Genomic DNA, 72,089 nt, shown 5'->3' with positions numbered 1-72,089 from the left:
TCTAAAGAAAATATTGTTATCGATAATACTTTTTATAGAAAATACTGTAAAGCATAGTACACACCATGGTAGAATAAAGTAATGGTAGGCCACAGCTAACAGCTGATTACAATTTTTTTCTTTTTATGGCCTAATCTGTCAAAAGCATTGTTGACATTTTGTACTGTTTTTGACATTATGCAATCATAAAGGTAGATGCATCGCTGAATTGTTCTGTTCTGCTGTAACACTATATCTTAAAATTGAAAACAAGGACAAAAAATGTGTATTCGCGTGGCAAAATAAAATTGTTGATTTTTTTTTTTTTTGGCAAAACTTACGAATGAACGATTTATCAAATATTGATATTAATTTAAATTTGTTCCAAAAGTACGGGAATGTAAAAATTACAATTTTTGTAAAAATTCTGCTGACATTTATCTGCAAATCGGATGCCAGCAATCACGATGTCAGATTAGCCAAACTTATCAAGTAGAAAATAAGTGAATGACATTTTTCACTGTCATAAGTTTGAGAAGAACTTTGGTTATTTTTGGAACACTTTTCCAACTAGAATATTCTGGAGCCTAGCTAAAGAAATGTTTTTACCAAGGCCTACAGAAGATCGGCCATTCAGTGTTCTGTTAACAACTTTTGACAACAAACATAATAGATTGTTCATTATTGTGATTTGATTTCCTTTGTATTTTATGTCACAATAATGTATTTGACAGCAAACTAAATAGTCAGGGCTGAGTGTCCGACTGTATAGACTGTGGTTTTTACTCTATATGGCACTTTTAACATATAAAAAGTGAAGCTCTAAGTTCCATATGTTTTTGTAATACGGGATAGCTATGCAGATACATCTAACATTGTTATTGTACCATGCCATTTGACGTTTTAAGCCATGGCTGCAGGGTGTCATTTTTCAGTGATTTTCATACCTGGCCTACCTCTCCTTAATTGTACCATGGTACACACGGTCCAACAAAACTGACAGTCAGCGAGGTCTTTTTCGTTAATATCAAAGTCTAGCTGAATAATTACATTCCTAATCACTAAATTATACCTTAAATGTTGTATTTCAATAATTTTTAGCTAACAAAATGTTTTTATTTGCCAGAAAATTGCCGTAAAAGTACGTTGACTGTCAGTTTTGTTGGACCGTGTGTACTATGCTTAAGCGATAGTATAAGTCATAGAAAGTATTGTTATCGATAATATTTTTTATAGAAAAAATTTCTTTTGATAAATATTATCCATAGAAAATAATGTTATCGAATTTTTTTATAGAAAAACATTGTAATCGATAATATTTTCTTTAGAAAATATTGCTAACGATTATATTTTTACAAGAAACAATTGTAATCGATAATATTTTCTGTAGAAATTATTTTTATCGATAGTATTATATACAGACAATATTGTTATCGATCACGTATTCTATAGAAAAATTATTTTTTATAGAAAATTTTGTTATCGATAAAAATTTTTATAGAAAATACTTTTATCGATAATATTTTCTATCGTAAGTACTTTCGAAAATATTTGCTCTGTTCCAGAACCTGCACGAATCTACAAATTTTTACTACGATAACAATTTTGCCTTTATGTTATCGAAAGGAATAGTAAAAAGTAGTAGATTCTTGCAGTACTGGAACATACCAATTATTGTCAATAATATGATCTGTATGAAATATTGTTATAGATCACGTATTCTATAGAAAAAAAATCATCGATTATGTTTTTATAGAAAATATTGTTATCGATAATACAGAAAATACTCTTATCGATATTTTCTATAGAAAATATTGTTGTCCTTAATATTTTCTATAGAAGATGTTGTTATCGATTATGTTTTCTACAAAAAATATTGTTTCTGTAGACAACATTGCAACTAATAATAGTTTCTGTAGAAAATATTGTTATCGATCACATTTTCTATAAAAAAATATTGTTATCGATCATGTTTCCTATACAAAAATGTTCATCGATTATATTTCTATAGAAGAAACCTTAATCGATTTAGTTTTTATAGAAAACATTGTTGTCGAATTATCAATAATATTTTCTATCGAAAATAAAATTATCAATAATATTTGTTATCAAAAATATTATTATCAATAATTTCTATCGAACATATTGTTCTCGATCATTTTTTCTATAGAAAATAATGTTATCTATTATACTTTCTATAGAAAATATTGTTGTCGATAAAGTTTTCTACAGAAAATATTGTTATCGGAAATATTTTCTCTGGAATGTACTGTTATGGGTAATATTTTCACTAGAAAATATTGTTATCGGTAATATTTTCCCTAGAAGATATTGTTATCGGTAATATTTTCTCCAGAAGCTATAGTTATCGACAACGTTTTCTTTAAAAAGTATTTTTTATAAAGTTTTTTTTTTAGAAAATGTTGTTATCAAGTTTTTTTTAGAACATTTTGTTATCGATAATATTTTTTGTATAGAAAATGTTGACATCGACAAAATTTTCTGTAGAAAATATAGTTATCGATAACATTTCCTATAGCTATATTGTTATCGATATTTCCAATAGAAAATATTGTTATCGATTATATTTCCTATAGAAAATATTGTTATCGATAATGTTTTCTATACAAAATATCATTATCAATAATGTGTTTTTAAAAAATATTTGTATCGATAATCTTTTTATTTAGAAGATATTATTATCGATAAAGTTTTCTACAGAAAATATTGTTATCGATGGTATTTTCTATAGAAAATGTTATCAATAATGTTTTCTACAGAAATGATTATTATTTATTGCTCTGTTCCAGAACCTGCAAGAAGCTACTATTTTTTACTACGATAACACTTTTTCCTTTATGTTATCGAAAAAAAATAGTAAAAATTAGTAGATTCTTGCAGTACTGGAACAGACCATATTATTGTCATCGATAATGTAACATAAACATTGTTCCACAACATCGCATACGGGACAAGGGCGATTTCTCTCATATCAATTAGTGCACCCCGATCCATATTTAGCTCAATGATATGGGACCTACTGTTTATTGCCGAGTCCGAACGGCATGTCTTAAGACACCACTTGTGGAGAAGTTTTTCAAGGCTTAAATACACAGGAAATGTCGCCAACATTACTGAGGGGTATTTTGCCAACGTTGAAAAATGTTTGATTGTGCCTGGCCGGGGAATCGAACCCCCGACCTTCTACGTGCAAGGCGGGCGTGCATACCATTGCACCACGATGGCACCCGTCATAGATAATGTTCTTATAGAACATTTTATTATTGATAACGTTTTCTATCTTAAATAAATATTATTATCGATAAAGTTTTCTACAGAAAATATTGTTATCGACAAAGTTCTCTACAGAAAATATTGTTATAGATAAAATTTTTCATAGAAAATGTTATATTTTCTACAGAAAATATTGTTATCGGTACTATATTCCATAGAAAAGAAAATAGAAAAATATTGTTATCGATAATAGTTTCTCTAGAAAATCTTGTTATCGGTAATAGGTTAAATAAAAAACATTTTTATCTATAATACTTTCTATAGAAAATCATGTTATCGACAATATTTCGTATAAGAAAATAGTAAAAATTAGTTGATTCTTGCCGTTCTGGAACAGACCAACCATTGGAAATTGTTTTTGTTTAGGTAATTTATTGCATTCCGGATTTTAATCAATGTATGACGATCTTCTTCGATACGCTTTTCCTATTACGCCGAAGAAAGGTTTAATTGGCACACTTTTCAATTTACAACAACTGCATACAACAATGCTTCTATTGTTGTTGTTTTGTTTGTTCCATTTGTTGAGATTATTATTGTTGACGTTGGTGTATTCATTCCATTTACCTATTTACATTTAATAATGAAAAGGTCAGCGATCATTTAAAAAGTTAAAAGTTCTGACTTGCATTCTCCTCTTCGTTTTGTCATTGCGTCGATTGTCGTCTGGAGCCGGTCCGGTCGGTGTGTGTATTCAACAGCATAGAAACTGATATTCGCGTTTCGATTGTTTTTTTCCACACATTTTCAGAGTAAGACAAACTCACAATAAAAAAAAAAACTTCGCCAACTAGACATGCCGGAGGACGACGGAACTAGGCGACAAATGAACACTTTGAAATCTTACTACTTCCATTCATTTACGCATGACAAACGCATTCCATTTTGGCATTGAAGTGACACAAACAGAGTGTCGCATACAATTACTAACGCTGTGCGGCGGCGGTTTTGACCATGTGGCTGAACAGCGTTTTAGCCACAACGACTTTCAATGGTAACGGATTTAGTAACGCATACAATTTTTTAAAAACAAAACAATCGCCACCGTTCGATTAACAAATGAAAACGCAATATCCAGATATTGACTTTTACCATAAGCGGCTTCGTTTTGCCCCCGGTTCTTCCCCCAATCTCTTCCTCCTGCCAACAACTGTCTGCCAGTCCGAACGTCTGCCTGGCTTCTGAATGTTTGCAAAAGTTAAGCCAGCTGTTGTTTTGTTGAGATTTACAATGTTTGTGTTGTCTTTACTTTTGGCTTGGTTGTCGTGTTGTTTAACTGAAAGATTTTTTTATTTTTTTTTTTTTTTTCAAATACACTAGACTTCGATCTGGTACATGCGTTGTACCGAACCATATGAACGCGAACGTTTGAACGTTTAAAATACCAAAATTTTTACGTCACTTGTTTGTTTTTGTTGTTATTAATTTTCGATTTTTATGTTTATTTTATGATTTGTTGTTGTTCTTGGTCGTGTATTTTTTTTTCATTTATTCATTGCGGATTCTTTTACTTTGCGGTGGGGGTCTTTTATTGTTTTCTACCACACACACGGTTCTAGTTGTGTTTTGTGTTTTTGTATCTCACGGTTTCTTTACGTTTTCAATTCTTTGGTTGTTTTTCCGTTGATCACTTCGAAACGTTCTTCTTAACCGCCAATCTGTGACTGAATCAAGTGAGACCAAGTGTTGAGGTGAAATACTGAAATACTTGTCTGCTCTTGTTGGGGTCTGCATTGATGTTGGGTGTTTGTTTGGTGTTCCCAAAACAAATTTAATAAACTGAGCACTCTCTTTTGTTATTCGGCCGGCCTCTCCAATCTGAAGTTTTTTTGTAAAAATATCTGATAAGAAATAGTAAATGCATCTACAAATATTGGTAAGCATTGACTTCTATAAAAATAAACAAACAGAGCAACGGATTGTTCGAGCAAAACATTCTCCCTCTCTCAGGATTTGAAAGAGACTTAAGCCCAGGGCCTAAATAATTAATTACCGGCGGGTACCTATGATCTGCCTGTGATTCACATCTAGCCGTCATCCAGCGATCGTGAGTAAACATCTCCGAAATATTGGCATCTGTGGTCGACGGTATAGTCACAAGCAAAAAGGAAAAAGGGAGGAGGAGATAGTGAACCTTAGAAAGTAAACTGGACCCAATCATCAGAGATTGGGAGCGATCCTGATTCCGAATCCGAAAGCAACACCACAATAAACACCAGCGTTGTGGAAACCCGCAATATATAGATGAAGTAAGCGAGAGCATCGAAAAACTAACAACAAAAAGGACGCAGTGGTCAGGGGCCGTACGACGAAAGTTTAAGAAGAACCTTGCGATACTAAATAAAGAACAACGGAATGCTCGAAAAGAGATCAATAATACTACCTCTACTTCTTCAGAAGAGAATAAGATCTCATGAAGAACAGGACATCGCTACACCTTTTAAGAAAAAAAGGAGCTTCCACCTTCAAATTTCCCGAGCAATTTTCGTGAAGATTCTCGAAGAGAAGTGTATCTAAACGACGCGAAAGCAAAGAGTATTAGATCTCCTGAAGAACAGAACGACCCTAAACCTTTTATGAAGAAAAAGAGCTACCCACCTTCATATGTTCCAAGCATAGCTCGTCAAGTCCATCGTAAAGGAGACTGTGCAGAGTATTTTTGACAGAGAGCGACAAAGTGAGCTCGGACATGAAAAGGAGGAGATCGAACACAGAATCTTCAGAAACTACTGCATACTCCCAAAAGAAAAAGGAACATCATCCACCGCCATCTTTTATTGCCATGGTAGCCAAAAAGGGGAGCGACCCTAATTCCGAATCCGAAAGCAAAAGCACTGTTTGTGTAGAGCGATGGGGGGAAGAAAGATAAAATAAAACAAGCGGTATCAGTTCTTTTAATAATAAATAAATTTGCTGGTTTATTGAATTCTGTGTAACTTTGTATATCTTTTCAACAATAAGTATACCTTTTTTCTATGATGCTTAGTGGCGTCAGAGGCCTTGATGGTTGCAATGACAAAAGACAAGTGAACGCTGAGGTTCTGAGTGATCGCTGAGGATCTCATGTCTTTTACTAATACAGTTACATTTAATTTAAGTGAGAGTTAAAGGTACAAGTGTAACAAGGTGAGCAAACCTACAACAACCACTGCCCAGCGGCGATCCGCACACTACAATATCCGTCAAGGGAGGTGTAGAGGAGATGCCAGTGCGCCAATCAGCATCCGTGATTGATCGAGCTAGGGAAGTTGAGGGACAAAGTATCTAACTTATACATTTGCCGCCCACCTTGATACATATAGGTGTGTATCAACAAAGCAAGCTATAAATAAAGATTAATGTACAAATTAGAATACAATACATAATAAAGTTCAGTTGATATGTGAGCATTTTATTATTTCATTTCAAATTCAAGTTATGCTAAAAACAATTATAAAAGAAGACATATTACAGATTTTCTGGACCCGTAATAATCCAACCAAATGACGTATACTGAGCCGTAGGAAGACCCGGTTGTATCATCATGCGAGAAGTAATGATTTTATAATAAATTTCTGGACCTAGACTATTGCTATTGGTTCAGAACGATCGAAGGTAGGGTCCGCTAGTTCCAGGCCAACAAATGATTCGCGAATAGACAGGGGTGCAGACATGGAAGGTGTTACACCGTGGGTTATGTTCGCGACCCTAGCCGTTACAAAATGCCAAACGGATCAAGTATAGCCCTTATTGGCATTGTATTTTTCGGCAGACACAAACGAACGACTACTGTGGGGGTTAGCATTATGCGGCGACATACAGGTATAACTGAAGATGGCAAAACATTAGCTGGTGGTACCGGAAAGATACCTCGAGGTACGACCGATGCCGAAGATTTAGGTTCCGCGCTGGAGGGGTAGTGGGATTTTGCCTTCTTTGACAAGTATAACATGGTATGATGCTTATTTTTACAATAGCTACACCTAAAGGAAACTGGACAATTAGCATGGACGGGACGTAAAACATTGTAGCAATAATGGTGGTACGCGACAGCTTTTAAACGTTTCTCTATTGAATTTTTTTTTTTTTTTTAATGTTCGACATTTATAAATTGGAGGGGCATGGAAACATAACCTACATGGGATTGGTTTGGAACTACTTGCCGTTACTCCAGAAAGAATCTGAACTACAACAAGAGGGCGCAAGAACAAGCAACGATTTTTCAAACTAGGTCTGGTTTTATAGGAGCGCTAGAGAGGGGCAAACAGAAAATTTGAGCTAAGTCGAGATGAGGGAGGCTTTTCTAAAACGCGTATTTCCAGTTCTTACCAACTACTTTGCGCTTTCTAGTCTGGAGAAGGGTCTTGTTGAGACTGTCTTCATCCCCAAAATGCAAAGTTGTGGTAAATACTTGCAGAGGGGTGCAGGGGATGGGACCAGAAAGTATCCAACCGAATACAGTATTTTGTGCCAAAAGAGAACCCACGATGTTTTGTTGTACTCCAGGTAACAATATTTGCGGATATAAATCCGCACCCAACAGCATATCCACAGGACGGCAATCAAAGACGTTTGGATCAGCCAAACGAAGACTATGCAAAGTACGACCAAAAGCAGGATCAACAGCAAAGGAAGGAAGATTACCAGAGATCTTGGGGAGAACAAAAGCATCAGTTTTCAATAAAACGGAGGAACTCAACGGAGAACCTATACAAATACGACAGTTTTTTCTGGAGATGACTGAGGACGAACCATTTACACCAGAAATGTTCGCAAGGGTGGAACGAGTTGACAATTGTAATCTATTTTGTAGGTGCTCAGTTATAAAGGTAGCCTCAGACGCAGGTCAATGAGGGCTCGAACTGGGTAAGAATTTCCTTTGTGTACGATATTAACAATAGCAGTACCAAGCAGAACGTTAGCATTCTGAGACGTGTGATAAACCTGACGGGTTACTACAGTCGGATTAGCACCAGTGGAGGTAGAAGCAACATTATCTAAGAGAGAATTTGGTGGAGTTCTAGGGGCTGGAGACGGAGGCGTCACATTTGACGTTATACTACTAGTAGAGGCCGATCTTGTGGGTTTATGCATGAGAGTGTGATGCTTTTCATGACATACATAGCAGCGATGTGTACTGGGACAGCTACCAATCGAATGACCTCTTGACAAACAATTAAAACACAGGCCTTGCTTTTTAACAATGGAAAGTTTTTGCTCGAAAGTTAACTTTTTAAAACGGGGACAAGAATAGAGCGCATGATTTTCAAGGGAGCAGACAACACAACGATGTTTGAAATGTGATTTTATAGTATCAGACGAAGTTTTCGCCAAATGTGCCTTAACGTTGCGCTTATTAGGGGACTTAGAAGAATCTATACCTTTTATGTCACGCAAACAGGCAAGCGTCTGAATTCTTTCCGTGAGGAAGGAATCGAGCTGAGACCATGACGATAAGGACGACTTATCCGTGAGACTCTGTTCCCAGAGAGTCACTGTAAGCTTTGGCAGACGCTGAATACAAATAAAAACAAGAATAGGATCCCAGTGATCCGTAACAATGTCATAAACTGACATGGCAGACAAACAACCGTTTATGCCCCTTTGCAAAGATTTTAAACCTGAACTCGTTTCACTAGTTAAAGACGGAAGATCGAATAAAATCCTTAAATGACTATTTACAAGGATTCTTTTATTGTCATAAGTATCCTTGAGGGCTTTCCAAGCAAGAGCAAAACTTCTATGTGTGAGCGGAAACTTAGAGACGACTTCCCTAGCCTCACCTTTAGTTTTTTGAACTAAGTGACACAGTTTCTCAATGTCACTTAGCCCAGAATTGTTTATAACCATGGCTGAAAAAAGGTCACGGAATGTAGGCCACGACAAGAAATCACCGTGAAACTCATCAATATCACACGGAGGTAATTTGAGATTGTGCATAGTGTTAGAAACATATGGCGGCAAACTCCAATTAGAAATCGAAATATCAGCAGAACTCTGAATATCAAGCTGTTGATTATTAGTTGTAGGAGGCAAATTCAAACTCTGGTTAGAAATATTATCTGAATTAGAATTACCGGGCAGCCTATTGGATCTATCGGACTCCCTAGTCTCCATATTGCGACTGGTTTGTGCTGGGGTATTGTGAGGAGTACTACTGTGCATTGCAGTTGGAGTGGAAGGGGAAGATTTCAATGACTTTAAGCTCTCTAGTTTTTCATTCATTTCCGACAAACAATTGACATATCTTTCGCGAGTACTTTCATACTTGCCATCAACAGAAGATATTTCTTCTGCAGAAACACCCTCTTGAGACATCAAATGATCGATGTACTTATCATATGCATCGGAAGCCTTACTCCACAAATTTTGGAGTTCGGTCTTTCGAACTTCAAGATTGAAAATCGTATGATTTTCCGCTCTAATAGCGCTGAAGGATGTTGTAAACTTTTCAATTTTATCGGAAGCGCGGATAAATTGGATTAAATTGATGTTCACCATTTTCAAAGACTTCAAACCAAACTGCGAAAAGACTTATTAAAAATAAAACTAAGTGACGTAAAAATCAAAGTTTTACTAGAAAAAACCCACAATAGAAAGGAGACCGAAACAATTCCCAGCGGAACACCGATAAAGAAAATGCTAAAATTGCAAAACAAACTAATTTGGTGGAAAGAAGAATAAAAAACTTCCCGAAAGTTAGCAAAGAAATCACAAAAGGATCAGAAAATTCTGTTTAGATGGAATCTTTTCTATAAAAATCCGAATATATATCGATAGTTTTAAATAAAAAATTCAGATAAATGTTCAAATAATACCAAAAAATATTTAAATAAATGATTTGTTCGAAAATAATCAATAAAAGTATAAAATAATCAATAAATTCAAAAAAAAAATCAATTTTTCTGTAGATACCGGGTGTAGGGTGCACGAATTTTCGGCCGACAATAATATTTATTAACGCAAAAAAGGTTTTGTGTAAACGCGTACTACAGATTTTCTCCAAAAAATAATAGCCAACTTTAAGAAAAAATGACCAAAATATCTATATTTTCTCATAAAATAACAAGATAAATAATGTAGATAATATGCCGACTGTAGGGTGAATTTAATTAAAAAATCCAAAAAAGGTTTTGCTTAAAATTTTTTCCAAAAGAAAAATCAAAAAAAAAAAATATTTGAAAATTTTTAATTAAAAAAAATCACAATTTTTATTCGACCCACTGTGCCGTGGTGAATAACGAATACGACACAAAAGGGAAAAGGCAACACACAAGTAGTGGGGGTATGTGTGTATGTAAATACCTCGCTACAAACAGACCAACGACAACGACCAACCAAGCAGTGAGAGCTGGAGAGGCAAATATTGTTGGTATGTTTATAAGGGCATAGACTGACGCTATTAAAATAAAAAAAGGCGCGTATTCTTGTTGTTATATTTCTTACCGAATATAAGAAATAAAAAGGGCTCGTATTGTAATTGTTTTTGCAATTAACCGACAAACAAGTGAGAGATGGAGAGTTAAATATATTGTTGGTATGCTTGTGGCCTATTTAGAAAAAAGGGCACACGGATTGTTATATTATTTTCGGTGAGAAGAAAACGAAAATAATACGAATATTTTTTGACTGCAAAAACGATCACTCGGCAATGAGCACAATGTATGGGGAATATTAAATATGCAAAAGAAAAAATAAGCACACTACAGCGGCAGATTATTTTAATGAAGAAAATATTTTTTTTGTGTGGCAAAAATTAATAAATAGCACAAATTTATAAGGGAATTCGATTATTTCGCGACAAAATGGAAAATAATGCGAACACGGCTCGATTTCAAAGGAATTTAAATCGAATTATAGACAAAATTAAATTATAGTGGACTGTATGTTCAACGATACCGCGTAATAGGGTGACAATAAGGCGACCAGTATTGCGGAGCAATAAAAACACAACACTTTTCAATTTGTTTTTTAAAGATTTTGCACTATATGCTCACAATAACAAAATGCACTGAACTTACGTACCTTATTTCTTGATGTTGATGGATATGAGAAGATGAGATGATGCAATTTATGAGGGGGGATGTGTTGTGGATGATGATTCCTATTGCAAAAAATAGAAAAAACAGCAATTAATATCCAGGCAAACTTCACTAGAATCGCAAATCCGGCTCGAGCGATGGGGGGAAGAAAGATAAAATAAAACAAGCGGTATCAGTTCTTTTAATAATAAATAAATTTGCTGGTTTATTGAATTCTGTGTAACTTTGTATATCTTTTCAACAATAAGTATACCTTTTTTCTATGATGCTTAGTGGCGTCAGAGGCCTTGATGGTTGCAATGACAAAAGACAAGTGAACGCTGAGGTTCTGAGTGATCGCTGAGGATCTCATGTCTTTTACTAATACAGTTACATTTAATTTAAGTGAGAGTTAAAGGTACAAGTGTAACAAGGTGAGCAAACCTACAACAACCACTGCCCAGCGGCGATCCGCACACTACAATATCCGTCAAGGGAGGTGTAGAGGAGATGCCAGTGCGCCAATCAGCATCCGTGATTGATCGAGCTAGGGAAGTTGAGGGACAAAGTATCTAACTTATACAAGCACAATAAACACCCGCGTTGTGGAAACCACAATAAAGAGGACGTGAAGATGGTAGATGAAGTAAGCGAGAGCATCGCAAAACTAACAACGAAAAGGGCACGGTGGTCAGGGGTCCAACGACGAAAGTTTAAAAAGAACCATGCGATACTAAATAAAGAACAGCGGAATGCTCCCTCTACTTCTTTAGAAGAGAATAAGATCTCATTAAGAACAGAACATCGCTAAACCTTTTAAGAAAAAAAGGAGCTTCCACCTTCAAATGTCTCGAGCAATTTTGGTCAAGAGTCTCGTAGAGGAGTGTGTCTAAACGACACGACAGCAAAGAGGATTAGACCTCCTGAAGAACAGAACGACACTAAACCTTTTATGAAGAAAAAGAGCTACTCACCTTCAAATGTTCCAAGCATATCTCGTCAAGACCATCGTAAAGCAGACTGTCCAGAGTATTTTTTGGCAGAGAGCGACAAAGTGAGCTTGGACATGAAAAGGCGAAGATCGAACACATAATCTTCTGGAACTACTGCAAACTCCCAAAAGAAAAAGGAACACCATCCACCACCGTCTTTTATTGCGATGGTAGCCAAAAAAATAGTTATGGGGTGATCGACATCAGTAAAGTTTTGATAAGTCATCGATGATATGGTAAACGACAAATTGATGGACCGCGTCCGGAAAGAAATTCCAGACCTTTCATTTTCCACCATCTTCGCATGCCAAGGTAGCTAAAAAGAATTACGGGGGCGAGCTGTGTTATCCGATGATCGGCACCAGCAGTGGGATTTCCTAACACTTCTTTTGATTACCGACAAAAATAAGCAGGAAGCCATCGAGAAGATGGTAAACCACAAATTGATGGAGCACATATTTCAAGAGAGTGGACCAATACCAATAATTCGCAGTGAGCTCAAAGGTTACCTCCTTGTGTTCCAATTGGACCCATTCGTGAACCCTGTAGCTCTCGGGAAGGTAGTCAGCAGCATAGCAAGTCCTTGAGAAGGTGGAAAATTTAAGCTTGTGAAAGGTCGAAATTCTTCACCTAGCCAAAGCGACGGTATACGTCAAGGGGTATGGCTGCAATCTGGAAATGGAACGAATGCTCGAAGTCTTTGGAAATCAAAATGAGATTTGGGTAGTGATGAGACGGGATGTCTTCCACAACGACGAAATTTTAAGAACAACCAGGCAGTATACCTAAATGTGTATGACTGCAATCTCGAAATGTAACGAATGCTCGAAGTCTTTGGTAATCAAAATGAGACTTTGGGTAGTGAAGAGACGGGATGTCTTCCACAGCGACGAAATTTTAAGAACAACCAGGCGAAATACCTCATCGTGATCAATAATACTACCTCCACTTATTCAGAAGCGGCGAAGAGGATGAGATCTCCTGAAGAACAGAACAACGCAAAACCTATTAAGAAGAAACAACGTTTCCCGACCCCAAATGTACCGTGCAAAACTCGCCAAGACTATCGTAGAAGAGACTGTTCGGAGTAGCCTTTGGCGGAGGGGCGGCAAAGTGATCTGAGACATGAAGAGGGTGAGGCCGACCACTACCATATTCATATGCCAAGATAGCTAGAAGAATTACAAGAATGCCTTTCTAATACATTCTTGTAATTCTTCTAGCTATCTTGACATATAAATATGGTGTAGAGATTCTGTTAGAGTACACAAAATTACCAAAAAGAGCTCAAAGAGGACCTCCTAGTGCTTCAATTGGGTCCACACGAGTACCCTGCAGCAACTCTTTGGAAAGGTGAACAATTGAAGCTGGCGAGAAACGACGAAATCCCTTACCTGACCAAAGCGGCGGGCAGCTCTCAAAAAGACCGCTTGTTGGAGGACCCATGATCAAGGTTGGCCAAATCGGAGTGTAGCGGCAACTCAAGCTCTGATAAAGAAAATAAAAAAATGTAATATACATATTGGCTTAATCCAGCAACCAAAGTCACCGGTTTAAACCATATAAATTATCTACATTTTTACGCTAGTATAGGTACTCTACCGATGACCTGTATTATATCCTGTAGAAAAATGTTCATCGATTATTGGTATGTTCCAGAACTGCAAGAATCTACTAATTTTTACTATTTTCTTCGATAACATAAAGGGAAAATTGTTATCGTAATAAAAATTAGTAGATTCTTGCAAGTTCTGGAACAGAGCATATATTTCTATACAAAAAATTGTCATCAATTATTGCTCTGTTCCAGAACCTGCAAGAAGCTACCACTTTTTACTACGACAACATTTTTTCCTTTATGTTATCGAAAAAAATAGTAAAAAGTAGTAGATTCTTGCAGTACTGGAACAGACCATATGTTTTTATAGAAAATATTTGGCCTGTTCCAGGCCTATTTTGTTCGATAACATAAAGGAGTAAAAAATAGTAGCTTCTTGTAGGTTCTGGAACAGAGCATGTTGTTTTCGAATTATTAATAATATTTTCTATCGAAAATATAATGTCTGTTCCAGAACCTGCAAGTATCTACACATTTTTCCTACGATAACAATATTTCCTTTATGTTATCGAAAAAAGTAAAAAGTTGTAGATTCTTGAAGTTCTGGAACAGACCAATAATTAACATTAATATTTGCTATCGAAAATATTATTATCAATTAAAATATCTATCGAAAATATTGTTATCGATCATATTTTCTATAGAGAATATTGTTGTCGATAACGTTTTCTACAGAAAATATTGTTATGGGTAATATTTTCTCTAGAAAATATTGTTATCGGTAATATTTTCTCTAGAAGATATTGTTATCTGTAATATTTTCACCTGAAACTATACTTATCGATAATGTTTTCTTTAGAAAGTAGTTTTTATAGATAAAGTTTTTTTTTTAAAGTTTGTTATCGATAAAGTTTTATTTAGAAAATTTTGCTATCGATAATATTTTTGTATAGAAAATTTTGATATCGACAATATTTCTGTAGAAAATATTGTTATCGATAATATTTTCTGTAGAAAATATTGTTATCGATAATATTTTCTGTAGAAAATATTGTTATCGATAATATTTCCTATAGAAAATATTGTTAGCGATATTTCCTATAGTAAATATCGTTATCGATAATATTTCCTATAGAAAATATTGTTATCGATGATGTTTTCTACACAAAATATCGTTATCAATAATTGGTCTGTTCCAGAACTACAAGAATCTACTAATTTTTACTATTTTTTCCGATAACTTAAAGGAAAAAATATTCTCGTAGTAAAAAATAGTAGATTCTTTATATTATTATCGATAAAGTTTTCTACAGAAAATGTTGTTACCGATAATGTTTTCTACAGAAATTATTTTTATTATTTGCTCTGTTCCAGAACCTGCAGGAATCTACCATTTTTTACTACGATAACATTTTTTTCCAATTATTTCCCAGCGAAAAGTTTGCCTCCAAAGAGGCAGTTAAATGATATGTACAAGTGATTTGGAAGTGCATCAAATTATGCATTTTCACTCATGATTTTTACAAGGGAGTGACCCCGTAAAGAGGCACTCCATTGCACCGCATTTTAACTGACCCTTTGGCATTGCATTTTAACTGAAACTTTGGCACTGCATTTTAACTGACCCTTTGGCATTGCATTTTAACTGACCCTTTGGGGTAGAATAGGAGGCAGTCCAGAGCACGTGTTTTGAATAACAAAATAAAATGCATTTATTATTTGTGTAAAACAAAAATATTAATAACTCTATTAAATTAACACAAATTATGAAAATTATCTATTGAATTCAATCGCAAACATGTGTGTTTCCTCCGCTCTTCATTTAATCCAAGCTTAAGTGCTATTGCTTCATCTGCTAAATGGGTTTGATATTGTCTTCTCATCACCAGTTAAGATTTCGACATGTACTCCAACAGCACTCCATTGAGAAATTTTCTTCTCGTGAGTTACCGGAAAAATGTTCACAAATTAAATATTATTTAGTTTGTATTAACAAATGTTTGGAAATGTTAACACGATTATCTCTCTTTGGAAATGTATTCCGCTGCCTGTAGAGATGTGCAAACTGATTATGTACATGTAGGGATCTGTAACAACTGCTAATAAAATGTGGTGAACGGAGTGCCTTTTTCACGACTCCGTTTGCACTGCATCCGGATGCTGTTAAATTATGAGGAATTGGAGTGCCTTTTTCACGACTCAGTTGAACTGCCTCCGGATGTTGTTAAAATGTGACAAATGGATGTGATTCTTTGGATTGCATCCAAATGCGGTTAAAATGTGAGGAATGGAGTGCCTTTTTCACGACTCCGTTTGAACTGCATAAAAACATGCCGTGAAAGAACTAGTCTACATTGCACTACTTCCAATTTATTTTGCTGGGTTATTATTGTTATCGATTATTTTCTTTTAGAAAATTTTGTTATTTATGACGTTTTTTATGGAAAATATTATTATCGATAAAGTTTTCTATAGAAAATATTGTTATCGATAAAAATCTCTATAGAAAATATATGGTCTGTTCCAGAACTGCAAGAATCTACTAATTTTTACTATTTTTTCCGATAACTTAAAGGAAAAAATGTTATCGTAGTAAAAAATAGTAGCTTCTTGCAGGTTCTGGAACAGAGCAATTGTTATAGGTAAAGTTTTTTATAGAAAATTTTGTTATTGATTATGTTTTCTACTGAAAATATTGTTATCGATACTATATTCCATAAAAAACATTACAACCGGTAATATATTTTTTTAGAAAATAGTGAAAATTGGTCTGTTCCAATACTGCAAGAATCTACTAATTTTTACTATTATTTCCGATAACATAAAGGAAAAAATGTTATCGTACATAGTAAAAAATAGTAACTTCTTGCAGGTTCTGGAACACAGCAAATATTGTTAGGTAATAGGTCAATAAAAAAGATGTTATAATACTTTCTATAGAAAATCATGTTATCGACAATATTTCCTATAGAAAATTTTGCTATCGCCAATACTTTGTAGAAAAAAACTTATCATTGGAAATTGTTTCTGTAAATATGTACGCTTGTTTAGGTAATTTATTATATTCCTTATTTTAATTAATGAATGACGATCTTCTTCGATACGTTTTTCCTCTTATTTCTCCTACTACGCCGAAGAAAGGTTTAATTGGCACACTTTTCAATTTACAACAACTGCATACAACAATGCTTCTATTGTTGTTGTTTTGTTTGTTCCATTTGTTGAGATTATTATTGTTGACGTTGGTGTATTCATTCCATTTATTTACATTTAATAATGAAAAGGTCAGCGATCATTTAAAAAGTTAAAAGTTCTGACTTGCATTCTCCTCTTCGTTTTGTCATTGCGTCGATTGTCGTCTGGACCCGGTCCGATCGGTGTGTGTATTCAACAGCATAGAAACTGATATTCGATGACCTGTATTATACACCAGAAAACCGTATGCTTCCTTTTCTTCCCAGAGTTATCAACGTCGGGCGCCACAGTACTAAAGCAGAGGTGTGGAAATACACTAGACAAAATATGAATTTATGGATGCAAAATCTTTAAAAAACTTTATGGGGTCTGGGCCTGGCTTCAGTAATGGGGCCACCCTGCCAAATTTTCCAGGCCCCTGTCACAATATGGGTGGCTAACGATAAATTGAAGACACTTATCAAATATTCAACATCGGGTTCATCCGGTTTGATCAAACGTTAACATTAAGGGGTCGATTATGGATAGCAACTCAACTGTAGTTGCGTTGCCAGTAGAGAAAATCATACAATTAAACTAAGTGAAAAGATAGAAAATTATGTCAAATTCGTTCAATATCAGTGTTTTGAACTTTAAGCTATTAATTTATTTGTAAAAAAGTATGAATTTCAATGCGGAAATGGAAATTTACCCCCAGTTTATGTATTTCGAAACGAAAATGTGTGCGCATGAAAGACACCCAAACTTTAGTTTTTGAAATATTATTTCATTTGCTTTTGCTTCAAAACAAAAAACAAATTTGAAATACACATTCAAATTTGGTAGTTTTTCTTCCGCATTTGTTTTCTTATCGACATACATAAACAGGCCCTTATATTATTAAATTTGCTGTCGGCAACGTAACTGGAGTTGAGTTGCTATCCATAATCGACCCCTAAGATTTCGTGTGGGTCCAAAGCTTTGGATGATATGGCTTAGGGATGAAAGGAAATCCTCATTATAGGTGAATAAGAAAAATACTTAAAATGAATGGTCGCAATAAATATGTGTTTCGGATTACATCTGAAACATCGCCCATCGTAAGTCTTATGCCAGACTATGAAAATTTTCATTTACATGAAAATGAGTTTATAGGGAATAGGTGTGAAGGGGGTGAAACTCTGCACACAAGGTTCTGTAATCTGAAATTATTCTTTGTGTTTAAATTCGCAATTCTCAAACCAATGCAAAGCAATGAAAATATCAAAATTTGTATATGATTTCATATACATATGTATGTGTGTGGACGTCAATGAAAATTTAAAAGAGAATTCCAAAGATTTTTCTAATGAAAATTTTCGTAGTCTGGCATAAGACTAAATTGTGGTGGTATGTCTTCCTCTTCATTTTATCACTCTTGGGGTACTCTATAATATGGTCGGATATGCTCGGATCTTTTACTGTCACGCCGTTAAACGTAATATCCGTTCTATGTTCCATCTATTCCGCACTCGTGAGTGATTTAACCGTTGGCCACAATTTACTCAATCCTGTACCAATGTCGCATTGCTTCAGGTGGTCCAGTCAGTTTTTCCGCTTATACTCGCCTGTTAACTTCAAGGATAAGTTCTCCAACTCATTGGGTTATCAGGGCTATGTTCATCACGCTCATTTCCTATTTCCATAGCTTCTGCTGAACCATTTCCTTTAATGTGTGTAGTCGACCAGTAGGTATGTAGCGAGCGGCTGTAACTGTGACGATGTGCCGCAAAATTCTCTTCGCTGCCCGAGGATCTGTGGGAATGGACAGCTCTCTGAAGCGGTGATTGTTAAATTCTCTGAATCGAATAGCTTTTCCATGATTCAGGAAACACCGCGGTCAGAGGTTATTATAGCGGAAAGGTTTGTTAACGGTCTTATTCATGAGAACGTTTTCGCTCACCATGCAAAATGTAGAGCTATCAATTTGGTCGAACTTCCGCCCCAGACAATAACCAAAAAAACACAAAAACAAAAGTCATGACTAGAATTGAAGTTCTCTGTAAGCAGACTATTATTCCTCGAAAGGCGAACTAATGTCCGGCATATAACACAACGCACAGCTATTCATCGGCGGCATGTACACATTTAACAAGTCTACCTCGGCAGTCCAGCACTTCACTGCTACCACCATACATACAGAGGCAAGATCAATCGAGATTGGTCTGTACTAGACAGTCTGGTGTATAAAGAAGGCAAGTCCACCTCCTCCCCATCCGCTTCTTTTGCGATCCTTCCGCAAAACGTTGTAATCTTGGCAATGTTTCAAGATAAAGGTGATGGTGAGCTTTGTTTATTGGACCGCGGCGACCATGATGTTTCTCCGACTCATAAACTCCACAATCTCGTTGACTTTGCTGAGACCAGAGCCGCCTCGGAAGTGCACCCATTCCATACATCCATTTCATCTCACCGATATTGATATAATGGTGTGGATCTAGTAAACGGAACAAATCCCTGGCCCGGTGTTCTACTCTATCCCGAAACGGACCAAAACAGCCTGAAGCTGGATTTCAAGGATAAATTGCCGCTCCATAGTGAAAAATAAACGAACACACACACATATTTGTTCGTCTTCCTAGTTGAAGATTCCTTCGAACTAATCTGGCGCAGAGAACCGGCCGCCGTGGGGTTGTATAGAAAATGTAGTTGTGATCCGAAAAGGAACATTTATCAGATACACTCCAATTTCTGATGACAGAGTCGTCTAGATTGTAGCGAGTTCGATCAAAGACCTCACCTCTATCCATAAATTAAAATGTTGGATCATTATAGCCCGTTTAGACTAGTCATTTTAAATCGACTCGATTTCTAAATCCAACTTTCAAATCCTAGTTGTTTAGACCATGGTATAAGTAAAGAGGTAGATTTAAATGAAAAAATATATAGAACCCTTGTTCTTCTTGAATTCCTAAAACTTCAAAATAAAAGCAACAAGTTGGTTTGTTTACAATGTATTTTTGAGCATTTTATAAAAAACGCGAAAAAAATAACACAAAACAATCGTTAAAACCACAGGACATGTTCAGAATGACATAAGCTTTTGTTTCTCACCAATTTTATGGTCATATTATTAGGCCATGTTTATATTATAGCCTTTTGTAGGATTAACCTTCTTAATGAGGATTTATTTGGCGTATACGCAAAGAAGTTGACATTTGAAACCCAGTGGGTTTGTTAAATCCGGTTATATATAAACGTACTATTACATATATCATTTTATATCATATATAGTTTTATTCCATGTATCACATAAATTGAAAGTGCTTTGTGCGGGACCTTTTTCAATATTTAAATGGAATAAAAATTATTTTAGTCATTAATAGGCAAAATGTCACTTATTCGTGTAACAGGAAAAAAATGTTGGAGCTAATTTTTAATAGACAAAAGTTCATCCACTCTCGCTACAGGAACTCATTTTTGAGAAAAAAAAGTCAAAAAGTCAAATGGAATAATACGAACTAAAATGTAATAATTCGGATTACAAATGGGTAAATTCGAATTACAAATGGAATAATTCGAATTACAATTGAAATATTTCGAATTACAAATGGAATTCCCGAATTACAAATAAAATGTTACGAATTACATATGGAATTCCCGAATTACAACTAAAATGATTCGAATTACATCTGAGAAAGGTGCAGAATCTCTTAATTATGGAATATTCTAGCCGAATCGACATAAATATAGGATATTCTGAACAAAATTCCCCGTGAGTTCTTGTCCATAACTTCGGCCGTGCACCAATCTTGGTTTTAATTCACCATTGTTCTTAGCCAGGTCGTCATCGATTCTATCAAAAATGTTTAATGTACTTGTAACAAGTTGTAGGTGCTGGATCACAATCGCTTGATCTCGACGACACATGACTTGTGATCTCGTTTGCCGCTCGTACAGGGGCCTAATTATGTGATTCGATATCGAGTTGTTTCGACCTGAGTACTCAAAGTTGGGATGACAACATTCGTTATCGAGTAAAATTATCGAGTAATTGAGCATAAATTTGCGAGTAATTTCTCGAGGCCAAATTACCTATCGTAAACAAATAAAATGAAAGATTTTTGTTATTGTCTTTTTGTTTAAAATGTAAAAATTGTTGTTTGTTGTCGTTTTATAGAAGAAAAACGATGTTAGTAAATAATTGGCAGCATTTTTTAGACAATCAGCCCTATTCTGAACATTCCCATGGGAACTGTTTCCCATGGGAGCGAAATTTCCCATTCCCACGTTTTCCATATTCTAAACGACGTGGGAGCTGAAATTTCGAAATTCGAAATTAGTTACACCAAATTATTATAGCATACTTTTGGGAGCTGTTATTTTGTTTTGTAATACAAAATGCCTATTTGCATTGAATTCGCGGTTTTTGAATTAGATTAGCAAAAGCACAACTCACTTAATTCAACAACCGTGCATTGATTTATGGATTTTTAAGTGAATGGAGTTAGCGATGTGTGATGTCGTTCTAATAAGCACATTTTCTTCAGAATGTGCGAATTGGTGTAAGCATTTTTTTAATTAGTAGGCAAAAATAATTTTTGTGTATAAAGTAATTGTAACGAATTTAAAAATTGTATGTTGATACGGAGTAATTTTAGTTGGTGGTTTAACGAGTATATCGCTAGTTTTACTTATTCCTAATGATCGCTAGAACTCGTATTTTGCATATTTAAAAAAAAAAAAAATCAAAAAGATAAATTCGGATATTTTTCTCAATTATTACATATTTTTGCGTGTTATTACATATCATCACCATAAATTGTCGAAGAGGTATCTCAAAAAAAAAAAAATAAATAAATAAAATACGTTTTTGATTGAATCTAAAACTAAAACACGTGCCCTTGAAACATTTCAAGCTTCTACGTTCAAAAATAACGATCCTATTCAAGAAAAGGCATTTCGGAAAATGGAATAGCATTGCAATAATTTGGCATATATGTATGTACGTTTGTTGTACGTTTGTGTGATCGTTGTCGTGTCGTTGAGGAGACTAACACGTTTTCAATAGAACGTTAGTCGTCTGATTTAAAAAACTCGAAGGTTATATTACGAAAATGAATAAAAGTTGTAAAGATTGAATATATTATGGTTATTTTCCAATATATTTTAATAATTATTGCCAAAAATTCTTTTGAAATTGATTTGTTTTTACTTGCTGTGCTGCGTTAACAGAAGCAACCATGACTCTTTTTCTCGTATTTCAATACATATGGTCTGTTCCAGAACTGCAAAAATCTACTAATTTTTACTACTTTTTTTGTTTTGTTCGATAATATAAAGGAAAATTTTTTATTGGTGTAAAACAGTTAGATTCTTGCAGGTTTTTGTATCATATAAGAATATGCAAAATCCGAAGTCTACTAATGACATATTTTACAGTACATTTTGTATGCTTTTATTAAGCAAACACATGGCGATTATAAATATTTGCAATAATTTTGTCGTGTAGATGTCTTAAAATAAGAAATTTCATAAAAATATGAAATTTCTTGAAATTTTTTTTCAAACTCCCACACTGTTTGCTGGGGAGATTTTTCCCACAAAAAGACACAAAATTCTCCCACAATTCAAGATAGAGAATGTATACTTTTTTCCCATGGGAACAAATTCCCAATTCCAACTTCATTCAGAATGAGGGGAGATGGGAAATGGGAAAAAAAACTCCCACAAAATTTTGTTCAGAATACGAAAATGTGGGAATGGGAAAAAATTCCCAACTCCCATGCGTTCAGAATAGGGCTGTATATAACAAGAGAAATTGGGAAAAGTCCTTTGCAGTCGTTTTGAGAAATTGGGATAAATTTAGAACTAAAATGCATGCAATCATTAACCAAAAATTACTTTTGCAGTCGTTAAAAAATAAGTTGAAAAATAAGCATTTCTGGAAAAAAGAAAAAATTATTTAATATTAATAGCCTTTATTGTATAAGGGAAGTACATTTTAAACATTTCATCCCCCGTTGTTTACCAAAGGAAATATTCTCTCAGAGAGGCTAATGCAAAACATCCACCAAACTCTCTCTCATTTATTTTGAGAGAGGATTATTAAGGTAGATGTATCAGCAATCCGTTACAACAATGTCAAAAAGATTTTGCAAGAATTAATAATTTTCTTATTTTCATAGCACAACTTCATTCCGAAATTATTAATGAATGTATTGTTCAACAAATTCCACAAATATTTACATTTTTCATTCATAATTTTGTTTTTTTTTGTTCTTGCTTTCAAAAAACTCCTTTTTTTACATCTACCTTCATAATATTCCCTATAGTACACATAGGTTTTCATAGTTCGATTACCGGTTACTCTCGAAACATTCGATCAACGATTTCGATCGAATCTCGTCATGCCGCTTTTTTATCGTGTCGAAATCTTTTTCACGAGCAAATACTCGATCGAATCGAATGACGTAATTAGGCCGCAGGGCTATTTAGAACGGTATCTTTGTTTTATTTTTCTTACCCATCACATTTGTTTATTTTAGGAGAACTACCCCGATCGATTTTTGATCCACGGGAGATCTAAAGGATTCGCAGTATTCAGAGGAAAGAAAAGCGAACATGCCTTAGAGATTCCTCTCTATCTGTTAGATACCGCTTTCTAACCCGAGAATTGCAAGGATCCAAGGGATCCCCAATGTTAGCAAGACATCATGGTAGAATAAGAAAAGGTAGCAGCAATACACAGCTGACTGAACTGGGTTGTAACGTTAGTGTCAATTTTCAAATGACATTTTATACATTTATTTTTATTTCGTTGTACATTAGGGACATATATTTTTTGAGAAAAAAAAAAATATATCATTCGGAAAAAAACATTTATTCATATCAATGATATGTAACCTCCTCCAAGTTCGAACGATATGCCGCGCAGTAAATCCCCGCTTGTAGAGGCGATACAACGTTTGTTAATATGTGAGGTATTTTGTTAAAATTTAAAAAATAAAGCCCTAATAAACATGTGCTTCTTTGATTTCTAAAACAAAACATTGAAACAGCTTCTCCTTTTTCTATGAATTTCCAGCGATCCCAAACTTTTCTGCAAGAATTCTACTTTCTGCGAGAATGTATGCATTTAGTGGAATGATGTGGAAACATAAAAATTGAAAATGTAACGAATTTTCATTCATGTTTTCCAAAATATTGAACCAAATGTGAAAAATTATTAGTTTTTTAAATTCCAATAATTTATAGACATTTCCGACATTTCCTTGTTTTGTTTACAAATACAACTGGCAGTAACGTTACAAACAAAAACAAATTCCTTTGTGGTTGTTGTTCGAGTTGTATTTGTTGTAGTATTAACTTTACCTTGTATTTGTTCTACCATGGCAAGACATGTTGAATTAGCTCTGTCAGAGTCTGCCCTCAGACACCTCTGATTTGACACATCACAAAAATTCCCTATGCGCACTCAGAAGGAAAATGATATCTAAAGTATAAGCACATCTTATTAGGTATGTAATGAAAACCGAATCGACTCGATTTGCTGAATCGAAATGGTATATATTCGGGGTGCCTTTGATGATAGTTTTGCTTCGCAAACGCCCCTTTTATTTGAGTAATATTTTTAAAATCCATTTTCAATTTCAATAAAATTTTCTCCAATATTAGAAATATACGATTTCGATTTATGGAAAAACGAGTCGAATCGTTTTTCGGGTATGTTATGAGACACACTTCACCTCTCACTTCACGATTCAAGCATTTTGTCCACCCCATTTACTCCTATTTTTGCTTCTTTCTTGTGGCTAAGATTCATTAGGGTATTTATAAAGAAGAGTACACCCTAGTCCATCCATAAAATACTCGAAAAATAAGCGTAAGAGGTGAAGTGTGTCCCAGAACACACCCGAATAATTGTTCCACAAAGAGACAAGGGAGACTTCTTTCATATCACTGAGTGCACACCGATTCATATTAGCTCAACTGTTTATCGCCGAGCCCGAACGGCGTGTCTTGAGACATCACTTGAGAGAAATTACTGAGGGGTATTTTTGCCACCGTTAAAAATTTGATGTTGCCAGGCCTAGGAATCGACCCGGGCATTCTGCCTTGCGCAGATGTGCATACCATTGCACCACGCTGGAACCCATTATTTCGTAAATAGAAAATCAAATACAAATTTTTAGAGATTCCCATTATTTGTCCAATGAAAACACCTGTTTGATTTTGTTTCTTTTTTTTTGCATTATTTTACATTCATTTTTATTATTTATTCTTTCTTTTTATAGTTCTTGTTCTGGATTTTTCATTTGTTATTAATTTATTAATATTTTATACTTAAATATTTAGAAAAAATTAAAAACTCAATGAATTTATTTCTGTGTTGTTATTGTTTTAGATTCAAGCAAAAAAATATGAAGAAAAAACTTAAGAGCAGATTTCAATCAAAGAGGAGGAAAGAAGAAAAAGATGCTCTGCTCCACAACCTGCAGGAAGCTACTAATTTTTACTATGACAACATTTTTTCCTTTATGTTATCGAAAAAAATTAGTAAAAATTTGTAGATTCTTGCAGTACTGGAACAGACCAAGAGTTTGTTTATTAAATTTTGGGATACAAAATAAAACAACAAAATCGAGAACAAAAAAGGGATGACTTCCAAAAATTTCCAAAACGTGAATTGAGAATAATTTCGGTCATAAAGCTCAATTAATTAATTAAAATAATTTCGAATAAATTTTGCAGATGAAGGGAAACAACTATTTTATTTTACCAGTTTTCTTTATAGATGTATGAGTGAGTGGGCTGTGTGTACAGATGATTATATATATTTTGTATGTAAAATTGTTTTTAAAAAGAAAACATAAAAGTCTAGGTTAAGCAAATTAAATGGTATAATTTCAATTTTATTTGCGAATTCTCTTAGATTTATCTTATGTATTGAAAGTAGGGGATTTTTAGAGTTGGCGGTGGAATATGAAGCTTGTTGTTGTGTGGAAGGGGGAAGGACAATTTTATTATATTTTTATGATAAAAGCATTGCTCTCGTCTTCTTCGTTTTATGTGACAATGTTGCGTGTTTTATGATTTTAAAGGGACATTTTTCAATTAGATTTTCCATGGGCAAATTGAATGTAGTGTAATTTATTTTTAATAACAAACTTATTTAACATAACAGAGAACTTACTAAGAGCATTTCCAAAAAAAATTCAAACCTTTGCAAAGGCTGGAGATCGTAGAGAAACAATATTAAAACGAATCCAAAAAAGGTAATAATCGACATGACAATTTTATACCCTGCAACACTTCCAATTTTCACATCCGGTAGGTAATAAAGGATAATTTCAAGTAATCTTCACATATAAATGTCAAGTTCTTCGCCACATTTCTTCTCAACAGATTTCTGTATCTTGTTTTTTTTTCATGTAAAATCACTCTGAAATTCGGGAGCAATCTGACATTTAATTTACTTCCTTCCTTTCTTTATTTTCAGCAGTACGATTCGGCAGCAATAAATATGGGTTAGTTTGTTACTGTAACACGACCGCTGGAACCATGAGTTTCCCTGTGAAACTATTGCAGGTAATTCTGAACGAAAATTCCCCGTGAGTTTGGGGTTTCCGCTGTTTCAACTTACAGGAGAAAGTGAGAAAACTCACGGGAAATTAAAGTTCAGAACAACCCCCATTTAATTTTTATGCGTTTATCCAACAACTTTATCCTTGCAGGAGTTACCAAACAAAAAATTACAAAATGTTGCAGGATATAACAAAAAGAAACCATATTAAATTTCACATTAAAGGAAGATAGAAAACCAATGCAAAAAAGGGGAAGCAACAATAATTAGAAAGACAAAGAGATGTGTTGGAATTTGTAGATGCTGATGATCATCATTGAGAGGATGTTTCAAAAATGGGGTTTTTTAAAAATTTATTTAAAAAGAGGGCATTCGTGTTCTTTTTTTAGATGTTGTTGTTGTTGTTTTTTGCTTGTGTCCTTGTTGTTGTAGTTTGTATAATATATAATTAAAAATCTAACTATAAATGAGTTATTTTTAAATATTAAATCAATTCTCTTCTTTATATATTCATATATCGATCATGTTTTTTTTTCTTCTTCAAAATAAACAATATGTGTCTAATACAATTGGGGGTTTGTAGCAGTCCACCACATGGAAGTTTTCGGGTCCTTTGGGTGGTTCTATACTTTTTTAAAAGTCTACAATTTGTTTAGGCATGAGAGAGTATTTCTTAATGCCATTTGATGATAGCAGCAGCATTGTTGAATGTTGATTTTGTTTGTTGCTGTTTCCATTTCCTTTGAATACAAAAATTTTTTTTCTGAGAATTGGTTCTTTTCCAAAAAGGGAACTTCCTTTTTTGTGTGTATGTGTGTGGTTGATTGGGTATACCTTTCATTCTTCACAAAGTTATGAACATGTTTTTAGTAAATTCCAAATGTTGTTGATGCTGTTTGCTGTTGTGGTAATAAGAGGTGTGTGTGTGTTTGTAGAGAAGGATCATCGTAATTATGTTTTGACACCTTAAGCTAGATAAACATAAACTTTACGATCATCTGGCGTTCTAGCCAAATATTCTCTTTCGATAAGACCTTCTATTCGTTTCTTAATCAATACCGGTGACGGTAGGAATCTTGATTTCAATTGTGATGTTACATCGGACACCAGTAGGTTGTGCTGAAACAAAAGGATTTAAGTTTGTAAAATCGAACAATATAACGATTTGAATTTGTATGTTTGTACATACCGGCATACGTTTCCTAGCTTTCATAATACGAACAATCGCCGCCTCAATTTCATGTTTACGATCTTCATCAACTTTACCACGAGTTTCTTTACGTTCAGGCTCGGTATCGGCTTTTGCGGCCACGGTTTGAATTTTAACTCTGAAAGGAAATAAAACAAAGGCATTTGTAGAAGATTTTAAAAAAAGCCGATAGATGGAACTTTTGGATTAGATGGGTACTATAGCAACTCCGATCAGGAATCCCTATGTAACTAAAGTCCTACGTAAAACTCCTGAATGTCGACATCTATTTCCATGTCCATTCCGCATATTTAGCACCAGAAACCCTTTCGACACATCCTATCTAAGCAGAAATCTTCCTTGGCTTGCAAGAGCTTTTTTTTCAAACGCGGATTTTTTAAAAAAAATATTTTTTTAAATGCGATTAAAAAAATATTTTTTGAACGCGAATTTAAAAAATATTTTCAAACGTGAATATTAAAAAAATAATTCTTTTCAAACGAGGATTTGTTTTAAATATTTTTTTCAAACGTGGATCTTTCATTTTTTTTCAAAGGTGGATTTTTTATTTTTTTTTTTTTTTTTGAAACGTGGATTTAAAAAAAATTTTTCCAACAAAAAATATTTTTTTCAACAAACGTGGATTTTTTAAAAAAATATGTTTTCGACAAACTCATATTTTTTTTAAAAAAATATTTTTTCAAACGAGATTTTTTAAGAAATATTTTCTTTTTAAAATATTTTTCCAACAAACTTGGTTTTTTGAAAAATGTTTTTCCAACAAACCTGGATTTAAAAAGAATTTCTCCCACAAACGTGGATTTTTTGAAATATTTTTTTTTTTTTAAGAAATAAGTGTTCGTACGTTGATATTTTAAAAAATATTTTTTCAAACGTTGATATTTTAAAAAATATATTTTAAAAATATTATTTTAACGTGGATTTTTAAGAAATTATTTTTTTTCAACGTAGATTTTTTAAAAAAAGATATTTTTTTTCAAACGTGTACTTTTTAAGAAATATTTTTCCTACAAACGTGGATCTTTTAAAAATATTTTTTTCGAACAAACCGTGGATTTTCTGAAAAATAGTTTTTCCAACAAACGTGTATTTTTTAATATATTGTTTTTCAAATGTGAAGTTTTTAAAAAATATTTTTCCCCAAACCTTGATATTTTAAACAACATTTTTCTCAAACGTGGATTTTTTAAAATATTTATTTAAATTAATTTTTGTTACACCTGGATTTTTTAAAATTATTTTTAAACGTAGGTTTTTTACAAAAATATTTTTCAAACAAACGTGGATCTTTTAAAAAAAATTTTTTTTCGAACAAACCGTGGATTTTTAAAAAAATATTTTTCAAACAAACGTGGATTTTTTAAAAAATATTTTTCAAACAATCGTGGATTTTTAAAAAAATATTTTCCAACAAACGTGGATTTTTTAAAAAATATTTTTCAAACAAACGTGGATTTTTAAGAAAATATTTTCCAAAAACGTGGATTTTTTTAAAAAAAATATTTTTCAAACAAACGTGGATTTTTAAGAAAATATTTTCCAAAAAACGTGGATTTTAAAAAAAAAAATATTTTCCAAAAAAACGTGGATTTTTTTTTAAAAAAATATTTTTCAATAAACGTGGATTTTTAAAAAAATATTTTTCAATAAACGTGGATTTTAAAAAAAATATTTTTCAATAAACGTGGATTTTTTTTTAAAAAAATATTTTTCAATAAACGTGGATTTTTAAAAAAATATTTTTCAATAAACGTGGATTTTAAAAAAAATATTTTTCAATAAACGTGGATTTTTAAAAAAATATTTTTCAATAAACGTGGATTTTTAAAAAATATTTTCCAATAAACGTGGATTTTTAAAAAATATTTTCCAATAAACGTGGATTTTTAAAAAAATATTTTCCAACAAACGTGGATTTAAAAAAAAAAAAAATATTTTCCAATAAACGTGGATTTTTAAAAAAATATTTTCCAATAATCGTGGATTTTCAAAAAAATATTTTCCAATAAACGTGGATTTTTAAAAAAAATATTTTCCAATAAACGTGGATTTTTAAAAAAATATTTTCCAATAAACGTGGATTTAAAAAAAAAAAAAACATTTTCCAATAAACGTGGATTTTTAAAAAAATATTTTGTAATAAACGTAGATTTTTAAAAATATTTTCCAAAAAACTGGGATTTTTAAAAAATATTTTCCAAAAAACTGGGATTTTTAAAAAATATTTTCCAAAAAACGTGGATTTTAAAAAAAAAAAAATTCAAATAAACGTGGATTTTTAAAAAAATATTTTCGAATAAACGTGGATTTTTAAAAAAATATTTTCGAATAAACGTGGATTTAAAAAAAAAAACATTTTCCAATAAACTTGGATTTTTAAAAAAATATTTTGTAATAAACGTGGATTTTTTAAAAAATATTTTTTAATAAACGAGGATTTAAAAAATATATATTTTCCAATAAACGTGGGTTAAAAAAAAAAAAAAATATTTTCCAATAAACGTGGATTTTTAAAAAAAATATTTTGTAATAAACGTGGATTTTTAAAAAATATTTTGTAATAAACGTGGATTTTTAAAAAAAATATTTTTTTCCAAACGTGGATATTTTAAAAAATTATTTTCCCAAAAGTGGATATTTTAAAAAATTATTTTCCCAAAAGTGGATATTTAAAAAATTTTTCAAACGTGGATATTTTAAAAAATTATTTTCCCAAACGTGGATATTTAAGAAATTTTTCAAACGTGGGAATTTAAAAAAAATTTTGAATTTCATATCCTGAAAATATTACTGATAGTCATTGACAATCACATTCACTTTTTCTCGCAGTCACCTAATGCTGAGGAATATTTCCTAAATCGCAGACATTAAATTTAGGCTACTCTTTAACTAATTAAAGGGATTCACGGGAAAATATATTTTTTACTTTTAAATTTATAATAATAATTGTTCCACAAACATCCCATATCAATGAGAGCACCCCGATTCATATTAGCTCAATGATATGATAGTTTATCGCCGAGTCCGAACGGCGTGTCTAAGACACCACTTTTGTAGAGAAGTTTTACATGGCTGAAATACTCAGAAAATGTCGCCAACATTACTGAGGGGTATTTTGCCACCGTTGAAAAGTGTTTTGATGTTGCCTGGCCGGGGAATCAAACCCACGACCTTATGTGTGCAAGGCGGGTGTGCATACCATTGCACCACGGTGGCACCCATTTTAAATTAACTATAATAACATTAAAATCTTCATCAAAAACATAACTTACCTGTGGAATTTCGAAACAAAAGCATCATTCACCAAAAATTCATCCGATGGATCGATATCTTTAGTTTTTGTTTTAGAATTTCGCACCAACAAACGTTGTGATGGTTTACCCATTGATAGCGATTGTATAGCACGTTGCAGTTCACGTTCGGGTATATCAGTTTCCTGTAAAATTTCCTCATATGTCATAACTTCGCGATTATTGAATAGCATCAATATGCACATCTGGAAAAAGAAAGAAACAAAAAAGCTTAGTCCTGAGTAAAAAATTGCAAATTGATTACACCCCTACCTGATACGTTGATACCGTTAAAATGTGTTTACGTGTTGTAGTGGGTATGGCGCATGCTGTCGCGCTGGTTGATGATGACATACTTGAACTGGGAGCTTCTTTATCTGCAGCTGCTGCTGTTGCAGCGTTGGCATTTTCAGTTGGTTTACGTCCATAGAAGACAGCATTTAGACAAGCATTACCTGTGTGAAAAGATGAGCAATTAGATTGTTATTGTTTGTAAAGAGGTACACATGTATGTAGTTGTTTGTCATACCCAATTGTGGCTGTAATGTCAATTGACGTCCTGAATGTTTATCCAAATAGAATTTCTTAAATATTTCATAAGCTTCTCTGGGAGCAGCTGGTATATTACAATTGGGCGTTGAAGTCTGTTAAAAATGTAAATGGATTTAAATGTATTATTTCGGTTGAAGAGTTTACACCTACCTGTGTGGGCCAAAATCCTGTAGTTAATATTCTACATGTAAATTCTACGGACAAATTAATGTTGTGATTGGTTATATAGGTTTTGAACTCCTCATTGGTGGTATTCGATATAGACATATCCTTGAACATCCCCTCCAATTTAGATGTGAATTGACAGCCACACTCAGTCTGAAATGATGGAGAAAAATAGAAAAGCGTAAAAATATTTTTCGAGTTATCCATATAACAATAAACGTAGATATTTGAGGGATTTTTTGACCAATAAACTTGAATTTTTAATAAATATTTTTTTGCCAATAAACGTGGAATTTTAATAAATATTTTTGAGGTATTTTTAGTCCAATAAACGTGGAATTTTAATAAATATTTTTGAGGTAATTTAGTCCAATAATCGTGGTCTTTAATAAATATTTTTGAGAGATTTTTTTACCAATAAACTTGGATTTTCAATAAATATTTTTGAGGGATTTTTAGACCAAAAAACGTGGATTTTACAAAATTTGAGTGATTTTTTGACCAATAAACGTGGATTTTTAATAAATATTTTTGAGGGTTTTTTGACCAATAAACGTGGATTTTTAATAAATATTTTTGAAGGTTTTGTGACCAATAAACGTGGATTTTTAATAAATATTTTTGAGGGGTTTTTGACCAATAAACGTGGATTTTTAATAAATATTTTTGAGGGTTTTTTGACCAATAAACGTGGATTTTTAATTAATATTTTTGAGTTTTTTTGACCAATAAACGTGGATTTTTAATAAATATTTTTGAGGGTTTTTTGACCAATAAACGTGGATTTTTAATAAATATTTTTGAGGGTTTTTTGACCAATAAACGTGGATTTTTAATAAATATATTTGAGGGTTTTTTGACCAATATACATGGAATTTTAATAAATATATTTGAGGGTTTTTGACCAATAAACATGGATTTTTTATAAATATTTTTGAGGGTTTTTTGACCAATAAACGTGGATTTTTAATAAATATTTTTTGACCAATAAACGTGGATTTTTAATAAATATTTTTTGACCAATAAACGTGAATTTTTAATAAATATTTTTTGACCAATAAACGTGGATTTTTAATAAATATTTTTTGACCAATAAACGTGAATTTTTAATAAATATTTGTTGACCAATAAACGTGGATTTTTAATAAATATTTTTTGACCAATAAACGTGGATTTTTAATAAATATTTTTTGACCAATAAACGTGGATTTTTAATAAATATTTTTTGACCAATAAACGTGGATTTTTAATAAATATTTTTTGACCAATAAACATGGATTTTTAATAAATATTTTTGAGGGATTTTTTGACCAATAAACGTGAATTTTTTATAAATATTTTTGAGGGATTTTTTGACCAATAAACGTGATTTTTAATAAGTATTTTGAGGGATTTTTTGACCAATAAACGTGATTTTTAATAAGTATTTTGAGGGATTTTTTGACCAATAAACGTGGTTTTTAATAAATATTTTTGATTGATTTTTTGACCAACTAAAGGTGGATTTTTAAAAATATTTTTTGGTATCTCTAGACCAATAAACGTGGTTTTTAATAAATATTTTGTAGGGATCTCTAGACCAATAAACGTGGTTTTTAATAAATATTTTTGATTGATTTTTTGACCAACTAAAGGTGGATTTTTAAAAATATTTTTTGGTATCTCTAGACCAATAAACGTGGTTTTTAATAAATATTTTGTAGGGATCTCTAGACCAATAAACGTGGTTTTTAATAAATATTTTTGAGAGATTTTTTACCAATAAACGTGTATTTTTAATAAATATTTTTGAGGGATTTTAGACCAATAAACTTGGATTTTTAATACACATTTTTTGAGGGATTTTTAGACCAAAAAACGCGGATTTTTAATAAATTTTTCGAGGGATTTTTTTGACCGATAAACGTGAATTTTTAATAAATATTTTTTAAGGATTTTTAACCAATAAACGTGGATTTTTTATAAATATTTTTGAGGGATTTTTGACAAATAAACGTGGATCTTTAAAAAATATTTTTGAGGGATTTTTGACAAATAAACGTGAATTTTTAATAATTATTTTTCGAGGGATTTTTTTGACCGATAAACGTGAATTTTTAATAAATATTTTTTAAGGATTTTTAACCAATAAACGTGGATTTTTTATAAATATTTTTGAGGGATTTTTGACAAATAAACGTGGATTTTTAAAAAATATTTTTGAGGGATTTTTGACAAATAAACGTGAATTTTTAATAATTATTTTTGTGGGATTTTTTTACCAATAAACGTGGATTTTTAATAAATATTTCTGAGGGTTTTTTGATCAATAAACGTGAATTTTTTATAAATATTTTTGAGAGATTTTTCGACCATTAAACGTGTTTTTTTTAAATATTTTTGAGGGATTTTTTGATCAATAAACGTGGTTTTTAATAAATATTTTTGAGGGATTTTTTGACCAATAAACGTGGATTTTTAAAAATATTTTTTAGGGATCTCTAGACCAATAATCGTGGTCTTTAATACATATTTTTGAGAGATTTTTTACCAATAAACTAGGATTTTTAATAAATATTTTTGAGGGATTTTTAGACCAAAAAACTTGGATTTTACAAAATTTGAGTGATTTTTTGACCAATAAACATGGATTTTTTATAAATATTTTTGAGGGATTTTTGACCAATAAACGTGGTTTTTAATAAACATTTTTGAGAGATTTTTTTACCAATAAACGTGGATTTTTTATAAATATTTTTGAGGGATTTTTTGACCAATAAACGAAACGTGGTTTTTAAAAAACATTTTTGAGGGATTTTTTGGATTTTTAAAAATATTTTTAGGGACTTTTAGACCAATAAACCTGCATAGTTTAAAAATATTTTTGACATTTTTAGACCAATAAACGAGGCCTTTTTCTTTTTTCTTGTTTTAAATGTATATTACTTACCTTCAATTTTGAAATCATATTCTTTTCAAAATCATCCGAAACAGATTTATTGAGCAGCAATCTCTTGGCCAAATGAGTTTTGTAGTAACGTTCGAAAACATCTTTCTCCAATAAGAATCTAAACAAAACCATGGTCTTGTCAAGTATAACTTCAATTTCCTGTTCACTCATCTGTAAAAACAAAAGAATAAAAACATTACAAATTATAAAAATGGCACCTACGATAGTTATATCAAAAAACTTACTCCCTTGCCACCCTTCTTCAATTTATCATCAATAAACAGCGATAAATATTCCGGTGATTTGGAATTCAAGTTAAGGAAATGCTCAAAATCTGAAGATATGACATTTTTAAATAGCCGATCATTGTTGAATGAATGATGCAAGAATTGATCAAAACGATCTTTAAGATCCAGTAGATTTTGCACAAATGTTATGGGATTGGTGTTGCCATTTTCTTCTTCCTTGACAAGCATGCGTCCCTGTTCACGTAGATAGGCAGACATTGTGTCGGCTATAACTTTGAGGCCTTCATCCTTTAGACGTGAAAATAGTTTATATGTACATGCCAAATCTTCGGTCTTTGAATTTTTGATCATATAAACAACACCGGAATTTTCCATCTCAACAATGGTACGCATGTGTTTTTTAATCAATTCATCTTCGACAACTTTTACGATACGAGGTTCAGTGTCTTTGTCCAAGTAAAGGGCGGCACGTGAAGATTCTTCCATGATGCGTTGCTACAAGAAAACAACCAAATTAGTTTCTTCAAATAAGCAATAGCAAATACCATACCTCAACTTTCCTCAAATAGACACTGGCATTATTTTCAGACAAAAACTTTTGTGATTCAAATTTATAAAATGATGCCGATTGAGCCAAAAATGGTTTTTCAAAGTCATCCTCATACACGGAACGTGAATTTATGCCCAATGCCATTAACATTTGGCAAGCATTTTTAATGGCCAAATGGTTGATGGCCTCACCACTACGTTCCTCCATTACCATGTTTAGGAGGGTTTCACGCAAGGCTTTTTGAATTTCCGAATAGCGTACAATCTACAGGAAGAAAAAGAACCAAACAAAACTCATTTAAAAAGTAATCCCAAAGTTATTTTTCCCATTTACTCACCTCATCCCTAAACAGAATCAGACCCAAATTATAGACATTCTCCACTTCACGATTTTGCACATAGACACGATCCATATACATTAATATATCGCGTATCATTACCATTGATGTTTGATGATCAGTCCATGCTTGATTTAGTTTTGGCAAAAAATTGTTGTGTAAACTTTCGAGGACATCTTTACGCACCTTTTCCTCCAGATGTTCTTTGACCACCTCACGCAAACCGAAATATAGACGATGGCCATATTTATGCAATACCATATTGTAGGCATTGCGATACAGTTGCTCAAATGATAATCCCGAATTGTTTTTCTTTTGGATTTCTTGTATGGCATTCTTCAAACTTGCCCATATTGTTTCGACATACTTCTCGTCCATAGAGGCCTGGAAAGAAAAACAAAACGAATTTGTTTTAAACTGTTTAAACGGTCATGTTTTAAATTCATTTTTTTTAATTAATTTCTCGTTGGAATCGAGCATAATGACCAATGATGTAAGTGAAAAAAGGAAAGGCGAAGATTCGAACCCACACAACCACCACTATGTGACATGCATGTTTCGCCTTTGGCAGAGACTCTTCAGAAATGAAAATCCTCGCAACAGAATCGCAAGGACGTCTGCGTAAGCTATACTGTACAGACTAGCTAGATCAGATCAACTGTACAGACTTAAACCTAATGATGACGACAACTCTGCAACTTCCATGGTAGACGATTCGGAACAACCCAGGAAACCCAGTCTACGGTTTCGGTTGGGGGCAGACAAAATACATCCTGTTTAGAAGTTGTCCTGTTAATAAAGCCGGCAACTTCTAGTCCTACTGGAACAGACGCTGGCCCTGAGCCTCAGTCAAGGTAATGCTTCTGCTCGGTCGAGGGCAGCTTATCGGATGAGTAAATGGACACCACAGTCATTCCAGCGACTGTAGTCGGCCTTTGCGAAAGTACACAACTCTTGAACCAGATAACCGAAAGACACTCTTGAGGATGGAACCATGACCAAAACCTTGGTCGAAAAGGCTCCCACCGACTCAACCAGCTCTGCGACTCGGCTGGCTAAGCAGCGACGACATATCATTTCGATGAGGGAAATCATGTTAATCAGGATTAATCTCAGGGTAGTTAACAAGTTTGAATGGAAACATCCTCACCTACCAAAGAGAAATCCTAAATGTAATATACTTTCCCTCATCCGAAGGCTATAGAGGTTAAGCCAAGCTAGGCTCAATGGCCCTGTAACCCCCAAAGGTCAAATTGGGAGTATGCCTTGACTCAGCACTCTCCAATGGATTCAACTCTCTTAACTCCAGCTCCCCCTTCAAAAGCATGTCATACTCAAGCAGAGTCCCCCCAATAGCGAGAAAGCTAAATGCAAAGGAGATTAATCTATCCGAAATAAAACCAAGGACGCAGAGAGTTGGGGAGTCTGACTTGGAACCGGTCTTTTTATCTGGGCGTGTGACTCCTACAACTACCAAACCATCCTCACCGAAGAATACGGTAAAGGGGGTTAGATCAACGGAAGAACCAGGACCCCGAGCCAGGACCCCAAGCCTTCTACCTCCTCTGCCGACTATCAAAAGAAGCAGAGCAGGAAAGACAGCACAGCTAAGTCTATCTCTCAAGCTAACTTGAGCCAAAAGGTATCGTCCGGATTTTCTCTCACGGATAGCGACGCTAGGAAGAAGACAGACATACAGACCGATGGTACCGGATGAGCTTCGAATAGAAATCATCGGCAGATCTAATTCTGAAGACAGCATTAGCGACAATCGATGGCTGCTAGTTGTGGCCCGAATATTATATCCTGAGGAAACCTTTATGAATATTGTAACCTTGAATCTCGTGAGTAGCTCAAAGTCTTCGTCAAAATAACATCACATTTGTGACCGATGGTTGAACCCCTCAACGTCCCTTCGATTAATTTTTCTCGAGTATTTCAGCCATGTAAAACTTCCCAACAGATGGTGGCATACTTTTGTCTATGCGCCGTTTGGTCTCAATGAAAGAGAACGAGGTTATATATCATTGTGTTGGCTTTACAATCGCAATGTAATCTTTTCTAAGAGAGAAGTCTTCCCCTATTTCCAATCTTTTAAGTGTGACAACAATTTTCTTACTTCAAATCCATTGTGACGATAATCGGGATGCCATAATGGAAATTTCTCTTGTATAGCATTCAATTTCAAATTGGAATTTCTAAAAGTTCGTGGCGAAGATGACGGCGATGCTTCACCATCACTGTTGGGTTTTGAAGAACTTCGAGAATTTCGACTGACCAAACATGATTTCATAGGATTTCGATTAGAAAAACTTCCACTATTTGTAGTTATTTTACAATTACGACTTGTTGTCGGTTGTTCTGCATCATCATTATAGTTTACACTACGATATTTGCCAAATCCAAAACCTCTTGTGCCTCTTGCAGAAGAGGCAATTCTGTCATTTGGTTGATTTGCTGCTCCAAAGTTTGAGTTTTGTTGTGTATGATCATTAGCATTACGTCTTGTTCCTCTACGCATTTGAGACGTTATTTTATTTCCCGTGGTTGTTTGGATAAGTATCCCTTCCCTTGTAATTATTGTTTATTTTTTTTTTTTTTTTATAAAATTTTTAGTATTTTTCCAACACAAAATAAAAAAGGAACTATAAATTTGGAATTGACTAACAAATGTCAGTTACAAGGTGACATAAAGAAACCATAGGTTTCTTTGTTGAAATTATGGGAGATAATACACATTTCCATGTTTTTAACACTTCCGTTAAGCGCCCCATACACTATCAAATTTTGATGTCAACATTTGTAGTAGTATGTGTGCATTTTTCAAAATATGAGAATGTGTGTGTGAATTTTATGGATTGAGGAAAATCAAAATAGTTTTGATTTTCAAAATGAAACCCAGTCAATCCGATGAATGTGGTTTATTTTCAAATTGTCAAAAAGCAATTATGGTAAAAAAGAACATTGTGTTTGTGAAGAAATAAAAAAAATTTAAGTTCATTAATTTTTAGAGGAAAATATGAAGATTTCGATTGCAGATTGAAGGCTGATTGAATGCTTTGCTACACACTTATCAAGCACACACGTACGTAAGGGGTTCATCGGCTTGGCAATCAAATTTGATAGTCTATGCCATGCTTTACACATGCCAGTAAATTGGTGCCAATTGAGTACATGTATTATACTCGAAAATGCCGAAAAAGTGTTCGACTGGCATGCAGTTTTCTTGTGTGTTTGCACATGCCAGTGCAAGTTCAATTCCAAAATTATTTTAAGCCGCATATAACACACAAAATTGCATTATATTTCAGATTTAAAACACAATTCACAACATATTTTATTACTTTTTATTTTATTTCGTTTTAAAAAGATTATTTTCAATCATAAACATAATGAATCTGGTATTGCCGCCTTTTCAACATTGTATAATCCCAGAGGGGAAATTATTTATCAACCTATATTTGCATGAAAAACATCAAAATTATGTCTTTACTAACCACTAAGATATTGCAGCTACCAAGACGTATTATTTGTGTTTCCTAATCTTTTTGAAAATATGCATTAAATCTTTGCATTCTTAAAAGAAACAAAAATGTACATGGATTAAAAAATAGTCTCGGCAACTCTTTTTTCATTTTCGACATATCATTGGCAGCCAGCTCAAAATTTTGCTGGCATGAAAAATCTAGTGCCAGTGGAGTCGACAATTCAAAAAATGTAATTGTGGTAGTAAAATATTGTGTATGTATTGAATTTTCTGAACTGTCACTGGCATGTGTAAAGGTTGGGTGAAAGAATAGTAAAAGGGGAAGATTTCCATATTACACCCACATAAATCTCAAAACTACACATTGCAAATGAATGTGCGTTTAAAAAAATGCATTCCTTTGTTCGTCTCTGTTTCAATATATGTGAAAAATATCAAATAAAAAACTCAGCGCAATCTTTGTGAAGAAAACGACAGTATTTTAGTAAAACTGTAAAGTATAGTACACATTGACAAGCAAAACTGACAGTCATCGAGGACTATTTCGTGAATATCAAAGCGTAACTTATAAATTTCTTTTGAAATCCCTAAATAATACCGCATATATATTGTATTTCAACAGTTTTTAGCTAAATAAAAGTTGTTATTTTCCGGAAAATTGTCCTAAAAGTACGTTGACTGCCAGTTTTGAATGATAGTGTGTACTCCCCTTAAGTATTTTGGTACTAGGTCTCAAAATATTATAAAAAATCGGTACGCCTAAAGGGTGGAAGCATATCTTAGGTTGAAACCCTGGCAAAAGTTAAAGGCTATTTTTTTGGGTTACACGCAAAAGTAGCCTGAGCCTATGCCAATTTGGTGTGTCAGATAGTTCATATAAATACATTTGTAGAAGCCTTATTTGCCAGTTTTGAGTATGGTGGAAGGGATTTTTACAACAAAATAAATACAATACAAATCATCTTTAAATTAAAATTTATTAAAACAGGTATCATAAACCGTGTGCCTTATTATTCCCCTGACAAAACACCGCCAGAAAAGGTCCATGTCATTTTTATAACCCTCAGCCTTTTGGCTAGAAAGGGTATATACACTTTGATACGACCAAAAATGTGCCTCATTTCAGACAATTTGCAGTCGACTTAGCCATGTCCGTCCGTCTGGCTGGTGCGCACAATAACTCTCGAACGGATCAACCAATTCGAATCAAATTTTGGGTATCGTAATATTTTGTCCAAACTTAGTTTAAGTTCGGAGATGGACCATATCGGTCCACTCCTTCGGGTACCTCCCCCACAAAAGTTCAACATTTTTCTGTAAAATGGTGTGAACTCTCTAAGGGAGTAATTGATTTGGTCCAAACTTTGCACATGTATTACAAAGGCAAAAATTTAAAAAAAATGTCACAAAAACTGTTCGTTTATAGCAACAAATTATGTAAAAACCAGTAAGGAAAGGATCAAAGTTGGGCGGGGCCGACTATAAAATACCCTACACCACTGTGAATATGTAAAATATAGGAGATATATATCAATTTGAACTGATTTCTATATAACATGGTACACTTATTACTAGACAAAATTCCGTCACACATTCCAAACTTCATCAAAATTGGACAGATCGGGCGAAAATATATATGGGAGCTATATTCAAATCTGAACAGATTTCGATATGATTTGTCACAGTTATTTTGAGACTAACCGCCGTCACACATTCCAAATTTCATTGAAATCGGACAAATTTAGCGTGTTTCGTGCATCAAATACCTCACATCTGCCTAAAATATATATACCCAAATCTGAACCGATTTCGATATAATTTAGCACACTTATTTCTAGGCCAAATCCCGGCAAACATCCCAAATTTTAATGAAATCGGACATATATAGCGCGTTTCGTGCATTAAATACCTAAAATCGGCCGAGAATATATATGGGAGCTATATCCAAATTTGAACCGATTTCTATATAATTTAGCACATTTATTTCTAGACTAAATACCGTCGCACATTCCAAATTTAATTGAAATCGGACATATATAGCGTGTTTCGTGCACCAAATGCCTTAAATCGAGCGAAAATGTATATGGGGGCTATAGCCAAATCTGCACCGATTTCTATATTATTTGGTACACTTATTTCTAGACTAAATTCCGTCGCACATTCCAAATTTCATTGAAATCGGACATATACAGCGAGTTTTGTGCACTAAATGCCTTAAATCGGGCGAAGATATATATGGGGACTATATCCAAATCTGAACCGATTTTTACCAAAATATTTTCAATTTTCATGCGAATCGGACAGCGACCTGAACTTTGTTTACAAAAATACATGGACAGACAGAAATGCGTAAATCGACTCATAAAGTGATTCTATGTATAACCCCAAAAGGAACTATGGGTCTATCGCGTTTCCTTAGACATAATACCCCTTACCACAAGGTGGTGTAGGGTATAACTATGCGGTTTTTTTGTGTGCAAATATCTTGCTATTGGTCATCAAAACAATAGCGGTATTCACTCATGTTGGTAAAGTGGCATTGTAGATCTTGTACATCTTGTTAATATTGTAGATCTACAAGTGTTTACAATACCACAACAACAAAATACATGAACGTTTAATTTACAACAGGGTTGTTAATTTACTCGACCTAAAAGTATTGTAAACATTCCATTGTACTTTTACAAGGGTTAGAACAGCTGATTCTTATGTCGTCACTTTGTTGTGAGTTTTATTTATTGACAAAGACATAAATACAACTAAGACTAGACAAAATGCATGCAACAAAAAAATGTTTACGAAACTTTGTATAGAAACATTACCCTTAACAGGTTGCAGTTAATTCAAAATCGCAACCAAGGAGGAACATTTCATGTAATGGTATCAGAAACGAAATTTATGAATTCAAGGATCTATTCAAGAATAATTCCATGTCAATTGGATCGGTAAATTCGGTTAAATACGTAAAAATGTATAAAAGAAAAAAATGTTATATCACCATATCGTGATATAACATTATGTTAAATTCAAAAGCCATTCACTGAAGAATGATAGCAAACAAAATGTCTTATCTTGTTGTATTTATGTCTTTGTTATTGACAAAGACATAAATACAACAAGATAAGACATTTTGTTTGCTATCATTCTTCAGTGAATGGCTTTTGAATTTAACATAATGTTATATCACGATATGGTGATATAACATTTTTTTCTTTTATACATTTTTACGTATTTAACCGAATTTACCGATCCAATTGACATGGAATTATTCTTGAATAGATCCTTGAATTCATAAATTTCGTTTCTGATACCATTACATGAAATGTTCCTCCTTGGTTGCGATTTTGAATTAACTGCAACCTGTTAAGGGTAATGTTTCTATACAAAGTTTCGTAAACATTTTTTTGTTGCATGCATTTTGTCTAGTCTTAGTTGTATTTATGTCTTTGTTATTGAGATTTGTTTTTATGGTAGAAAAAATGGGAAAAATAAAAGAATAAAAGAATGGAGGCAAGAAAAAAAAACATTTTTTTATGAAAAAAGTGTAATAAAACTGGAATTAAAAGATAGACTTACGGCGACGTTAAGATGCTTTGATTTGTTTACGATATTCACAAAAAAGGCATTCACACTTCGTTGTAAAAAACCCTGGTACATATAGTATATTAACAAGAGTTGTAAATCTACTACAATGAGTGAATACCGCTAATATTCTGCCAAAATATACAAAATTTATTTTAAATTTTGTTTTTTTTTTTTCAAAATAGTCTGGCTTAATCCCATTGTTGTTGTTTTAATATTTTAAAACAACTATTTTATTAGTGGAAAAGATTTGGCATTGTTCGCCAAGGGGTAAGGCATGGAATACTATAGTTTCGATCCACGCCACTGGATCTCATCAGTTCCCTTGTTTCTTGTTTGTGGATATTCTCCACCGAAGTTATTTTTCAATAACTTCTTCAACAAGAAACTTTTTATACCCAAACATCAATCGTCAGCTCGAAGTATAAAGGTAAGCAAAGAAAAAAGTTCAATGAGAAGTTTTTCCTTGGCAACCTCATACAACTCCGACGAAAGTGTCTGCGAAAACAATTCAAACCTCTTCCACTTGTATGTGTCGTCGAATTTCGACAAATGCACACACCAAAATTTGGTTGGTCTGCTTTACAGCAAAAACAACACACGTCGTGCCAGTGTCTTCATTTTAAATTTATAACAAATACGGACTAAAATAAGAATTACCTACTACTTTTAGGTGACAATAAATGTATTGCATAGGAAAAAGCAGTACTATAAAACTAATAATTTTTGAAATTTTTTGTAGTCATTATGCATTTTTATGACTTTTACGGCTAATAATGGACTAACAGTATTTAATGTGATAAAGTTCAGTGATAATAAAAGCCGTCGTGGAGGTCTTCAGACAGGTAAAAAACGTATGAGACCATATTGACAATAAACAATAACGAATCGGCTGCAGACAAGTATGCAAAGAATGAATATTTTACTCAATATGTATTGTCGTTATTTTTTGAAAACGGTTGATCTAGTCAAAAAGTGACTGAAGTAAATATTGTAGACAAAAATTATCTACAAGTTTTTTCCTTATAATTTTGTCCTATATAATTACCATTCTTGAGATATAGCTGTTGTAAATAACACATGTAAGGGAAATATGCACATATTCAGACGAACCGGCTAAAATAACCGAAGTAACCGGGTCTGTCTTCCCAAAAAAATATATGTTTCCTTGAAGAGCGAAATGATTCCAACAAAATCCGAGCATGTTTATTAGAACTTATTCCATGCTAGAGTCATTTTATGCAAAAATAGTCCATTTAACCCACATGTGTAATCGAAAGCCCAACGGGAACGACCCCAGCGAAAACTCTCCGTTTTTTATTTTTTGCCCGAAGGTAGAGTTCGTTGCGCTGATTACGGAAAAATATAATTTTCATGGGCGGCGGATCCGGTTCTCCGGTCATTTGAACCGAAAGCCCAAATTTAAAAACCGGTTAGGTCCGATTACTGCAAAGTGGATATCGTTTGAAAGCTTATGGGAATACCTAACACCTAGTGTGGTTATATTAACCGGTTTGCCTCGTAATGTACTTACGCGGCTAATTTTTAATTTGACTTTTAGATCGCGATATCTTGGAAATGGTAAGTCTGTTTTAACAAGTAAAAATGTATCAGTCGGCTTTGCCAACAGAGATATACCCTCAGCCTATGTGAATTGGAACTTTCATCTACGGACAGATCGAATGTATCTAGGTTCTTTTCAGAAATTTGTGGCCCTTTTTTGACATTTGAACTTGCCGACAAATTAGGATGGATTAGGATTAAAGTTCAAAAGTTTTACAGAGGAGGGAATGGACCGACATAGTGCATTACGGAAGTGGATCTTATTTTGAGAGTCATATCTTTTCGATAGATATCGCGCCCACTAGTCATTTCAGTGGGTGGGTTATCGCACACCTGTTGGACCAAGTATGCCAAGAAGCGTGGACTTGTTCACGGAAAACATAATATGGCTGCTAGGGATACGTAAAATCGATTTCGGTTAATCGATTAATCGACTATTAGCCGCAAAATTTCTAAAAATCGTAGTCGATTATTGACTGTGCGAAAACCGGATAATCGATTATTCTTAATATACTTTCGACAGACCTAGTCAACTATTATTCGTCGACCAGTAGTCGTACTCTATTATTCGTAGTCGACTATTAATCGTAGTTTAATATTGGCTGTGGTAAAAACGCGTAATGGACGGTACTTTTTTATACATATACATATATATATATATACATCACGGACCGCATCAACGAAAATGGTCGATTATATATTCGATTATAATCGGTTTTTGGCGGTTAACGAATAATCGAAAGTCGACTTTTAGTACACTCCCAAATAATCGACTAACTGAAAATCGAGTTTCAAGTTTATCACGAAAACCGTATAATCGAAAAACCGATTATTGCAATTCCCTGCGTATCCCAAATGGCTGCAAACAGGACCACAAAGAACATCATCGGTATAAATTTCCAAAGGATCTCCGATGAGGCCCTAAACTGCACTTGGACACAAATGTTGAACTTTTGTGGGGGAGGCATCCTAAGGAGATGACCGATATAGACCATTTTGGAAGTTAAACTAAGTTTGTACAAAATATGACGTAGGCCAAATTTTGGACCAAATCGGCTTATCAGCTCGAGACTTATTGTGATCTCCAGCTACTGTATATGGTGCCATAGGAGTAAGCACTTGCCACTGAAAAAATTTTTAGCGTTGTAATTGAGACAGCGATTTCAAGTTTCTTCAACAGAAATCAATGTTAGTCATGAGCAGGTCTTAAAATGAACTTATCCAAAATTTTGTGTTGAAGCACCCGATAGTCGATATTCAAACCTGATCTATATCTGGTAGATATATAAGGATGCGTAAAGTATGGACCAAATAGATACTTCCCTTCAAGAGTTATCGTGCGCACAATTTTTGGAACTTTTGTGGGGGCGGTACCTGAAGGAGTGAACCGATATGGCTTATCTTCGAACTGAAACTACGTTTGGACCAAATATTATGAAGGCCAAATTTTGGATCGAATCGGAATATCCGTTCGAGAGTTATTTTGGGCTCCAACCACTACACACGGTGTCATAGAGGTGTTTTGAAGCTTTCAGGCTATTTTCTAAGAAGGAATGGTTTTGCCCCTGACGAAACTTGTACCGTCGTATTCGAGAGCAGGTCCTAAACTGAACTTTTCCGAAATTTTGTGTGGGAGGTACCCGAAGGCGTGGACCGACTGAGTCCATATTGGAAATACATCTAAGTTTGGTATAAATTTCACGATTTGCAAGGTATGGACAAAATCGATTACTCCCTTCAAGAGTTATCGTACGCACAAATTTTCGCAAAATATTGCGAAAGCCAAATTTTGGACCAAATCGGTTCATCCGTTCGAGAGTTATCGTGCGCGCCAGCCAGACAGACAGACGGACGGACATTGCTAAATCGACTCAAAATTGTCTAAAACACATTTCGTCCAAACATACTTGCCCGTATGAAAGTGTATATACCCTCGCTAGCATAAATGCTGAGGGTATAAAAATCATGAGGATCATAAAGTAGACAATTGTTAAATCTACAACTTTTACTTTAGCCGGATTTTTCTAAGTCTTACCGTTTTTGAGAAAAATCAAAAAATTTAATAATGCCTCCAAAAATGACCTTTGACCCCGAATAACTTTTTTTGTACACATTGGATCGATTAGGATTTTTAGGACTTTGCTTCTAATGCCAAACTCTATCTCTCCACCAAAATTCAGCTTTGTGGGAATTTTCGCTATTTTCCCCTTATACGCATGTCTATTTTGACTGGGCTATTTAAGATCTCCTCTCGGGTCGTTTTGATTTTTTTTTTTCAGAGAGCAGAACGATTATTTGGAACATTTATTGGGATAGCTGTTACAATTTTGAAATTTTACACTGTTATGTGTCGTTGATTTTCAAATTGTTCAAACAGTTGCACATGAACTCTGTTTCACTACTGGACTCACAACAAACGTTGAAATTACGTGCATAACTTTCTTCCGTATTTCTTTTCCCACAAGAAGAACATTGTTCTAAAATGAAATAACTACCACTGATGGACGATGTTCAATAGACCGGTCCAAAACGGTTTGGCCTCAACTCTTGTTCTTTCTTCTTGTTCTAGTATGTAACATAGCCATCCATTTATTCGGTATTCTTTTAATCTAGATCTAGCTACATCTGTAGATATAAGAATGAGGCTGAGATGTGACAACATTGGTATCCGCAGTAAAATGATATTAAACTAAAACCATTTCCCTGTGGTTGAATGAATCCTCACAGATTAATCGCGAATTTTTTTCACACAGTGACGGTAAACTAGTAGTGAACTGTTGATAGGAAATTGAGCGGATTATTGTGTTCCTGTGTGTCTATTCGAAAATCAGTCGAATTTGCCGGCAGAGATAAAGGGGGTTATTCTGAACGTAAAATTCCCAGTGACTTTTGTCTCTCTTCCGTTTCAACTTAAAAGAGAGAGTGAGAAAACTTGCGGAGAATTTACGTTCAGAATAAGGCCTATACCCTTAGCCTGTGTGAATTAAGACTATCATTGTATGGACAGTAGACGGTAATCCTTCCCCCGGGTAATTATGTATTTAGCAGGTTTTCGGAATTATATGGACCTATAAACTTACCATAAAATATATAAAAAAATTTGAGGACAATTTATCTTAACGATTTTGGACTTTCTCAATAAATGCGTAGTACTTTTTGCTAATAAATTTGATTTTGATTGAAGCTTAAAATTAATAAACTCTTGCGGAGGAAGTATCTGAAGGTGATGTTAGTCCATTTTGGAAGGGGAATAGATGGTCACCGTAGGCATTTTTAGGACTTGCACGCGAAAATATATCGAGCCCTTCCCGCGAAAAAGATGTCAGCGACATTATTTCGATTTTCTTTTTTATACCCTCAGCATTTATGCTAACACTTTCATACGGGCAAAATGTGCCTCATCGAAATAATGGTTTTAGACCCCTAGTATGTTTGGACCAAATGTGTTTCAGACAATTTGGAGTCGATTGAGCAATGTCCGTCCGTCTGTCTGGCTGGCTGGAGCGCACGATAACTCTCGAACGGATAAACCGATTCGGTTCAAATTTTGGGTTTGGTAATATGTTGCCCAAACTTAGTTTAAGTTCGAAGATGGGCTATATCGGTCCACTCCTTCCGGCAGCTCCCACACAAAAGTTCGAAAATGTTCGGAAAATTTGTGCGCACGATAAATCTTGAAGGGAGTTTTATTAGGAACAAGTCCATACTTCCTTAGAAAATAGCATGAAAGTTGCAAAAAACCTCTATGACACCGTGTGAGGTGGTTGGAGCGCAAGATAACTCTAGAACGGATCTGCCGATTCGGTCCAACATTAAGCCTTAGTAATATTTTGTCCAAACATAGGTTAAGTTCGAAGATAAGCCATATCGGTTCACTGCTTCAGGTACCACCCCCACAAAAGTTCAGAAATGTTCGGAAAAATTGTTCGTACGATAACTCTTGAAGGGAGTGGCCGAATTGGTCCATACTTTACACATCCTATTATATCTTCCTATAATAGATCAGGTTCAAATATGGACTATATTTGTCTACTCCATCCGGTACCTCCCACACAAAATTTCGGATAAGTTCACTTTAAGACCAGATATCGAATCACTTTTATTTTTGTTGAAGCAAATTGCATTCGCTGCCTCAATTACGATGGTAAAAGTTTTTTTCAGGGGCAAGTCCATACTTCTTGCGAAAACAGCCCGAAGGGTGTAAAAACCCCATAGGGACCATATGTTGTGGCTGGAGATCCACTTCCATAATGGCCAATGTCGATCCATTCCTTTTAGTATCTCCTCCGCAAAACTTTTGACCTTTACTGGAATAAGTTTTTGGATATAGCCCATCATAAGTTTGGGAGAAATTTTGCGATGTGCAAACGTTGGGCCAATGTGAGTCACTCCTTGTCGTGTCCACCAACAATTTTTGTTCTTCACAGTAGGGTTGTTTAAAGCTTTAGAAAAGGAGGACGACTACATTCGGTAACATTTCCAAAACCTTCCTCGAAAAGCCCTTGAAATGCACATAAGCGATAATTTTGAAATTTTGTGAAGGAGGTTTCCGAAAGTGTAGTCCAATATAGATTCTTAGAACTTGATGTAGGTTTGGAAAATATTGTACGATGTTCGCCAAAATCGAATACTCAATTCGTAGGTAATCATGCTCGCCATTCATTATAGTTGGTGACGGCAGAGTTTTTTGATCTTTTGGACCGTTATCTCAGCATGCATGGACTCGCCTCCAAAAATTGTACAGTTGAAAAAAAGCTATTTCAGCGAAAATTGTTGAACTTTTGTGGTGGAGATTCCCGAAGGAGTGGACCGATATAGTCACCTTCCGCTCTACATCTAAATTGTCAGAAACCGAGATGGTTTCAATGAGATACATTTCTAATAGTGGCAAAGTGTATCCCTAAGGCCGAGGGTATAAAAACGCGGTGTATATAATAATTATGGCCTTAATCCGGCGCTGATTCGATATCCGCTAATTACAATAATTCTAGAGTTGGGTAAGAGGATTAGCAATTAAAAAGTTGAAGCGTGTTGAGAGGACTTGTATCGCAATCTAGCCATCTGTCATCATCCGTTTGTGATAAATGCATCATACTGATCTTAGTTAAACTAAAGCTGATCTATTTTATATAAAAAATTTAGGAAAAAGATAACATCTCCGCTTTTTCTAGTTATTTGTACGGAATGATAAGAATCGTACGGAATACATGCATCATAAAAAAAACCTGACTCATCACCTGAATAGAAACCAGTTACCAGTTGTTGACGGAGACATCTTTGTTGATCATGAAGATCTGTTCTGACGTGCTAGACCAGACTGTGGCCAGGGGGGCACAGTGGGAAAATACCGATCTAGCGTGCAGAAAATCGAAAAATATAATTCAAAGAAGCTATGAAACTATAGTACTTTATTAAACTAGAGGGTTGACTGTACTTAACGGCATATACAATAATTGGAATTGATTAGTCGGAACGGAATAACGGTACATTCGCCACTGCTTCGGCTTTTATTTATAAACGATATACTGAAACATGTCGAAGATATGGGAACTTAGATCGTTATTGTTGTAGTTGTTTATATAGGTTTGATGCTGGGCTGTCAGCCGCTATTCGAAACGCCTTTGATTCCGTGTACATCCGGTACGGTAGATTGTATACAATTAAATATTTTCATGGAAGCAAAATATCTCCGTAATCCTTAACAACCAATTGCGCAATCCCAAGACCGGATTGAGCAGAAACAAAAAAGATTCGGTCAGCGCCTGCCAATCCAGCATCATATCCTGCTACCAACCAATTGCGCTGAAAGAGAAACATTAAAGAACGCACACAGAAAGTCTTGTTCGCACTCTACACCTGCATGAATCAATAGGAAAAAAAGCCAGGCGGCATACTTGAACTCAAATCCTGATTTACAAATCCAAGTTTGTTAAAAAGGGATTGGCGGGAACGGAATTGCACGTGAAGGTTCATAGTCTCGAAATATTGCAACTTCTAAAAAGAACTAATTATTCGCTAGTGGCAGAACGAACCCTGCTGCGATTTCAACAAATCCGAGATCAGAATTGGGCACCACTATGTAAGATACAGAACTTGCTGGGGTGAAAGAAACGTCGATGTACAAAAAACCTGGATCTATTAATGAAATATATAATAACTAACCCCTGCAAACCCTTTATTTTCGTCTGCAGTAGTGGTAAATGGTACTAACGATTAGCAAAAACTCTCCGTTATATCAATCAATGAGTTATTCCACGACTTACGTGGGAAAATACAAACAAAAAAGCATACATTTGTATAAATAAACAAATTGTACTTACCGGGAAAGCGCGTATACGCATTTTTCCCTCCTTTTTGGGAGGGTTACTCCTGATATTCATTGTCTGTAGACGGCGACAATTTTCCTCCACTTTATCAACTTGTCGCTCGAACGCTGTTCTAGCAGTTGTTTACAAACACCGAAACTGATGTGGTGGTGTGCACCTGTGTGTAAATTGTTTTCGGGAGCAGTAACTTGGTGAACGAATGACACACTAAATGTTTGCAAAAAACCCAAAGTGCAGAAATTCGTTGTGAAACAAATCAAAAGTTGAAGTTGCGGCCAAGATAAAATCAAATGGAAATAAAAATGATCGCTCTGGATGTTTGTGTTTTATGTTCAAATATGATTCCCGTCGCTTATCACAGCACACAATTACAAAGCAGATTTTTTTCTGTTCACTGTTTCTTAGTTGCTTTAACTATAGTTGGTTGGTTGTGCTGTTGTTGTGATGATTGCTTTCTTTCTCCGATTGACCGCAAAAAGGCCGATTGTCGGATTGTGTAAAGCCAATTGGTTTTGTTGATCTCGTTGGCTCGGTAAATTCAATTGTGTCCACTTTAAATAATAGTCCTGAAAAGAAGGAAGAGAAGGGGAGAGTGTTGGTTGGATGATTTATAAAACAAAAAATAATATTAATTATTTTCATTATAATAATTCGTGTGTGTATTGTGTTTGTTTGCTTGTGTGTGTTGTTATTGCAAATCTGTAATGAAGAAGAATTGAATGCTTGAAATGCTGCTGCCTGCCTAGACTTGGCTGTTATTGTTGTTTTCTGGTCATTGTTGCTATTGCCAAGTATTCCTCCTTTTGTGTGTTGTTGCGAATCAATGAATGTGGAACTGATGAAGACTTATTTTTCCATATTTCATGATTTTCACTGTCATCATCATCATCTCTACACATTTTCTTCTTCTTTGATTTTAAGTTTCATATTTTTTCACCATTTGATTCACAACGTCCGTCCTTTTTCTTTCTGGTTTTTTTCGGGCTAATCACAAGAAATACTTAAATTCTTATACAATTTCCAGGAATAGGCAAAACATTTCATGCTCTGAAGAATTTCCGTTAATTGTAGACGAATTTGCAAATACTTTCGGGGGATTTACATAAATATTTTAGTTCTAAACAAAATTATTTACTTGATAAAACTTTTCATTTTTACAGCACACACAAATGACAAAATGAACGTAGAAGAAGTGAAAATGATGAAAGAGCAAAAATGAGTAGAAAAACAGAAATGTCAAAACAGTGTTGCCAGTCTTTTTGTCAGTTTGGAGTAAACAAGTGACCATATTTTAAACTATACCGAAATGTCCAACTTTTACGTGGGAATTCCCAAGAAATACCCAGTATTGACCAAAAGATGGTGGAGATCAAAGTCCAATACAGTTCATTGCATATGGAAGGAAAATAATTCTTTAAAATTTCCATGAAATACCCAAAATGACCTAAAAGTTGGAGAGCAAGGTCCAATATTGCTTAATCCATATTGGAAGGAAAATAATTATGAATCTAGTATTTTTAATTTAATTGAATTAATTGAGCTATCATGACCTAAGAGTATGTATTAAAAAAGTAAGATCAGTTTTATCAAACCAATACGCTACGATCGTTTCGCTGGTGTTTTAATTCAGCTCACCAGACATATTAGATGTCGTTCTAGACAAAGGCTGAGTTTGAAGACTTTTGTATATACTAAACTTGCAACAAATTTGCAGTTGTGATTCGTATATGTGTGTGTATTGAAGAAGAATTCTAGGAAGACTAGAGACACTAGGTTGACTTGAAAGTAAAAAGGCTTAAAAAATAAGGCAAAATTTTCAAAGAAATAAAATCAGCTGAGCCAGGCTGGGGGTTTGAACCCAGGTCCTTGATAAACACAAAAAATGTCATTACTTTCAAAGGCAGCGCTAAGCGTTTGTCATGAAAGCACAACTAAATGGGCAAATACCAATTGTTGTTGTAGAAAGCAAAAAATGCATTTGAAAGAAGAAAATTTCGATGACAGAGAAGCCGCTCCACAGCCGACATGTCTGAAGAGCCTCTGCCAAAGGCGAAATATGCATGTCACAATCCTTTTTCACTTGCGTCATTTGTCATGAAGCTCGCTTCCAACGAGAAATTAATTAAAAGGCAAATTTTTCAGATAAAAAATTATAAACACAAGTAAAAATGTGTCGGTCGGCTTTGCCGACAGATATATACCCTCAGCCAATGTGAAGTGAAACTTTCACCTACGGACGGATCCAATGTATGTCTCTTCAGAATTTTTTGGCCCTTTTTGGACATTTGAACTTGCCGACAAAAATGTGGATTAGGAATTAACTGCACTACGAAACAAATGTTGAAACTTTGTGGGGGAGGTACCCTTAGGGAGGACCGACATGTGCCATTTTAGAACTTAAATTAAATTTTGACAAAATATTTGGAGATCCGAAGTTTGGACCAAATTGGTTGCCCCATTCAAGTGATATCGTCCTAGCATTTCAGTGACATTTTTTTAAATATTGGGGAGAAGTACCGGAAGTTGTGGACCGGTATTGTACCATGAAACTAAGTTTGGATATAATATGACGAAGACCAAATCGGTTGAACAGTTCGAGAGTTATCGTGCTCTCCGACAGCCACATATGGTGATATAGGGATTTTTTACACCTTTCGGGCTGTTTTCCTAAGAAATATGGACTTGCCCCTGAAAAAACTTTTACCGTCGTAATGGAGGTTCCGAATGCAAATAGCTTCAACAAAAACTTAGGTCGACAAAGCTTAACTAATACACAGTAGGAAATAAAATTGGACCAAATAAAACAAAATTATCAAAATCAAAGTGATTCGAAAGCAGGTCTTAAAGTGAACTTATCCAAAATTTTGTGTGAGAGGTACCAGTAGGAGTAGACAAATATAGTCCATATGCGAACCTGTTCTATATCTGGTAGATATATTAGGATGTGTAAAGTATGGACCAAATGGGTCACTCCGTTCAAAGGTTATCGTGCGCACAATTTTTCCGAACATTTTTCAACTTTTGTGGGGGAGGTACCTGAAGGAGTGGACCGATATGGCTTATCTTCGAATTTAAACTATGTTATGTTATGACAAAATATTACGAAGGCCAAATTTTGGACCGAATCTGCAGATCCGTTCGAGTGTTATCTTGCGCTCCAACCACTACACACGGTTTCATAGGGGCTCTTTGCAACTTTTAGGCTATTTTCTCTGGAAGTATGGACTTGCCCATGATGAATCTTGTACCGTCGAATGGGGGACAGTGAATACAAGTTGTTGCAACAAAAACCAAAGAGATTCGAGAGCAGGTCCTAAACTGAACTTTTCCGAAATTTTGTGTGGGAGGTACCCGAAGGAGTAGAACCATCTAAGTCTGGTGGAAATATCACGATGTGCAAAGTATGGACCAAATCGGTTACTCCCTTCAAGAGTTATTTTCCGAACATTTTCAAACTTTTGTGGTGGAGGTACCGGAAGAAGTGGACCGATATAACCCATCTTCGAACATGAACTAAGTTTAGGCAAAGTACTACGATAACCAAAATTTGGTTCGAATCGGTTGATCCGTTAGAGAGTTATCGTGCGCTCCAGCCAGCCAGACAGACGGACGGACGGACATTGCTAAATCAACTCCAAATTGTCTGAAACACATTTCGTTCAAACATACTTGGGGTCTAAAACCATTATTTCGATGAGGCACATTTTGCCCGTATGAAAGAATATATACCCTCGTTAGCATAAAAGCTGAGGGTATAATTAGTAGATTCATGCAGATCTGGAACAGATCATTAAAGTACTCCTGATTATATCTAAAGGTAGTATCATAGACAAATTACCGTATAGATGAAGCAGTCCTCTGACAGAGTATGGGGGTTATCATGAACGGCAATTCCCCGTGAATTTTTTCACTTTCTCCCTTAAGTTGCAACGGCGGAAAGACAAAATTCACGGGGAAAGTTTATTCATGATAACCCCCTATATTTGAATTGACCCAAACAACTTTTAAAATGTCAATAATTAAAAAAATCTGGCAAAATACTGTATCTGAATTGGATTTTGCAATCTCTATGACCAGATAAAAGTATGCAACAAAATCTAGCAATTACCCCCAAAGACAGCAACTGCATATAATGAGTATGGTATTACTTTTACGGATCCTAACACAACCGCTACAAAATTTCGATACTCCGTAGGTAAAAACATAATTTTCCAAGACTTATTGGTCATTTTTTGTGACCCTTTTATATCCTCAGCCTTTAGGCTAAAGAGGGTATATTACACGTTGATACGACCAAATTTGTGCATCACCGAAATAATGGTATATTTGGAGGAAATCTTTATCACACAATTTGGAGTCGATTGAGTAATGTCCGTCCGACTGTCTGGTGCGCACGATAACTCTCGAAGAAAGCAATTCGTAATATTTTGTCCAAACTTAGATTAAGTTCGAAGATAGGCCATATCGGTCCACACATCCTGAGATAATGGCCTAAAAGCTCCAAGCTCCCTGACGACACTACTTTCGCGGGGAATTTCTGATTGGTCCAAACTTTGCGCTTTGTATTTTTTCATCTAGGCATCTATCAGGTTGGAATATGGATCATTTTTTTCCAAAAATCTCGGATCATTTTCTCTAAAAATTTCTTCTTGCGGGCCCCGTTACGACGGCCCATTTATTTTCGGGTGCAAGTACATACTTCTTGAGGTAATGGCCAAAATCTTCAAAAAAGCCTGCCGGTACCAACTGTATAGGGTAGTACGCAAGAAGTGAGGAACCGATTTGATTCAAATGTTTTACATCGTATTATTTCTTACAGCCTCAAATTATGTCCGAATATCGACTAAATAGGACCACACTTTCGGGTACCTCCCACACTGCATAGTATACATATTATCTTGCAAGACTGAATCCTGATCTTCTCAGGGAAGTAATCGGCTTTGAGATAGCCCATTTGTGTCGTTTATCCCAAAAGTTTCTAGTGCTAGTGCTTTTGGGACCTTTTCCAAGCGTTCGGGTAGATTTCTCACCCCCGCAAATAAAGAGTGGCACTGCAGACTTTTTAGGAGATACCTTGAGATTGTGCTCCACGAAGAAATACGTGATGGTGGTTAAATGATTGTATATTTTATCACTTAAATCGCCTAAATTATGAGGAGATAGACGTGCATTCATCATCGTTCAACACGACCGTATCATATAAACAGACACATTTCTAGAACTGGAGATAGACTCAGAGGCAGATTAAGCAGAAAAACGAACATACAAACATATCATAAACTGTTACAACAAAACAACCTATCCCGGCAGCAATTGAGGTGCAGACAAAGAATCCTTGAGGTTAGCTATGTGGTTCGTAAATGTTAGCAGACCTGCGAAAATGCCGCCCTGAGGGTGCAACCTTATTAGAGAGAGGTAGAATGAATTCTTAGGGTGGTCTTTCTATGAGGGCATGCTGTGCATTAAAACACAAATTTGGCTGACTACGACCTCGGTAATTTGGCAATAGTGTCCTGGCCATCTCCCAGGAAAACAAACGATGCCTGCAATCAAAGAAAAATAACTTTATACAAAAACCAGAGCCATGCCAGGAAAATGGACCAATCAGTTCAACCCGCCAAAAAGTTTACCAAAATCATCAAAATTTGCAAGAGTACACTAACTCTGGCAACACTGTTTTAAAATACTATAGAAAAATAAAAACAAATTCAATAAACGTGAATAAAATGTGAAATATCTAAAGTTATTATGCGTAAAAATGTATAACTCACAAATTTGAATAGTTTCCGAATTTTATTTAAAATAATCATTAAATTATAATTTCGCAATCTACCATTATAACAAATCAGTTGTTCTCTGTGCAATACACTTTTTTCTTATTAGAAACACCCTGTTCGTAATTTATTTTTTAGTACTTTTCAACATCTGTCACCTCTTTTGTTTAGAAGACGCCAAAAGAGGAATATGAAATTTGCGAATGAGGTGGATGAAGGAAACTTCACTACTACCGCCGCAAAAAATACCCCAACTCCCAACACTCACAGATTGACTTGTTTGCTATTCTTCTTATTGATGTACAATAAACAAAACATAATTTATTTCTGTTCTTCTTTATCCACTCTTTTTTCTTCTGCCCGTTATGCTTTTTTCTCTTTTTGTTTTCAAGTATTTTTCTTTGCCAAAAAATCTTTACAATTCACTTTTTCATGTCAAATATGCATCCAATAATTTTTGTTCTTTTTTGTGTTAGGCTATGCAGAAATGAATAAATTCACTAATTTTGTCGTCTATTAACTTTAGTACACGCAAAAAATGCACAAAAATCTACATTTAACTCACAAATTGTAATTGTTGCCGATATTTAGTAAAACACTTCAACTTGTAATCTCACAATCTCTATTTCCACAAATCATTTCTTTGTACACAATCAAGAGTTTTTTTCTTATTGGAAACACCCTGTTATATTTTCACTTGTTTTAGTACTTTCCAACAGCAGAAAAGGTGAATGACGGAACGTTAAATTTGCGAATAGTGTGGAAGGAGGAAGATAAACAATGTCCTAACCCTACGTTTACACATGACAGAACAGTTGAGTTCATGTATTGATTTCAAAAACCCAAATCTTGCCGTCACACAGGCGTCCAGACAAATGCAAAAACAGTTGTAAAATTATGAATGAAAATCATCGATTTCCCTTTATTTTCCGTTCACATATTTATACCCTACACCACTATGTGGCGAGGGTATTATAAGTTGGTTTTGACCAAAAAGTTTGTAACGCATCCAAATAATGGTGGTAGACCCATATTTACAAAATCCATTCGATTTCAGCTGTCAATTCCTTTGCGTATACGTCAAATGAAAACTTATCTGAAATCTATTGGATTTCATTTGACGTTTAAGCATTGGAATTGACAGTTGAAATCGAGTGTATTTCGTAAATGTAAACTTACTATTATCGGGTATTTACCTGATATTTTCTCATGTGTTTGGTAAATACCGGGTAGAATCCCATTTATATTTATTCATAATTTTGCTTTTAGTTTTCGTTTTAAAATAAACACATTTTCACCACCGACATATTTTCATAGTTCATTTTATTCATTCACGAGCAAATACTCGATCGATTTGATCCATACTTTTTAAATCGTGAAATGTCTACAAGACATAGATGAGATTCCAATATGGACCCTGTCACTCCACTCCTATGGGTACCTCGCACACTAAATTATAATATTTTTATACCCTCAGCATTTATGCTAACGAGGGTATATACACTTTCATACGGGCAAAATGTGCCTCATCGAAATAATGGTTTTAGACCCCAAGTATGTTTGGACCAAATGTGTTTCAGACAATTTGGAGTCGATTGAGCAATGTCCGTCCGTCTGTCTGTCTGGCTGGTGCGCACAATAACTCTCGAACGGATGAACCGATTCGGTTCAAATTTTGGCTTTCGTAATATTTTGCCCAAACTTAGTTTAAGTTCGAAGATGGGCTATATCGGTCCACTCCTTACCATAGACTAAATACTCTTATAGACAGAGAATTCTTCTCTGCATGTTACTTAGTATGCTCTGTAATAGTTAGATGGCGTTAGTGGTATTTTTTTAACATTGAGCTACTACACGACATATTTGAGTGAAAACCACAGCATATCGAGAGCATATTGAATGGAAGAGCGCCATCTACAAAAAACAACACACACTAAAACTTCTCTGTCTATAAGAGTATTTGGTCTATGCTCCTTACGGTACCTCCTGTGACACCGTGTGAGGTGGTTGGAGCGCAAGATAACTCTAGAACGGATCTACTGATTCGGTCCAAAATTTGGCCTTAGTAATATTTTGTCCATACATAGTTTACGTTTGAAGATAAGCCATATCGGTCCACTCCTTCAGGTACCTCCCCCACAAAAGTTCGGAAAATTTGTTCATACGATAACTCTTGAAGAGAGTGGCCGAATTGGTCCGTACTTTACACATCCTAATATATCTAGATCAGGTTCAAATATGTACTATATTTGTCCACTCCATCCGGTACCTCTTACACAAAATTTCGGATAAGTTCACTTTAATACCTGCTATCCAATCACTTTGATTTTTCTTGAAGCAACTTGCATTTGCTGCCTCAATTACGATGGTAAACATTTTTTCACGGGCAAGTCCATATTTCTTGAGCAAACATCCCGAAGGGTGAAAAACCCCATATGGCACAATATGTAGTGGCTGGAGATCCACTTAATGGTCAATGTAAATCCATTCCTTTTAGTATCTCCACCTCAAAACTTTTGATCTCTAATCCTAATGAACATTTTTGTCGGTTCAAATTCCCAAAATTTTTAAAAACCCCTAAATACATACGTTTTTTTGGGAAAAAATTGTTTCAGCATATACAGGCTGAGGGTATATCTCTGTCGGCAAAGCCGACTGATACTTTTTTACTTGTTCATTATAATATTTTTCATTTGATATTTATTTCCTATATAAAATTTTTCATTTCACATTTTCATAGAAACAGAATCGCATCGATTTTTGTTGCAACAACTTATATTCGCTGTCCCCAATACAACGGTACAAGTCTTATCAGGGGCAAGGCCATACATCCTGAGAAAATAGCCCGAAAGATGTAAAAATCCCTTTGGCACCATGTTTAGTGGCTGGAGTACACGATAACTCTCGAACGGACCTGTCAATTCAGTCCAAAAGTTGGCCATCGTAATACTTTGTCCGTTCATAGTTTAAGCTCGAATATGAGCCGTAACGGTCCATTCATTTAGGTACCTCCCCACAAAATTCAAAATTTGTCACTAAAATGGTGCGCACGATAACCCTAGAAGGCAATGTCGGTCCATTCCTTCAAGTAACTTCTACGCAACACATTTGAGCTTTTATCCAAATCTATATTTCTGTCGGGAAGATTAAATATTCAAAAATTTTAAAAATATCCACTAAATACATAATTTTTGGGGAAAAGGATTGTGGTTGTGTAGCCGGTTTTCGATAAGTCCTTAGATGAAAGTTTCAATTCACATAAGCTGAGGGTATATCTCTGTCGGCATAGCCGACTGATACTTTCTTACTTGTTTATTTATTTATTTTATTATTTATTCTTTTTTTGTTTATTTATTTCATTTTATGCAATATAAGCCTATAGGCCGATTAAAGTTCAATTGCCTTTTGAACTACTATATGGTAATTACAATTCATATATCTTAAGCCTTTACCTAATTAATATGCTGTTTATATTAGAGCTTTTTGCGGGGTTAACCTTCTTTATGAGGATTTGTTTGACGTATATGTAATGGAATTGACATTTAAAACCCAGTGGGTTTGTTAAATCCGGTTATATATAAACGTACTATAACTGTGTGTTGCGTGTGCGTTCAAAAAACAAAATACATGTATTTTGTTTTTGTTTTTTTGAACGCATACGCAACACGCAGTTAATTAGGTAAAGGCTTTAAAGTTTAAAACTAAAATATACAATATAGTCCCGGTCCACACTAGAGTGATTTCATTGAAAAATTGCATGAAATTATGCGTCTCTAGATCGACCTCCATGGTAGAGTAAAATCATAAAATTGCTGTAGTGGGAAATTCGATTTAAGAACACCTAATTTCATGAAATTTTTTAATGAAATTCACGCTAGTGTGGACCGGGACTTATATACAGTCTGTTTAAAAAAAGTAATAAACTACTCCGATGCCTAAATATTACAATGTGTATGTGACAGATTGAGAGCTACTCCAATAACATTTTTCAGATAATACTCTCTGGATATGTATATGACAGGTTGAGAACGATATTACTTACCATGTTATAATCATACCACGTATACAAACATAGATTTCTATATATAAGAAGATGAAGTTGTTATAATCGCCTGCTTATATTATAGCTTCTTGACGTGTACCCAATGGAATTGACATTTGAAGCGCATTGGGTTTATTAAATCAGATTAAATGTAAACGTTCTATAAAAATTTAGTTGTTTTAAAAAATAAAGTTTGTCAAAACCTTGATTGGTTCACTTTGGTGAATCAGGAATAAGGAGTTCAACGAACGAGTAGTACAAAACAGATTCGACGATAAACGTAAATAACCAAAACAAAAATGTGAGAGGTGGGAATGGGTAAGAATGAAGTGTGAAGCAGAGAACATAAGAGTACAACGCCGTTTGACGAAATATCTTGACGCTGACGTTAATAAATTTTCCAAGGCAAATTTATAGAAGGTAAATGCATGAATTACAACAACTAACAAATTGACAAAAACAACATTGTTGGTATTGAAAATTAATGATCTGTTCCTTTACTTCTGAAAATGGTAAAACCGGCAAAAGTAGTAAAAGTTTAAAACTGCTCCCATATGAATTGTATTGTGTCTGAAGTAAAGGAACGCTTTTCGAGTAAAAAGTTGTAAAACTTGAAGATTCTTGAACGTAAAGGAACAGAGCTTAATTGTCAAAGATAAATATTGAATAATAGGGTCGTTACAAAAATTGTTTTAGGAAAAACATAAATACATTTTGAAAATTCTCTAAAATAGAACAAATTTGAATCAAAATGTAAAGCATTCAAAACTCTCGTAGGTAATTTTTATAACACGTTTACGATGAAAATAAGCATTTTATGGTAGCAAATTTCGAAGTTTCAAATTTCATGAGTAGACCCTATTACATTTTGAAAAGTAAATTTACAAAAAAAGTAAGAATACAGCTGATTGTCACTTCTACCTTGTATAAATATGCCTTGAAATTTTCCAAAGAAATAACGAATTATACTATGTTTACATTTACGAAATCGACTCGATTTCATCTGTCAATTCCTTTGTGTATACGTCAAATGAAAACACATCTGAAATCGATTGGATTTCATTTGACGTTTGAGCATTGGAATTGATAGTTGAAACCGAGTGGATTTCGTAAATGTAAACATAGTATTATTTTAAGATGTATTAACAATGAATTATGAATCAAAGCAGAATACTTTCCTTTAGCTACCGTTCTCAGAAAAAATTAAAACTTTACCACATGTAGTACTTTTTGTACTGATTTTAACGATATATTATAGCTGTGTTCCTTTACTTACCTGAGGTTACCATTTTTAACCTGCAAAGCGTTCCTTAACCCCGAAAAGTGGCAAAACTGGAAACAATATTTAAGAGAGTGAGAGGGGAGAGAGAGCGTAAATGGCTTTCTCTTCTACCACAGGCTACCAGCAAAATTTCTGCAGGTAGAAAATGGCAGAACAGATTTTTCGTCTTTTGTTTGACGATTATTTCACAAAATGGACGAAAAACCGAAGAAAAAGTCGAACACTGACAACACTAAATTAAAAACTGTGAAATAAAAGACGAAAATTGATTTTTTATGTTTTTTTCTGACATTGATGCCGGATCTACCATTTTTCCGTTCCTTTACTTTTCTGGTAAAAATGTTCATGAGAGAGCAATTTTGAACAATTTTGACACTTTTCTCTTTTACCACTCTTACCATTAAAAAAGTAAAGGAACAAAGCTTATAGTTCTCGAGATATGACATTGTGCCAATTTTTACTTCAATATCTTAAAAATGGTTAAACTTAGAAAAAAATCATAAAAGTCAATCTTGTAGAGAAGTTTTATACCCCGTTTATATATAACCGGATTTAACAAACCGACTGGGTTTTAAATGTCAATTCCATTGCTTATATTTCAAACAAATCCTCTCAAAGAAGGTTAACCCTGCAAAAAGCTCTAATATAAGGTGTGTTCGTTTACTCAAAATTTGTACAAATTGTTACTGGATGCTGTTCGTTTACTCTTCAGTACAATACAAAAGACCTTAGTCGTTTGCAAGAAGTTACTGGACTTGTACAAATTTGTACAATTTATTGAGTAAACGAACACACCTATAAACAGCATATAACTGCTACAACATTTTCTTTAGTTCCATTACGATAAGCCTTGCGTTTTCCAAGAAAAACCGTGAAAACCTGAAAAACCCCTAAACATGAGAACTTCGACCGCCATTTATTTGAAAATTCCTCTGGCTATTTTTTTTTGTTTTCTGATTTTTCTCATCTATGAACATTGTAGTTTCAGTATCCGCAAAAACTTCCCAGGTGTAAGCACCTTTCATTTAAACTTAGTTAAGGCGCACCGTGATAAATGTATGTTTACCTAAAACGATTATTTCATGTGAGCGCTTTAATAAAAAATAAATAAATTATATTTGAAACGAAATCTAAACAAAACAAACTTTGACAATACATAGTCCAAATAAACAAAACTTGTTGCTTTTGTTATAAGTAAGTTTGGAGTTATAAGCAAAATGGCTTCAGAGTTGTTTTTTAAATTTCATCAACCTGTCCAACATTCTAATAATTGAACCATGAGCTTCGTTCCCGTACTTTTTAATAGCAAAACTCGTAAAAGAGAGAACTGCAAAAAATTGTTCTCTAACATAAGTTTTTTGAAATAGTTCGGGAACGGAAAAATGGAAAATACGTCAAAAAACTGGAATAAATGTCAAAGTCGGCGTATCAGCCAATCAGACGCTGGCAACCATGTTACTATTTTTTTACTCGCCCAAATTTGTAGTGTAAAAAGTTTTTAAAGAGAGCGTCCTTCAGCGCCATTTTTGTTTAAAAAGAAGTGTACATTTTACGACTTTTTTGTGTATACATACATTTTCGCTGACTTTGATACAAAATGCGTTGTAAGTGCTGCGTTTATTGTTCTTGAAGAGCCTGCGGGCGAAGATTCCGCCGAGTCAATCTGGTGCATATAAGTGGCCAGAGTGGGATTGTGTCAGTCATTCTAATTAGTGGAAGTATGAACTTGCCCTCGAAAAAATTGTATTGTCGTAATAGGCGCCAACCTACTGCAAAAAATTGTTTTTATACCCTCCACCATAGGATGGGGGTATATTAAGTTTGTCACTACGTTTGTAACTACTCGAAATAATCATTGTAGTATATATATTCTTGATCAGCGTGCAATTCTACATCGATATAGCCATGTCCGTCCGTCTGTCCGTCTGTGGAAATCACTCTAGCGTCCGAACGGATTGACGTAGGTTGATGAAATTTTGGGAAAATATGTTATATTTACGTAGGACTTTTGGTATTGAAAGCGGGCTATGTAGGTCCACGCTTTCGTATAGCCCCCATACAAAATGCCGCGTGACGCGTCGTCGTTTTAAGGAATTTTTCAGATATTTGGCCCATTTTACCACCGAATTGGTTGTAATTTGGTACTTTGTGTCTCCAGAGGCCAAAAAATATTCCTACCAAAGTTGGGTTATATAGGTCCACGTTTTGGTATAGCCCCCATATAAGGCCCCATATAAAGTACGCGTCATTTTAATATATTTTGAATGTGTTAGACCCATTTGACCAAAGAATCGGTTGTAACTTTGTATTTTGTGTTTCCAGAGGCTAAAAAACATTTCTACCATAAAATGTTTATATAGGTCCACGTGTTGATATAGGCTCCATAATACAATATCTCCCGATTTCCGATATTTTGAACGTTTTAGGCTCATTATCACACCGAGATGGCTGAAATTTGGTATTTAGTCTTCTTTAGGCGTATAAAACTTTCCTCCAAAAATTTGTAGGTATTGGTCCACGCCATCATATAGCCCCATAGAACGGTACCTTTCGAATTTCGGTATTTTGAAGGTTGTGGCCACATTAATCCACCGAAATGGTTGAAATTTGTGGTGGAGGGTATAAAAAGTTCGGCCCGACCGAACTTAACGCTTTTCTTACTTGTTTTTAATATATGGGAGGTACCCCAAATATAGTCCATATTCGATCCTGATTGACATATGTCTGGAATAAATATTATAAATAATATCTATAAATAATATCCACGTTGTTGAAAAAATATTCTTTAAAAAATCCACGTTGTTGAAAAAATATTCTTTAAAAAATCCACGTTGTTGAAAAAATATTCTTTAAAAAATCCACGTTGTTGAAAAAATATTCTTTAAAAAATCCACGTTGTTGAAAAAATATTCTTTAAAAAATCCACGTTGTTGAAAAAATATTCTTTAAAAAATCCACGTTGTTGAAAAAATATTCTTTAAAAAATCCACGTTGTTGAAAAAATATTCTTTAAAAAATCCACGTTGTTGAAAAAATATTCTTTAAAAAATCCACGTTGTTGAAAAAATATTCTTTAAAAAATCCACGTTGTTGAAAAAATATTCTTTAAAAAATCCGCGTTGTTGAAAAAATATTCTTTAAAAAATCCACGCTGTTGAAAAAATATTCTTTAAAAAATCCACGTTGTTGAAAAAATATTCTTTAAAAAATCCACGTTGTTGAAAAAATATTCTTTAAAAAATCCACGTTGTTGAAAAAATATTCTTTAAAAAATCCACGTTGTTGAAAAAATATTCTTTAAAAAATCCACGTTGTTGAAAAAATATTCTTTAAAAAATCCACGTTGTTGAAAAAATATTCTTTAAAAAATCCACGTTGTTGAAAAAATATTCTTTAAAAAATCCACGTTGTTGAAAAAATATTCTTTAAAAAATCCACGTTGTTGAAAAAATATTCTTTAAAAAATCCACGTTGTTGAAAAAATATTCTTTAAAATATCCACGTTGTTGAAAAAATATTCTTTAAAAAATCCACGTTGTTGAAAAAATATTCTTTAAAAAATCCACGTTGTTGAAAAAATATTCTTTAAAAAATCCACGTTGTTGAAAAAATATTCTTTAAAAAATCCACGTTGTTGAAAAAATATTCTTTAAAAAATCCACGTTGTTGAAAAAATATTCTTTAAAAAATCCACGTTGTTGAAAAAATATTCTTTAAAAAATCCACGTTGTTGAAAAAATATTCTTTAAAAAATCCACGTTGTTGAAAAAATATTCTTTAAAAAATCCACGTTGTTGAAAAAATATTCTTTAAAAAATCCACTTGGTTGGAAAAATATTCTTTAAAAAATCCACGTTGTTGAAAAAATATTCTTTAAAAAATCCACGTTGTTGAAAAAATATTCTTTAAAAAATCCACGTTGTTGAAAAAATATTCTTTAAAAAATCCACGTTGTTGAAAAAATATTCTTTAAAAAATCCACTTGGTTGGAAAAATATTCTTTAAAAAATCCACGTTGTTGAAAAAATATTCTTTAAAAAATCCACGTTGTTGAAAAAATATTCTTTAAAAAATCCACGTTGTTGAAAAAATATTCTTTAAAAAATCCACGTTGTTGAAAAAATATCCTTTAAAAAATCCACGTTGTTGAAAAAATATTCTTTAAAAATCCACGTTGTTGAAAAAATATTCTTTAAAAAATCCACGTTGTTGAAAAAATATTCTTTAAAAAATCCACGTTGTTGAAAAAATATTCTTTAAAAAATCCACGTTGTTGAAAAAATATTCTTTAAAAAATCCACGTTGTTGAAAAAATATTCTTTAAAAAATCCACGTTGTTGAAAAAATATTCTTTAAAAAATCCACGTTGTTGAAAAAATATTCTTTAAAAAATCCACGTTGTTGAAAAAATATTCTTTAAAAAATCCACGTTGTTGAAAAAATATTCTTTAAAAAATCCACGTTGTTGAAAAAATATTCTTAAAAAAATCCACGTTGTTGAAAAAATATTCTTTAAAAAATCCACGTTGTTGAAAAAATATTCTTTAAAAAATCCACGTTGTTGAAAAAATATTCTTTAAAAAATCCACGTTGTTGAAAAAATATTCTTTAAAAAATCCACGTTGTTGAAAAAATATTCTTTAAAAAATCCACGTTGTTGAAAAAATATTCTTTAAAATATCCACGTTGTTGAAAAAATATTCTTTAAAAAATCCACGTTGTTGAAAAAATATTCTTTAAAAAATCCACGTTGTTGAAAAAATATTCTTTAAAAAATCCACGTTGTTGAAAAAATATTCTTTAAAAAATCCACTTGGTTGGAAAAATATTTTTTAAAAATCCACTTAGTTGGAACAATTTTTTTTTTAAATCCACGTTGTTGAATTCTTCAAAAACCCATGTTGTTAGAAAAATATTTTTTTAAAAATCCACTTGGTTGGAACAATTTTTTTTAAAAATCCACGTTGTTGAATTCTTCAAAAACCCACGTTGTTAGAAAAATATTTCTTAAAAATTTACGTTGTTGACAAAATTTTGTTTAAAAAATCCACGATGCTGAAAAATGTTCTTTTAAAATCCACCGTGTTAAAAAATTCACGTGGATGAACAAATATTGTTTAAAAAATCCAAATTGTTAAAAAAATATTGTCTAAAATTCCATGGTCACCCTTTAAAAAGTCTACACTTATGGATCTGATAATTGATTCTCTTTCAAAATATCATTCATGATGTTTGTAGGAGGGTGTGCCTGCAGCAAAATTACAATATTGCTATTCTACTCTTCATCTATTATTTCAAAGTGGTTATACATAGGTAGGTGGTAGGTGGTACGTAAACTCATACATATGTATGTAATAAACATATGTATGAGTTTACGTACAATGTTCAAACATTATTTGACCACAACAACACACAAAGTAGAAATCAACCAACAAATGTCAATCTGCCACTGAATAATCGGCTTTTAATGTTTAGATGTCAGCTACAACAAGGATTTCGCTGGTCAATCCACCTTGACAGAAATTCTTATTACGAACACATTAGAACATATTTTTAGAAACTTTTACAAAATGCCAATGAAGAGAAGTAACTTTTGCACAATACCAATATCGGCGACTGAATGGCTAAATGTCACATTACGAATACATGACAAATGGTGGCTAAAACTTCAAAATACAAACATGAAAGTTAAATGCAGTGTGTGTTAAGTACTTTCTTCAAAGACGGATTAAGGTTAACTACGTAAATCACACAAATGTGTGTGTATTTGTTGCAAAAAAAAAAAAACAAATATAGGAAATCTTATTTCACGTTGTCGCATTTCCCACAAGACCACAAAACCTTCTCCTTCAAATAAAATTAAAAAAAATAATTTAATTTATTGTACAGGAAACATTTTCGAACCGGAAACCTTCGGCAAATCTTCCGTAGTGGTCTTCTTCTTCTGTTCATTATATTGAGTTGCTTCTCTTTTCGGTCTTCGTACAAACACATCTGTATTACCAATTCAACCCGAAACCACATATTAAACGGAAATCAACTATTTCTGTGTATTGTTGTATTGACATGTTATGGCCAATGGGAAACGGTCACATTTAGTCAGTCAGTTGTTGAACGCTTTCGGACATTTTATTTTAAATAAATTATGAAATTCTCTTTTAGGATTAGATAAATTTGATAGTAGAGAACAAAAATTTGGGAAACTAATTGCCGTTGCAGTACGTTTGAAAAGGTTAAAAAGTCAAGACTGCACTGCAGTGAACTGTGGTTCCGTCTATAATAATAATTGTTCCACAAACATCCCATAAGGGACAAGGGAGACTTCTCTCATATCAATGAGTGCACCCCGATTCATATTAGCTCAATGATAAGGGACCTACTGTTTATCGCCGAGCCCGAACGGCGTGTCTAAGACACCACTTTTGTAGAGAAGTTTTACATGGTTCCGTCTAGAGACAAACAAAAACTAAAAATTTACTGTAAAATATACAAATATTCTTTGAGATCGTAACTAAAACCTTTTGAGAAACTGTTAACACATACCTTCAGACTTACGGTCAATGATTTTGATACGATGAAAAATGAGGCGCCTTTTGAAGTATTCGGAACCTTTTGAAGTAAATACCTAAAAACTTCCTATTGCATTGTATAACACTAGGTTATACTACCACTACCTGCTAAAACAATGCAATATGGAGTTTTTTAGTATTTATTTCAAAAGGTTCCGGCATGGTAGAACAAATATAAGGTAAAGTTAATACTACAACAAATACAACTAGAACAACAACCACAAAGGAATTTGTTTTTGTTTGTAAAGTTACTGCCAGTTATATTTGTAAACAAAACAAGGAAATGTCTATAAAAAATAATAATTTTTCTCATTTGGTTGAATATTTTGGAAAACATGAATGAAAATTCGTTACATTTTCAATTTTTATGTTTCTACATCATTCCACTAAATGCATAAATTCTCCCAAAAAGTAGAATTCTTGCAGAAAAGTTTGGGTTCGCTGGAAATTCATAGAAAAAGAGAAGCTGTTTCAATGTTTTGTTTTAGAAATCAAAGAAGCACATGTTTATTAGGGCTTTATTTTTTTAAATTTTAACAAAATACCTCACATATTAACAAACTTTGTATCGCCTCTACAAGCGGGGATTTACTGCGCGGCTTATCGTTCGAACTTGGAGGAGGTTACATATCATTGATATGAAGAAGTCTTTCTGGGAAATGGTTTTTTCCGAATGATATATTTTTTTTTTCTCAAAAATATATGTCCCCAATGTACATCGAAATAGAAATAAATGTATAAAATGTCATATAAAATTTGACACTAACGTTACAACCCAGTTCAGTCAGCTGTGTATTGCTGCTACCTTTTCTTATTCTACCATGAGGTTCCGGCTAAATTTTTATATTCAGTTTGATTTTTTGAACATGTGAGGATGAGCGCCTCAAATGCGCTTAATCGAAATAATGGTTTTAGACCCTATGTAAGTTCGGACGAATTCTGTTTAGTCAAACTGAAGTCGTCCTATTGTCTAGCTAATGCGCCCGATAACTCTCAAACGGATTAACCGAGTCGGTCCAAACTTGTCACCACGTAATATTTTGTCCTAACTTAGATCATCTTTAAAAATTTACCATATCGGTCCTCCTTTACTAAAGTTCAGAAATTTTCTCCAAAACTGTGCGCACCAGGGAGGTTTGGTTGAACAAAATTTGCTGAGCTACTATACCAAATTATTACATTTTTGCAAATATAATTTTTTGAGATTTTAAATGAACTGTAGGTTTGAAGTTTATGTACTAAAAACGTACTTCATTTACAAGTTTTTTAACCCAACCTTTACACATGCCAGTGACAGTTCGAAAAATTCAATACATACACAATTTTTTACTACCACAATTACATTTTTTGAATTGTCGACTCCACTGGCACTAGATTTTTCATGCCAGCAAAATTTTGAGCTGGCTGCCAGTGATATGTCGAAAATGAAAAAAAGAGTTGCCGAGGCTATTTTTTAATCCATGTACATTTTTGTTTCTTTTAAGAATGCAAAGATTTAATGCATATTTTCAAAAAGATTAGGAAACACAAATAATACGTCTTGGTAGCTGCAATATATTAGTGGTTTGTAAAGACATAATTTTGATGTTTTTCATGCAAATATAGGTTGATATATAATTTCCCCTCTGGGATTATACAATATTGAAAAGGCGGCAATACCAGATTCATTATGTTTATGATTGAAAACATTTTATTTAAAACGAAATAAAATAAAAAGTAATAAAATATGTTGTGAATTGTGTTTTAAATCTGAAATATAATGCACGTTTGTGTGTTAATGCGGCTTAAAATAATTTTGAAATTGAACTTGCACTGGCATTTGTAAACACACAAGAAAACTGCATGCCAGTCGAACACTTTTTCGGCATTTTCGAGTATAATACATGTACTCAATTGGCACCAATTTACTGGCATGTGTAACGGAAGTGTAAGAAATATTTTCAAATTTTTTGTTTGAAGTTTTCAATTTTTTGTTTGAGATTTTCAAATTTTTCTGAGTTACTTCTTTATCGTTCCAGTATCAACAAATAAACGAACTCGGATTTCCGTCATTAATATACTCCATATTTACTAGGTAATTATCGAGGTTTATGGAACCTGTATCAAAAAAATATTACATGAAATGAAATATCTGTTGGACAAAATGTACCATATATAAAGGTGTTTTCATAGACTATAACTCGAAAATCAATTATTTCGAAAAATTATTTATGCACGGTGCTCTTGAAGCAACTTTAAATGGAAGGTGCTTATACCTGCGAAGTTTTTGCGGATTCTGAAACTACAATGTTCGTACATCAGAAAAATCAAGAAACAAAAAAATTGCCGGAGCGCTTTTTAAATAAATCGCTATTCAAGTTAGCATTTTTAAGGGTTTATTAGGTTCTCACGATTTTGCTTGGAAACCGCAAATCCTATCGAAATGGGACAAAAGAAGATGTGGTAGCTATGAAAATTCTCTACAAGATTGACAAATATGGTATTTCCGTAGGTTTTACCTTTTTGAGATATAGAAGTTCAAGTAATATAAACAAAGTTATGTCCTGCTTTCGAAAAATATTAAAATTTTTGTATGGCAGACGTGGCAGAAATAATTATTCACAGTTTTCTTCGGTTTTTAGGTTTTTCTTTTGATATGTTTCTTGAAATCCGATGCCTCTGTTCCTTTTTTATTTGATTCCTGTTTTTTCGTCTTCAAGAAACTCTCAGATAGAAATAAATCTCTTTACCACAAGTATTTGCTAGAAATCCTTTCCTACCCGAATTGGTAGATTGTGGAACTCGATGCCTCCTAATATAAAAACGTGTTCAGTTTCTCAGCAGGCTTTCACAAACAGATTAATGAAATATTTCAATGAACTTCCGTAAAAAATACGTATCTTTTCTATTTCTGTCGACATTGGCAATTTGTCACTATTTGATTTGTAAATTGCTTCATATTTTTCACTTTTCGTAAACAAATTTTCGTTAGGTATTTAACTATTTATTGTACACAGGCTCAGTTTGAAAATAGTTAAGAAAAATTAATGGTTGTGCTTCAAAAACTTCTAAACTCTGCTATATGTAGCATACCCACTTGATTTTTTTCCTATTGTACATATTTGTATAATTTTACACTCAAGTGTCCCTAATCGAAATAATGGTTTAAGACTCCACATAAGTTTGTACGAAATCTGGGTCAGACAATCTGCAGCCATTTAGCCTAGTCTGCCTTTCTGGCTGGAGCACATGAAATCTCTCAAACGGATTAACCGATTTGGTCCAAATTTTGGACGACATAATATTATTCCAAATATAGCATAAGTGATATTGGTCCACCCCTTCGGGTACATCCACCACAAAAGTTAAACATTTTTCGCTAAAATTGTGCGCAAATATCCAATTTGGCCATCTTCTACGTTGACAAACTAATATGACTGGTGAGCGCGATTACTATTGGATGGAATGGCTCTCATAATGAAATCTACTTGTTTAATGGACTAACTCGGAACATTCCTTTAGAAACATTCTCCTCAAAAGTTAAACCCTTTTGCGCTTAAATCCAATTTATTTTATTAGAAAAACGTAAGCATTTGGAACGTCTACAATCGTTAAAAGAGGCCACAAAATTCTGAAAACTCC

At 33.7% G+C, this 72,089-nt stretch overlaps 2 protein-coding genes across 8 annotated transcripts in view; both read right to left on the bottom strand.

Moving 5' to 3' along the window:
* Positions 1–4,944, bottom strand: part of yuri (yuri gagarin) — a 139,683-nt gene extending 134,739 nt beyond the window's left edge. The window contains exon 1 of the mRNA XM_073965484.1: positions 4,366–4,944. The gene's annotated coding sequence lies outside the window, so the exon portion shown is untranslated. The remainder of the gene's footprint in view (positions 1–4,365) is intronic.
* A 20,778-nt stretch (positions 4,945–25,722) lies between these two features.
* Cul3 (cullin 3) lies at positions 25,723–57,270 on the bottom strand. 7 transcript variants are annotated; one of them, XM_073971079.1, is made up of 12 exons: positions 57,141–57,270; positions 50,796–51,367; positions 35,844–36,227; positions 35,507–35,770; positions 34,954–35,451; positions 34,709–34,879; positions 31,765–31,932; positions 31,592–31,706; positions 31,336–31,517; positions 31,045–31,268; positions 27,752–27,890; positions 25,723–27,681 (listed from the first exon to the last, which is right to left on the bottom strand). In XM_073971079.1, the coding sequence occupies exons 2-12, from the start codon at positions 50,853–50,855 to the stop codon at positions 27,529–27,531; spliced, it is 2,358 nt and encodes a 785-aa protein (XP_073827180.1). In that variant the 5' UTR covers positions 50,856–51,367; positions 57,141–57,270; the 3' UTR covers positions 25,723–27,528. The 7 variants fall into 7 exon arrangements, with proteins under 7 accessions (XP_073827180.1, XP_073827179.1, XP_073827185.1 ...); XM_073971078.1 differs by lacking the exon at positions 57,141–57,270 and adding an exon at positions 51,937–52,079; XM_073971084.1 differs by lacking the exon at positions 57,141–57,270 and adding an exon at positions 51,739–51,986.
* Positions 57,271–72,089: the final 14,819 nt, after the last annotated feature.

This window comes from Musca autumnalis, unplaced genomic scaffold (genome assembly GCF_047663935.1).
Source record: "Musca autumnalis isolate F117 unplaced genomic scaffold, ASM4766393v1 scaffold_2, whole genome shotgun sequence".
Classification (NCBI taxonomy): domain Eukaryota; kingdom Metazoa; phylum Arthropoda; class Insecta; order Diptera; family Muscidae; genus Musca; species Musca autumnalis.
Note: the sequence above shows the minus strand (reverse complement) of the source record. Positions and strands in the feature narration are given on the sequence as shown.

Coding starts and splice junctions, on each gene's coding strand:
- Cul3 (XM_073971077.1), bottom strand. CDS start 38,364: ATGCGTAGAGGAACAAGACGTAATGCTAATGATCATACACAACAAAAC. Junction 31,518..31,591: donor GACATTACAGCCACAATTGG/GTATGACAAACA, acceptor CTTTTCACACAG/GTAATGCTTGTCTAAATGCT. Junction 31,269..31,335: donor TAACGGTATCAACGTATCAG/GTAGGGGTGTAA, acceptor TTCTTTTTCCAG/ATGTGCATATTGATGCTATT.